Source organism: Somniosus microcephalus, chromosome 8 (genome assembly GCF_052327205.1).
Source record: "Somniosus microcephalus isolate GS21.2 chromosome 8, FLI_Smic_1.0, whole genome shotgun sequence".
Classification (NCBI taxonomy): Eukaryota; Metazoa; Chordata; class Chondrichthyes; order Squaliformes; family Somniosidae; genus Somniosus; species Somniosus microcephalus.
This window is the reverse complement of record NC_140994.1, coordinates 28,955,848-29,008,075: the sequence shown is the minus strand read 5'-3', so window position 1 is coordinate 29,008,075 and position 52,228 is coordinate 28,955,848. Positions and strand designations below refer to the sequence as shown.

The 52,228-nt window shown below is 44.1% G+C and overlaps 1 protein-coding gene across 1 annotated transcript; it reads left to right on the top strand.

Annotated features, from left to right (window-relative positions):
• Positions 1-9,314: 9,314 nt before the first annotated feature.
• Positions 9,315-49,068, top strand: LOC147113404 (pancreatic lipase-related protein 2-like). The gene is made up of 12 exons (XM_085994415.1): positions 9,315-9,363; positions 16,354-16,508; positions 28,731-28,856; positions 32,619-32,753; positions 32,847-32,955; positions 34,181-34,300; positions 34,389-34,508; positions 34,674-34,792; positions 45,015-45,144; positions 45,258-45,369; positions 46,419-46,586; positions 48,931-49,068. Exons 1-12 carry the CDS (start codon positions 9,315-9,317, stop codon positions 49,001-49,003), a joined length of 1,416 nt encoding a protein of 471 aa, XP_085850541.1. The 3' UTR covers positions 49,004-49,068.
• The last annotated feature ends 3,160 nt before the right edge of the window (positions 49,069-52,228 follow it).

Sequence of the window (52,228 nt, the reverse complement as noted above, 5' to 3'; positions counted from 1 at the left end):
AGGCGACCAAAACTGCACACAGTACTCAAGGTGCGGTCTCACCAAGGCCCTGTACAACTGTAGCAAGACATCCTTGTTCCTGTACTCGAACCCTCTTGCTACGAAGGCCAACATACCATTTGCCTTCTTAACCGCCTGCTGCACCTGCATGCTTACCTTCAGCGACTGGTGCACAAGGACACCCAGGTCTCTTTGCACTTCTCCTTCTCCCAATCTAGTGCCATTCAAATAATAATCTGCCTTCCTGTTTTTGCCACCAAAGTGGATAACCTCACATTTATCCACATTATAGTGCATTTGCCATTTTTCTGCCCAATCACCCAACCTGTCCAAATCGTACTGGAGTTTCACGACATCCTCCTCACAGTTTACCCTCCCACCCAGCTTTGTGTTGTCTGCAAATTTGGAGATATTACATCCAATTCCCTCGTCCAGATCATTAATATATATTGTGACCAGCTGGGGTCCTAGGACCGATCCTTGCGGTACCCCACTAGTCACTGCCTGCCACTCGGAAAACGCAATCTCCTCCTATATTAACAGCATCATTAAGGGGAAAAGACAGGCTTTTTGAGATTACGATTTAAACTAATTCTGTCTACGTTACTGTTTTGTCTTTGTTTGAAATAAAATGAATGTAAAAACATATCAATATTCCTGCATTTCCCACTTTGAGGCTAAAAAAGACATCCTTTTTGTGGCCTCGCTAACTTACTTTCCCATCAGAGCTAATATTTTTATTGTATTTTCTCTTATCTTAACTTGTTTCAAGGCAAGCCATTACTGCAAGGACAATCATCACGAATAGCTGTGCTACCTGCAAAAACGCAGAGGCTGTTCTTACCCAGAGATGCTATATACCACCTCCCACCATTCATGCTTACCTAAGGTGACAATAGACTGTTCAATATCATCATTCTGTTGCTGCATAACAATGGTACTGTCCCTGAGAAGTGCTGGTGTGTTGCTAGATAGATTTAAAACTTAAGAAAGGGTGCAATTGGATGGCCAAAATTCACAACTGCTCGTAAGGCCTCTCTGTCTGGAGGGTAACGTTTACTTGAGTTTCTGTAACATCGCGGGCCCCAACAGGCACCAATATTTTATCCCCAAATTTAGTTATTTTGGTTGGTGTAAAGCAAAATGTTGTTTGCCAAACCATACATATGGTGTGTAACGCAATACCTTCCTCTCTCCGAACATTAGTTCTCTTTTGAGTTCCATCGATCAACCTCTAGTTAGGGGATTCTGCATCCAGAGTGAAGCCACATGCTGAACAACAACAACAATAATGACAACTTGTATTTATATAGCGCCTTTAATGTAGTAAAACGTCCCAAAGCGCTTCACAGGAGTATTATAAGACAAAAAATTTGACACAGTCACATAAGGAGAAATTAGGGCAGATGACCAAACGTTTGGTCAAAGAGGTAGGTATTAAGGAGTGTCTTAAAGGAGGAAAGAGAGGCAGAGAGGTTTAGGCAGGGAATTCCAGAGCTTAGGACTTAGGCAACAGAAGGCACGGCCACCAATGGTTGAACGATTATAATCAGGGATGCTCAAGAGGACAGAATTAGAGGAGCGCAGATATCTCGGGGGAGGGGGGGGTGTTGTGGGGCTGGAGGAGATTACAGAGATAGGGAGGGGCGAGGCCATGGAGGGATTTGAAAACAAGGATGAGAATTTTGAAATCGAGGCGTTGCTTAATCGGGAGCCAATGTAGGTCAGCGAGCACAGGGGGTGATGGGTGAATGGGACTTGGTGCGAGTTAGGACACGGACAGCCGAATTTTGGATGACCTCAAGTTTACGTAGGGAGGCTAGCCAGGAGTGCGTTGGAATTGTCAAGTCTAGAGATAACAAAGGCATGGATGAGGGTTTCAGCAGTGGATGCGCTGAGGCAAGGGCAGAGATGGGTGATGTTATGGAGGTGGAAGTAGGCGGTCTTTGTTATGCTGTGGATATGTGGCCGGAAGCTCATTTCAGGGTCAAGTATGACACCAAGGTTGCGAACAGTGTGGTTCAGCCTCAGACAGATGTTAGGGAGAGGGATGGAGTCTGTGGCTAGGGAACGGAGTTTGTGGCGGGGACCAAAAACAATGGCTTCAGTCTTCCCAATATTGGAAAAAATTTCTGCTCATCCAGAACTGGATGTCAGGCAAGCAGTCTGACAATTTAGAGACTGTGGAGGGGTCGAGAGAAGTGGTCATGAGGCAGAGCTGGGTGTCATCGGCGTACATGTGGAAACTGATGCTGTGTTTTCGGATGATGTTGCCAAGGGGCAGTATGTAGATGAGAAATAGGAGAGGGCCAAGGATAGATCCTTGGGGGACCCCAGAGGTAACGATGCAGGAGCGGGAAGAGAAGCCATTGCAGGTGATTCTCTGGCTACAATTAGATAGATAAGAATGGAACCAGGTGAATGCAGTCCCACCCAGTTTAAGATAAGCTGTACAGCACATCACAGCTGCATAGGCAGGCACCTCTTTTCCTGGAACAGCAATAGGTATCTGGAGCTTTCCAGACTCACTCCTTCCCTCTAAATAGTATCCTTGGATAATTTACAAATGCTTTGCGTATGTCATCTCCCAACAAGTCTATCAAGTCCACTTTAAATATTTCTATTGGTCTTACATCAACAGATAACAATGGTATTGTTATTATCACAGGAATCAGTCCAAAATGATGTTACTCTGCCTGAAGGCTTCCTGGCATAATACACCACGTTGCAAGAAATATGAATAATTTAAAGTTTTGGATGCATCATTCTGCCAGATAAATATCAGCCCGCCTTGTCATTCGTCATTTGTAAGACAAGTATTCAGGTACTTTGGTACCTCCTTCCTGACTAGTCACAACAAAATCCATCAGAGCAGCAAGGAACATCCTCGCCATCCTTTCAATCTAAAAAGAAAAAAAGCTCTCCATACTGGTTAGAATTTAATCAGAAATGAACTGAATTTATGAACTGAAAAGGGGCAGTCATTCAACCGTCGGTGTCCCTGAACAGGTTCAGTGGCAACGATTTGTTTTAACATATCCGTCATCAGGGCAGCATAGAGGTGTTTTGGAATCACTTTTTCATTACCTGTCACAGCTTCAAAAGACACCTGGGGGGATTTTGCCAGCCCTGGGGAGGCGGGTATGGAGGCGGGACTGCCGGGAAAATGGCAGAAACTGGGAGCGGGTACCGAACCTGCTCCCAACCCGCCTTCGTGCCATCTTCCCGGGAGGCGGGTCCCCGACTCGCACAGGGACCGGTCTCCTCAAGGCGGGAAGATGATTACAGCCAACAGGTAGTTAACAGGCAGTTAAGAGGATTATCCCCATTTTACCCACACAAGTGCGGGCTTCCCGATGGCTGTGAACCTCGCCAGGGCCAGCGAGGCGAGCAGTGGGTCTGCGGGGGCGAGAGGGGTCGAAAAGTCCGCTGTGGAGGTGAGTGATGGGTGCAAGTGTGGAGAGGTGAGTATGAGAGGTGAGTGTAGAGTGTTAGAAAAAGTTTACTTATCTTTGCTTCTTCCTGCAGGCTTGAACCCTTGGGGATCCGGAGGTGCCTCATCTCAACGGCAGAGATGACAGAATGGCTGCTGCATTCTCTGAGGTTTGGTGAGTCTTCAGTACAAGGACTCACCTTAGAACAGAGATTGTCAGTGTTTGACAGCTTCTCAAAGCTGTCAAATGCAGACAATTTATCTGTCAAAAAATGTTGACAGATGAAACGTCATTTGCTGATGTCCTCTGTCACCAGCTTTCCCTTAATTGGCCGGCTAAGCCTGCAGGGCGGGCTTAACAAGGTCAATCAAGGGAAAATAGCGTGGGTTGGCCGGATGTCGTTGGGGGCGGAACTGAAACCCGACAACCATTGATAAAATCCAGTCCACAGTTATCGAATTGCCATCAAAATCAGGGGCATTTAAAGATCTCGGTCTCAGTCTCACTGACTACTTTCTTCAACGTAGTTTTAACTGTTCTATTTGTTCTTTCCACCAAGTCTCATACTTGCAGGAATTTCTATTCTTTCCCTAAAATAGTGCACATTTCTTTCATGACCTGACAGTGTCAACTGTGGCTCAGTTGGTAACACACTTTCCTCTGAGTCAGAAGGTTGTGGGTTTAAATCCTACTCCAGGGACTTGAGCACATAAAGCTAGGCTGACACTCCAGTGCAGTACTGAGGGAGTGCTGCACTGTCAGAGGTGCCGTCTTTCGGATGAGATGTTAAACTGAGGGCCCCGTTTGCCCTGTCAGGTGGACGTAAAAGATCCCATGGCACTATTTCGAAGAAGAGTAGGGGAGTTATCCCCGGTGTCCTGGCCAATATTTATCCCTCAACCAACCTCACTAAAACAGATTGTCTGGTCATTATCACATTGCTGTTTGTGGGACCTTGCTGTGCGCAAATTGGCTGCCATGTTTCCCACATTTACAACAGTGACTCCACTTCAAAAAAGTACTTCATTGACTGAAAAGTGCTTTGAGACGTCCGGTGGTCGTGAATGGCGCTAGATAAATGCAAGTCTTTCTTTCTTATGACCTGGCCCACAAATCATGTTCCATCATCAATCACCTCAATCTTCTTACCTTGAAATAACTTGTTCCAGAAGGGCTTTCGCAGTAGTGAGCGTGGTGGTATCACTTCGAGCTAATATTTAAGACACTAATACAACATGTCTTTACATTCAGCAATTCAATTTGGGAAATAGAAGTAAGGGGTTAATTACTTGTTCAGTGTGGAAAAAACCCTTGGTGTTGCGGGAGGAGTCAGCCAGCACAATAGTAGTTTCAGTCGTGCTGCTAAATCAATAATAATAAAAAGTGCTTTGAAAATGTTCAAACTGTAATGCTGTAATTCTCCAAAACTGCTTTTACCTTTTTAAAAAAAAAACTCTTTCTGCATGTTACAGCGATATAAGAGTCAAATTAATTCCATACTGTTAGATCCGTGATTCTGAGAGTATGATGTTTTTCAATAACCACACGGATGCTGTAACTTAACAATCAACAGGTATTTACTGGAGTAGGGTAGTCTCAAGACTGGGGGTACAGAGGCATGCTCAAGGCTTATATACAGGTGTGGTCACTGCTGGTACTACAGTATACAGGAGCTGTAAAAGTAGTTCTCTCTTAAAGGTACATACACTGCAATTCCTCCCCTTTTAGATTAGCAGTACCCATAATATTCAAATAACAATTAACACTAACATGTACATTAAACAACAATAGTCCATTTATAGATTCAGTCTTTGGGGCGGCTTCCTGATCCTTTCGGGATAGCGCCTTTCCTGAGGTTCTTGTTCTTGGTGCAGAGGCGATTCTGGCCCCTTTTCGTCGGTTAGTTCATCGGTTTCCACTGCTACTGGTTCGGAGGTAGATGCTACCGGTATGTCGGGTTCATCCCCAGGTACGCGAGACATGGGGTTGACGCGTTCCTGTGACGCTAAGATCTGATCGACGTGGCGTCTCACAATGTTCTCCCCGACATCCACTGTGTACATTAATGGCCCCTGCCTTGTGCATATCGTTCTGGGTTGCCATTTCTCTGTTCGGTAGTCACGGGCCAAGACTGGTTGTCCTACATTGAAGCTCCTTGTCGGCTTCTCATTGATGTGCTGGAATTGTTTATCCTCAACATTTCTTCGCACATTTGGCCTGAGCAAATCCAGACGAGATCTCAACCTTCGGTTAAAGAACATCATGGCCGGGGTCTGGTTGGTGACTGCATGTGTCGCATTTCTGTAGGCTAATAGGAAATTGTCCACCTTATGCTGTAGTGGAATTTCATCATCGCACATGGCCTTTATCGCCTTTTTAAAGGTTTGTACGAACCTCTCAGCCAATTCATTTGTGGCTGGATGATACGGGGCGGATGTGTAATGCCTTACCCCATTCCTTCTCATAAATTTTCGAAACTCTTCGGACACAAACTGTGGTCCATTATCAGAGCAAATCTGCTCTGGCAAGCCGTTCCTGGCAAATATGGTCCGTAGGACTGCAATCGTTTTCTCTGTAGTGGTTGAGGACATTTTTATCACCTCAGGCCATTTCGAGTGAGCATCCACTGCTATTTAGAACATTGAGTCCATGAATGGACCAACAAAATCAATATGCACCCGTTGCCATGGAGAGGAGGGCCACTCCCATGGGTGTAGAGGGGCATGTGGTGGTGCATTTTGGACCTTTTGGCATCCTGAGCAGCTCTTGGTTAGGTCCTCGATTTGTTGATCGATCCCCGGCCACCACACATAAGCCCTAGCAAGGCTTTTCATTTTCACCCCTCCCAGATGACCTTCATGAAGCTCATTTAGCACTCTCTCCCTTAACTTGGGTGGAATCACCACTCGGGATCCGCACATCACTGTCCCCTGGCATACTGACAGCTGTTCTCTTCTGGATGAGAATGCTGGCAACAGTGATTCGCCATGTGTTGGCCATCCCATCCTCGTCGCCACTGTTAGATCCGTGATTCTGAGTGTATGATGTTTTTCAATAACCACACGGATGCTGTAACTTAACAATCAACAGGTATTTACTGGAGTAGGGTCGTCTCAAGACTGGGGGTACAGAGGCATGCTCAAGGCTTATATACAGGTGTGGTCACTGCCGGTACTACAGTATACAGGAGCTGTAAAAGTAGTTCTCTCTTAAAGGTACATACACTACACATACCACACATCTTTAACTTAAAAGCTATAAAGTCAAACACTTTTATGAAAGCACAAAGGCTTTCCTTAAATTTCCCATATTCCATTAAAAAACTTATAAACGATATTCTTACAGCCTCCCATCCTCCATCCTCCACAACTGCAACTTGTCCAAAAGTCTGTTTCACGTATACTGTCCCGCACTAAGTCATGTTCAACCACCACCCCTGTCCTCGCTGACCTACACTGGCTTGCCCTCCTTCAGTGCATTAATTTTGAAACCCTCATCCTCATCTTTAAATCCCTCTATGGCCCTGCCCCACCCTATCCCTACAATCTACCCCAGTCCCCAAGCTAGAAACAGTGGAGGTCCAAAGAGACTTGGGGGTCCATGTACAAAGATCATTAAAATGTCATGGACAGGTAATGAAAATAATCAAAAAGGCTAATGGAATGCTGGCCTTTATATCCAGAGGACTAGAATATAAGGGGGTAGAAGTTACGCTACAGCTATACAAAGCCCTGGTTAGACCACACCTGGAGTACTGTGAGCAATTCTGGGCACCACACCTTAGGAAGGATATATTGGCCTTGGAGGGAGTGCAGCGTAGATATACTAGAATGATACCTGGACTCCAAGGGTTAAATTACGAGGAGAGATTCCACAAACTAGGGTTGTATTTTCTGGAATGTAGAAGGTTAAGAGGTGATTTGATTAAAGTTTTCAAGATATTAAGGGGAACTGATAGGGTAGAAACTATTTCCGCTGGTTGGGGAGTCTAGGACTGGGAACATAGTCTAAAAATTATCGCCATGCCTTTCAGGAGTAAAGTTAGGAAACACTTCTACATGCAAAGGGTGGTAGAAGTTTGGAACACTCTTCTGCAAACGGCAATTGATGATAGGTTAATTGTTAATTTTAAATCTGAGATTGATAGATTTTTGTTAACCAAAGTTAGTAAAGGATATGGGGCAAAGGCGGGTATATGGAGTTAGGTCACAGATCAGCCATGATCTCATTGAATGGCGGAATAGGCTCGAGGGTCTAAATGGCCTACTCCTGTTCCCATGTTCCTATGCACTCCCGAATACTCTGTTCCTGTGACTCCAGCCTTTTGTGTATCTGTCCCTCATTCACCCAACATTGGTGGCAAACCTATTTCATCGACCAAGTCTTTGGTTACCCCTCCTAATCGGTCCCTTCCTGACTCAATGCCCATTTTCCTTATGCCTATCTGTGAAGCACTGTGGGACTTTTTTTCCCATTAAAGACACTACGTTAATGTAAACTATTGTTATTGTTACATTTAGAAAAACATATCTCCACGCTAGGTGGCATTGAAGCAGCAAAATGTTACTACTGTTGAGGGCAGGATGAGATGACACAGCTTTGCACCATGAAGTGGTGTTTTTCTAGTAGGGTCACCTAATATGAAAATAGACATCACTAAATAATAATGAGACCTGGGTGTCCCTGTGCACCAGTCGCTGAAGGTAAGCATGCAGGTGCAGCAGGCGGTTAAGAAGGCAAATGGTATGTTGGCTTTCATAGCGAGAGGATTCGAGTACAGGAGCAAGGATGTCTTGCTGCAGTTGTACAGGGCCTTGGTGAGACCACACCTTGAGTATTGTGTGCAGTTTTGGTCGCCTTATCTGAGGAAGGATATTCTTGCCATGGAGGGAGTGCAGCGAAGATTCACCAGGCTGATACCTGGGATGGCAGGAATGACGTATGAGGAGAGATTGGGTCGATTGGGCTTATACTCGCTGGAGTTTAGAAGAATGAGAGGGGCTCTCATTGAAACTTATAAAATTCTAACAGGACTAGACAGACTAGATGCAGGAAGGATGTTCCCAATGGCAGGGGAATCCAGAACCAGGGGTCACAGTCTAAGGATAAGGGGTAAGCCATTTAGGACTGAAATGAGGAGGAATTTCTTCACCCAGAGAGTGGTGAACCTGTGGAATTCTCTACCACAGAAGGCAGTTGAGGCCAATTCATTAAATATATTCAAGGAGTTAGATATATTTCTTAAGGCTAAAGGGATCAAGGGATATGGGGAGAAAGCAGGGACAGGGTACTGAATTTGGATGATCAGCCATGATCTCATTAAATGGCGGAGCAGGCTCAAGGGGTCGAATGGCCTACTCCTGCTCCTATCTTCTATGTTTCCACTTTGGAGGGATAGATGTTCTTGTTATTGCAGCTTGATAATTTTTTATCACTGTTAAAGCAATATCTGACAGAATTAAAAGTGCGCTTTAGTGCTGCACCTGTGTAAATCACTTTATTACTCCACTGATAAGGAATATAAAAAGAAGCAAAAGAATGTTTTCAAATTCAAAATATCTATTTGTCATAGCCATGTAAAATCATGGAAACTTTGCACTCATAAAGCTGCTTGGCATTTTTTGAAATTGCTCCAAGAATTAATTTGCCATCTGCCTGTTTCACAGGCACAAAAATAGCACCAATGTTACAAAGCAAACATGAGCACAGTGTATATATGTGTGTGCACATTATACAGAGCCAGCAATTGCTAGTTGCTCTCACGCCGGGACACCTGCTAAAGTAAGTGAGAATTCATGAGTATGATTCCTACTCTACAAGTACTCTAATCAATTCAATCAAAAAAATGTTGTTAATGTTTTCTTGTAAATTTCATTTTAGATGCTGTGGCTTGTAATCGCAGCAGTCACTTTGGGCAACACAGTGAAAGGTAAGAACAAAACAATACAGAATGGTATCGATATGTCCAATAAAGTGTTACAATCCTTACCGTTGAAGACTGTTGTCAACTTTGCGTACAGCAAGAAAACACACACTTTATTTGGAGTATTGCAACTCCAAAAATACTGTGATTCTGTATCTTTTTCTCTCCCCCTGCTTCTCTCTCCGAATATATGTGTGCATGTTCATTTTATATATTTGTTTTTGACTTGTATTTGACACAGGTTAGACAAATCAGTGGATTTGTTGAGCGGACAGTGGAATTAGGCCCAAGTATGTTAAGCGTTGGTACAATAGGATAATTTCTACCCTATAGCGTCTACGTTACAAAGCACTATGTTAAATCATGCGGATTACTTTCTGCAGATCCCCCTCCAGTAAGTTTATGATCCCACCAAAGTCAAGTGACAAATGGAGCTCAATTGCTTCCCCATAAGGAGGGATGAAAAATCAGAGAATGTGTCTGGCTGGGATGGTCATGTGCATAGAATAAAAACAGAAAATGCTAGAAATCTACAGCATGCCAATCAGCATCTGACAGGAAAGAAAAGAAAGAACTTGTATTTATATAGCACATTTCCTGTCTTCAAAGCACTTTTGAAGTGTAATCACTGTGGCAATGTAGACAAATGCAGCAGTTAATTTGTGCACAGCAACGCCCCACAATCAGCAATTGGATAAATGACCAGATAACCTAATCTGGTGTTGGCTGAGCTATGAATATTGGCCAGGACACCAGGAGAACTTTGCTGCTCTTCTTCAAATAGTGCCATGGAATATTTTATATCCATCTGAGCAGGCAGCTAGGGCTTCAGTTTAATGTCTCATCTAAAAGATAGCACCTCTGCCAAGACAGCATTCCCTCAGTATTAGACTAACATCAGTCTGCACTATTGTGCTTAAGTTTCTGGAGTGCAACTTGAACCCATAACCTTCTCCCAGAGAGGCGAGAGTGCTACCTCTGAGCCAAGGCTGACACAAGGAAGAAACAGATAATGACCTAAAAATTGCGGTCGGAGGCGTACCTTCGGAGTATGCCCCCGATCTGCGAAACAATTACGAAAGTACCTGCCAGTGCTCAGGCTGCGAAAAGCTGCAGTCTCGAGCCTCGAGGCGGAGGGCAGCGTAATGGCCCAAGGATCTCAGGAACGCAGGCGTTTCGGAGGCGTACCTGGGATCTCGTGGGCCCGTTCCTCCAGTGACAAAGGAGAATTCCATTTCAATCATTTACGAAGGGAATCCCCTAATGATATACAATGGAATCCCCAAATCTAATAATTATACAATCATAGAATGGTTACAACACGGAAGAAGGCCATTTGGCCCGTCGAGCCCGTGCCGGCTCTCTGCAAGAGCACTCCAGCTAGTCCCACTCCCCTGCCCTTTCCCCGTAGCCCTGCAAATTACTTTCCTTCAGATACTTATCCAACTCCCTTTTGAAAGCCGTGATTGAATCTGCCTCCACCACCCTTTCAGGCAGTGCATTCCAGATCTTAACCACTCGCTGCGTAAAAAGTTTTTTCTTACGTCGCCTTTGGTTCTTTTGCCAATCCCCTTAAATCTGTGTCCTCTGGTTCTCGACCCTTCTGCCAATGGGAACAGTTTCCCTCTGTCTACTCTGTCCAGACCCCTCATGATTTTGAACACCTCTACCAAATCTCCTCTCAATCATCTCTGCACCAAGGAGAACAACCCCAGCTTCTCCAGTCAATCAACGTAACTGAAGTCCCTCATTCCTGGAATCATTCTCGTAAATCTTTTCTGCACCTTCTCTAAATCGTTCACATCCTTGCTAAAGTGTGGTGCCCAGAATTGGACACAGTACTCCAGTTGGGACCGAACCAGTGTTTTATACAGGTTCATCATAATTTCTACATTTTTGTTCTCTATACCTCTATTCATGAAGCCCAGGATCCCGTAGCTGCCCTGCCACCTTCAACGACGTGCACACATATCCCCAGGTGTCTCTGTTCGTGCGCCCCCTTCAGGATTGTACCATTTAGTTTATATGTCTTCTCCTCATTCTTTCTGCCAAAATGTATCACTTCATACTTTTCTGCGTTAAATTTCATCTGCCATGTGTCCGCCCATTTCACCAGCCTGTCTGTGTGTTCCTGAAATCTATCACTCTCCTCCTCACTGTTCACTATACTTCCAAGTTTGTGTCATCTGCAAATTTTGAAATTGTGCCCTGTACACACACGTCCAAATCATTAATATATATCAAGTATAGCAGTGGTCCTAGAACCGACCCCTGGGGAATACCACTGTATACCTTCCTCCAGTCCAAAAAACAACCATTCACCACTACTCTCTGTTTCCTATCACTTAGCCAATTCCATATCCGTGCTGCCACTATCCCTTTTATTCCATGGGCTTCAATTTTGATGGCAAGCCTATTATGTGGCACTTTGTCGAACACCTTTTGGAAATCCATGTACATCACATCAACCGCATTGCCCTCATCAACCCTCTCTGTTACCTCATCAAAGAACTCAGTCAAGTTAGATAAACACAATTTGCCTTTAACAAATCCATGCTGGCTTTCCTTAATTAATCCACACTTGTCCAAGTGACTGTTAATTTTGTCCCTGATTACTGTTTCTAAAACCTTCCCCACTACCGAGGTCAAACTGACTGGCCTGTAGTTGCTCGGTTTATCATTACACCCTTTTTTGAACAATAGTGTAACATTTGAAGTTCTCCAGTCCTCTGGCACCACCCCTGTATCTAAGGAGGATTGGAATATTATGGCCAGTTCCTCCGCGATTTCCTCTCTCAATTCCCTCAGCATCCTAGGATGCATCCCATCCGCTCCTGGTGACTTAGCTACTTTAAGTACAGCCAGCCTTTCTAATACCTCCTCTTTATCAATTTTTATCCCATCAAGTATCTCCACTACCTCCTCCTTTACTATGTCTATGGCAGCATCCTCTTCCTTGGTGAAGACAGATGCAACGTACTCATTTATTACCTCAGTCATACCCTCTGCCTCCATACATAGGTCTCCTTTTTGGTCCCTAATCGGCCTCACCCCTCCTCTTACTACTCTTTTACTATTTATATGCCTATAGAAGACATTTGGATTACTTTTTATGTTGGCTGCCATTCTATTCTCATACCCTCTCTTTGCCTCTCTTATTTTCTTTTTCACTTCTCCTCCAACTTTTCTATATTTAGCCTGATTCTCAGATCTATTTGCAACCTGACATCTGTCATACGTGCTTTTTTTCTGCTTCATCATATTCTCTATCTCTTTTGTCATCCAGGGAGCCATGCCTTTCCCCCTAGTGGGAATGTACCTCAACTGTACCTGAACTATTTCCTCTTTAAAGGCAGCCCATTGTTCCATTACAGTTTTACCTGCCAATCTTTGATTCCAGTTTACCCAGTCCAGATCCATTCTCATCCCACCGAAATTGGCCTTCCCCCAGTTAAACATTTTTACTCTAGATTGCTCCCTGTCCTTTTCCATAGCTAATCTAAACCTTATGATACTATGATCACTGTTCCCTAGTGACACTTGCTCCACTTGACCTACCTCATTCCCCAGAACCAGATCCCGCAATGCCTCCTCCCTCGTCGGGCTGGAAACATACTGATCAAGAAAGTTCTCCTGAACACACTTCAGAAATGTTTCCCCTTCTCTGCCCTTAACACTATTATGATCCCAGTCTATATTAGGATAGTTGAAGTCCCCCATTATTACTACTCTATAGTTCTTGCACCTCTCTGTAATTTCTCTGCAAATTTGCTCCTCCATATCTTTCCCACTATTTGGTGGTCTATAGAATACACCTAGTAGTGTAATGGCACCTCTATTATTTCTTAACTCCAGCCATATAGATTCTGTCCTTGACCCCTCCAGGACATCCTCCCTCTCCAGCACTGTAACATTCTCCTTGACCAATACTGCCACACCACCTCCTATCTTTCCTTCCCTATCTTTCCTGAACACTTTATAACCAGGATTATTTCATACCCAATCCTGCCCTTTTTTGAGCCAGGTCTCAGTTAATGCCACAACATCATATTCCCATGTGGCTATTTGTGCCTGCAGCTCACTTACCTTGTTTACTACACTTCGTGTGTTCACATACATACACTGTAAACCCATCTTAGACCATCCTGTAATCTCTCTTAGTTTGACCACCCTCTCTCCCCCCACCCCCCACACCTTACTATTTCTTACATTAGTGCTCTCTGCCTCTCCCAATCCTTTCAGCACTTTATTTCCCATTTCTAATGTTACATCCTGGTGCCCACCCCCCTGCCAAATTAGTTTAAACCCTCCCCAACAGCACTAGCAAACCTCCCCATGAGACATTAATTAAAATTAATTTAGAAACAATCATCAGGGAAAAAATTAACAGGCACTTATAGAAGTTTAAGCTAATTAAGGAGAGCCAGCACAGATTTGTAAAAGGCAGATCGTGTCTGACTAATCTAATTGAATTTTTTGATGAAGTAACAGAGAAGGTTGATGAAGGGAATGCAGTGGATGTTGTCTATATGGATTTTAAGAAAGCATTTGGCAAAGTACCACATAAAAGGCTGGTTAACAAAATTGAAGCTCATGGAATGGGAGGGTCAGTATCAGCTTGGATAAGAAATTGGCTTAAAGACAGAAAACAGCGAGTCGTAAATGTTTGTTTTTCAGACTGGAGAATGGTAGACAGTGGTGTTCCCCAAGGGTCAGTGCTAGGATCACTGCTTTTTGTGATATATATATAAATGACTTGGATATTGGAATACAGAGTAAAATTTCAAAATTTGTCGATTATACCAAACTTGGACGTGTGGCAAACAGTGAGGATGATACCAATTGACTTTAACAGGACATAGATAGGCTAGCAGAATGGGCAGACAAGTGGCAGATGGAATTTAATACAGAGAAGTGTGAGGTGATGCATTTTGGCAGAAGGGATAGAGAGAGGCAATATAGACTTAATGGCACAGTTCTAAAGAGTGCAGGGACAGAGGGACCTGGGGTTTCAAGTGCATAGATCTTTGAAGGTGGCAGGACATATTGAGAGCGTAGTTAGCAAAGCATATGGGATCTTGGGCTTTATAAATAGAGGTATTGAGTACAAAAGCTGTTATGCTGAACCTTTATAAAGCTCTGGTTAGGGCACAACTAGAGTATTGCGTCCAGTTCTGGTCATCACACTTTAGGAAGGATGTGAAGGTCCTTGAGAGGGTGCGGAGGAGATTTACCAGAATGGTTCCAGGGATGAGGGATTTTAGCTACAAGGTTAGGTTGGAGAAGCTGGGGTTGTTCTCCTTGGAGCAAAGGAGGTTGAGGGGCGATTTGATTTAGGTGTACAAGATTATGATGGGTTTGGATAAGGTAGACAGAGAATGGCTGTTCCCATTAACTGATGGTACAAGGACTAGGGGACACAGATTTAAAGTTTTGGACAAGAGATACAGGGGGATGTGAGGAAGAACTTTTTTCTCAGCGAGTGGTGATGACCTGGAACTCACTACCGACGAGGGTGGTGGAAGCGGAGACGATCAATGATTTCAAAAGGAAATTGGATAGGTACTTGAGGGAAATAAACTTGCAGAGCTACGGGGATAGAGTGGGGGAATGGGACTGACTGGATTGCTCTACAGAGAGCCGGCATGGACTCGATGGGCCAAATGGCCTCCTTCTGTGCCGTAATGACCATATGACTCTGTGAATCCTGCACTACCTGCCTGGTCCTCCTCTTCTGTCTGGTGGCCACCCATTTCCTTTCTGCCTGCACACTCTTTATCTGCAGGATGACCACCTTCTGAAACGTGCTATCCACGAAGCGCTCAGCCTCATGGATGCACCGCAGTAATACCAACTGCTGCTCAAGGTCCAAAACCCAGAGCTCGAGCTCCTCCAGCTGACGACACTTCCTGCACAAGTGGTTGTCCAGGACACGGGAAGCATCCTAGAGTCTCCAAGTGGCACAGCATGTGCATTCCACGGGACTGAGCTGCCCTGCCATTCCTTTACTTAATAGACTATTAACTAGAAACACTTACCAGCTACTCACCAATCAGTTCCTTCCCTGATTGCCACATCACTTTAGCGGTTTTTCAGTTGTTGCTTTTGTTGTTGCTGTTTTCACTGGAGGTACTCCGCCTCCTCACTGCCGCCGCTGCTGCACTCTCTCAGGGCCTCCCGCTCAATTTATACCCCGCCTCCTGCTGTCCTGTGACATCACTCCTTGTTTTTTGCTTTTTTAAAAGTCTTTTCTCAGTTCCCTTTATGCCTCCGCTGCCGCCGCTCCCGCTCAGGTCCGCACTATGTATAGAATTGCAATTTTATTCACAATTTCTTTCATTGCGACAACCTCAATAAAAATTTAATTTTTTGATAATTTTGAACATCATTAAGACTGTAATCTGGGCCAATATTTGCATAAACTCATTTAATAAATTGTATGTGCATAATTTAAGATTTAAAATGTTTAATTTAAGGCTCAGATGTCCCCTTACGCTGATGCAAACAGGCCCTGCCCCTGCTTGCATCAACCGTAAGACTTGCGTGGGCAATTGCTGGCCAGTCGCTGGGCAGTTAACCCAACCCTGCGCCAGTGATTGCTTTTTAGACCCCCCGCTTCGCGGATCGCCTGACAACGCTTACATTGACAGGCCACAAGTTCCGGATTTCGTGCATGTGCTAGCAGATGTGGAAATCCGTAACTTGCGGGGCATTTCAAGGGGAATACGACGGTGTACTCTGAGAGTAGGCTGTCACAGACACCACAATTTCAGGGCTAATGTTTCATTGTAGACCATTCATCAGAACAACATTTTTCGCATTTTTTGTTTTTATTTCTGATTTCTAACATTGGCAGTTCCTTTTATCTAGTCAATTACACTTTCTATTAACTAATATGATGTTTGGCACTGAGTGACCTAAATGAGGGGAGAAAATATATGCTTTTTGTATATCTTAGTTTGTGAAACTTGCTTACAAAGTAAATTCTCTTTACAGCTGCCGAAATCTGCTTTAACAGACTCGGCTGCTTTACGGATGATGTCCCATGGGCTGGAACAAAGCAAAGACCAATTAAAAAGCTACCCTGGTCCCCAGAGGATATTGATACACGTTTTTTGCTCTGGACAAGAAGGAATACAGCAACTTTTCAGGTACTGTTTGAATTTACTGGCTTTTTTAAAACTATTTAAAATGCAATCATCACATGATCTTGATAAAAAAAGGAAAAAAAGAGGAAACTGCAAATGTTGGCATTTTGGAAAAAAACCTGAAAATTTTGGAAATACGCAGCAAGTCCATCAGCGTCTAAAAGGTTATCGTATTTCAGGTTGTGCCATTTTTCAGATCTGAAGACTGCAGGATAAACAGAATTTTTGTAGGGTTGAAATGAAAAGTAAGAAAAAAGATATGTAACAGTGGAGGGGAGAGAATGAAGAAGATGAATGGGGAAGTGGAGAGAATCAAACACAGGGTGTTAATGGATTAAATGCTTAATAGAAAATTGTTAGATGATATAAAATCCGTGAAGTAATGCAGAGATATAAAAAGAACAAAAGAATGTGAAAATAGTTGGGGTGGGATGAAAAACTACAGAAGAGGAATGAAAAAATAAGGAAAATAGAGAGAGAGAACGAAACAAGTTACAAAGGCATTCAATATGAAATCAAAACACAAAATGCAAGTGAAACACCATGGAGCTGCCAATCACAAGATTAGGAAAAAAAACAGGTCCACACCACAGGGTCAGACCCCACCAGACCAGGATGTGCGGTGATACGACAAGATGTGTACTGATGCAGTGTGTGAGAGTTAATGCTGTGTGACCGAAGGCCTGGAAACTGAAGATGTGTACGGTATTGGGAGACAGCCAAGAACTGAGCAAACATTAAGAATAAAAGGACACAAGAGAGAAGAAATAACAGGAGTAAAGAAAGCAAGCAAAAAAAGAAAGCAAAGAAAGAGAGAGAACCAGCCCGAGAAAGGATAGTCAAAGGAGAAAAAACAGAATTCGGGTAGACAGTAAGAACAAAGAAAATAAAAGGCAATGAAGCAAACAAACAGAAACAAAGAAACATATTGGAGAAGATTTCCTCTGTGTACTGTGGGTAACAAAATTGTCAACTTGTTTATAAAGAAAATCTTCCCCCATAATGTAACTGAAACAGAGATATTTCCCCTGAAAAAACGGGTGGGTTTGGAGCATGGGGGCAGTTAAAGTGATAAAAATGGGATTTCTCATCTGATCCCTCCTCCAACCCGCCCACTTCTGGTTTTGCCAGAGGCGGGGCGGGGGGGGGGGGGACGACTAACCCGCTGCCAGGGGGCGTTACTTCAATTTAAATATTTGCCAGAATTTTGCCTACCTGGGTGGTGTCTGTGGCTGGTCCCGACCCCGCTGCTGGCTCCATTCTACTGTAGAAAATGAACTTGCCTTAATGGGGCCTATTAAGCCCGCCCATCACGTTACCCAGCCCAATTAGATGGAGCGGGTCTGGTGATGTCATTCAGGACGTGTTTTCGGCCGGGATCCTTAAAGGGACCCTGGCCACATTACATTTGACGTTTAATCTAACAAAGTGGGTGTTGAATCTTTACAATAATATAATAAAAGTTATATATGAGTGTTAAAGAAATATTTAAATATTATCATTAAGTAATTTTTTTTTTAATATTAAAAATAATAATAATAAAATTAAAAAATAATAATAAAGAATCTGGAATTCACTGCCTGAAAGGGTGGTAGAGGCAGGAACCCTCACAACATTCAAGAAGCATTTAGATGAGTACTTGAAACGCCATAGCATACAAGGTTACGGAATAAGTGGGATTAGAATAGATAGGGCTTGATGGCCAGCGTGGACAAGATGGGCTGAAGGGCCTCTTTCTGTGCTGTATAAATCTATGACTCTATGACTAATATGATGCCATCTATAAATATGATCAAGAACATAATTTAAAAAGTACATTAATTGGGAAGTTATTGGTGCTTTAGTTACACATCTATAGACTTTTGCATCAGTAACTGGTACAAATAAAAGATGTGTGTATAGGTTATATATAAAATTAAGCAGATTTTAAATGTAATTGTAAAGGGGTGGATTTACAATCTTATGGGCTGCGGAATCCCTGACAAACAGTGTAAGTGGTGCTTATGTGTTTCTGTGAGAGAACCTCCACAGAAATTCACCCCCAAAGTCTCTGACTGAAAAATTAAATTGGTTATATTCAGGGACTGAAAGCAATTTAATAAGTGGAATGAGTGATGAGAATGAAATTGTTACGGTTGATGACTTGACTTAATCTGCAACTGGACAATTACAGTGTACTGAGAGAAAAAGCTGACCAGAAACAACACAAACATTTATTTAAATGGTAAATGTCACTTTTTTATAGTGCAGATTAATTCACTGCAATTACTGTTGAGTTTGAAGGCAACAGCCGAGAATGGCCAGTGAAAATTATTTCCCTCACCATTCAGGGTAGCACTCACATCCCTTCAGGAATTTCTGAATTAACATTTACTAGTAGCTTTTCAAGTAGAACAGAATCTCCATCAATCTGTTAGCTGATGTAATCAACATGTTTTTATTTTGGTTTGTTTTTCATGCTGTCAAGTAATCAGCTGGAGCAATGGCCACGGAACTCACGCCTCAGGTTGACAGACGTGGTTCCCGAGCTGCGTGAATCCCGTGGCCATGCAGGGAAATTTGAAAAGTAAGTGAATAAAGGCTCTTATGTGCCTGTAAACTACCTGATAATCATCTCAATTGGGCCCCCCGCTGCTTCCGGTCGAGTTGGCTCTGCAATGACAGACCGCCTGTGGGAAAGGCACGTGGAAGCGAGATGACAGCAGGTTCCTGACTGGCTGTCAAAAATAACAACTTTCCCACTCGACCCGCCACCGATCTCACCCGCTACCACCCACCCCGGAAAATTCAACCCTTTGTAATGAGGCTGGAAGCCTCTTTTTTCCCTTCCATTTTGTGTTTAACTGCTTGTGGATGGGTTTCACACAATTCGTGAAACCCGGCAGTTAAACAGAGGTGGGGACTGCTGCATCCCGGAGGTAAGTGGCTTTGTACCTACCTCCTGGATTCAGAGCCCCTGCCTAACCCACCCTCCAAGATCGGAGACCCCCCTCATGCGGCCTCCAATCACCCCCCCAGGCCTCCCACCCCCAAGGCCTCCCCCTGTCCCAATGATGATGATGAGCCCGGCCATGATCCTCTGGTGGCCAGCCTGGCTGACTGCCCCCCCATCCCCAATCCCTGGCCGACCCACCTTCCCAATCCCCGGCTGAACCCCTTCCCCCACCGTGATCCCCAGCCGACACCTCCTCCCCCCGCGATCCCTGGCCGACCCCCGATCCCCGACCCCTGCCGATCCTCTCCCACCCCCCAATCACCGACCCCGGCCAATCCTCTCCCCCCCACCCCAATCCGCGACCCTGGCTGATTGCCGATCCCCCCTCCCGCGATCCCTCCCCTGGACCGGCCCCTCGCTTCTGAGGCCTACCCGCCCGCAGCCAGCCAGCCTCTCAATCTGGCTGTCTGCGGGGGGGAATCCGAGGCCTCGCATTCAAATCAGGCCCTGCCGTTAAAGTCGGCCTCCTGGGTTTCCCGCCCGCCTCAGAGACAACCCGCCCCCCCTTGAGAAAATTCCGGCCATTGAAAAACTACTAAGATAAACCGAGTGCGCTCAAGGTCAAAAATTAAAAGCAAAACAACAAGAAGCCATGTGTAGCACCATAAAGGACAGAAGGTATTAGAGAATAGTAGAATGTAAAAATAACGAGAACGGGAAGAAAACAAACAAATGCATAATTTCTGAGAAAGGCCTAGAAACAGAAAAATATCAAAATATTAGAAAGAAATAAAATGCAAAGCTTAAAAAAGTACTGTAGATATAAAGAGGTTGAAAGGGGTTACAGTGATATTGTTGCGAGGGCAGCAGCTTGATTCTCGAGCCCCTCCTGACCCATGCAGCACTGCTGCTTGTTAGAGCACGGCAGTGTTAAGATTGATGGGGTCCCACTGAGGGTTTCACATAGCACAGCTTGGACTAAACGTAAACAAAATACTTTGGTTGCCTCGAATTCTGTTCATTACTCCTTGATTTTATGGACAGTGCTGCTGAGTGAATGAATGATTTTAAGAGAGAAAGAGAGAAATTTGAAAAGGAAAAAAAAAAATCAAAGCAAACACAATTGCGAATAGAAATTTAAAAATCTTTGTCATTTGCGAATCGCTGATGTCTTTTGACACATTTATAAACTCATTAACTATAGAACCTAATTCAGAATAATCTAGAAAAGGTACAAACTGCTGCCACTCACCTTTGAGTGCCCCTTATTTCTGAGTTAATTTTTCCATTATTTAATGTTACTGGTCACATGGAATCCAGACATTAAAAACCAATGGTTATAGAGAATTCAAATTATTAAAAGGAATGTTTAAAAAAAATCAAAATGAGCTTGTATTTTTTTTTTTTTTACTTTGACCTGATCAGTATTCCTAACAGTAACTATATAGTTTTGTTGTGGTAGTTTTACTCTAACTTATGAAAGCAACTTTGCTTACACAAGAAAATGATGGAATATTTACAGATAAGCTAGTGAAGTCTTAAAGAGATAGTAAATATATAATGTTCTTCTTAGGCAGTCCCTCAGAACAGTGGATGACTTGCTTCCACATTAAAAATGAGTTTGCAGGTGACTGATGAGTCCAATGCTGGACCTACAGTCTCTGTCACAGGTGGGGCAGACGGTGGTTGAAGGGGCGGGTGGGTGGGGTGCTTGGGTTGACGTGCGCTCCTTGCGCTGCCTGCGCTTGGCTTCTGCTTGCTCCCGGCGAAGAGTCTCGAGGTGTTCGGCGCCTTCCCGGATGCTTCTCCTCCACTTTGTGCGGTCTTGGGCCAGGGATTCCCAGGTGTCGATGGGGATGTTACACTTTTTCAAGGAGGTGTCCTTGAAGCGTTTCCTCTGCCCACCTGGGGCTCTCTTGCCGTGCCAGATTTCCGAGTAGAGCGCTTTTTTTGGGAGTCTCGTATCGGGCATGCGGACAATGTGACCCATCCATCGGAGCTGATCGAGCGTGGTCAAAGCTTCGATGCTGGGGATGTTGGCCGGAGCGAGAACACTGACATTGGTGCGCCTATCCTGCCAATGGATTTGCAGGATCTTGCGGAGGCAGCGTATATATAATGTATAAAATATATAATGTATTTTCCATCCAACAGTCATAGGATCAGAATTTCAGTCCTCTGTAAAGCACAAAGCCTCTTTGCATGCCAAGAATAAGAAAGAAATAGTTTGCATTTATAGTGCACCTTTCACATCCTCAGGACACCCCAAAGCACCTCACAGTCATTGAATTATTTTTTTGAAGTTACTTTGTTGTTTTGTAGCCAGTTTGAACACAGCAGCAGCAAGGTCTGCCCTCAAACTGTGATGAAATTAATGACCACATAATCAGATTTTAGTGGTCTTGGTAAAAAGAAAAATCTTGGCCAGGACACCAGGAGAACTCCCCTGCTCTTCTTTGAACAGTGTCATTGGATCTTTTATGTCCACCAGAGAGGAGCAGACAGTATCTTGGTTTAACATCTCACCTGAAAGATAGTGAGGGGAATTTTAACTCCAAACATTTGGTGAGTTTGGGTCGGGTGAGATGTAAAAATGTAAAAAAATCTGAAACACGATTCCAACCTGCCTCCAACCCGCCCACTTCCAGTTTTAATGGAGGCGGGACGGGGGATGCAGCCAACCCGCTCGCAGGTGGCATGTTGATCATCTAAAGATTATAATAAAGCTGCAAGCCTCAGAATTCACCACCATTTTAAACTTGACACTGGCCGGCTGTGTTTCCCGGGCATCGGGAAACATAAGAACATAAGAAATAGGAGCAAGAGTAGGCCAATCGGCCCCTCGAGCCTGCTCCACCATTCAATAAGATCATGGCTGATCTGATCCTAACCTCAAATCTTCTATCACTCTGCATCCACCCGAACCCATGTGATCTCCCGGGAGAGGCGAAAAACCAGATAAAGACCCAATGGCCAATTTGGGAGAAAAAAATCTGGGAAATTCCTCTCCGACCCATCTAGGCGATCGAAATTCTTCCAGGAGATCACTCTGTCCCTATATTTTCTACAGTACTTACCTTCTGTAAAGGCGATCTCCACCCCAGCCAGGAACAGGAATAAAACCATCTCCTGAAATCTAACAGAATTAGAACACAGTAGGAGCAGAACAAGGCTACACGGCCCCTGGGCCCGCTCCACTACCCACAGGGCCATGACCATTCCGAACCCAGACTCATGTCCAATTTCCTGCCCGCTCCCCGTAACCCTTTATTCCCTTCTAGGAAACTATCTATTTCTGTTTTAAATTTATTTAATGATGTAGCTTCCACAGCTTTCTGGGGCAGCAAATTCCACAAACCTACCACCCTCTGAGTGAAGAAGTTTCTCCTCATCTCAGTTTTGAATGAGCAGCCCCTTATTTTAAGATTATGCCCCCTAGTTCTAGTTTCACCCATCATTGGGAACATCCTCACCGCATCCACCCGATCAAGCCCCTTCACAATCTTATATGTTTCAATAAGATCGCCTCTCATTCTTCTGAACTCCAATGAGTAGAGTCCCAATCTACTCAACCTCTCCTCATATGACCACCCCCTCATCCCCGGGATTAACCGAGTGAACCTTCTTTGTACTGACTCGAGAGCAAGTATGTCTTTTCTTAAGTATGGACACCAAAACTGTATGCAGTATTCCAGGTGCGGCCTCACCAATACCTTGTACAACTGCAGCAATACCTCCCTGTTTTTATATTCCAACCCCCTAGCAATAAAAGCCAACATTCCATTGGCCTTCTTGATCACTTGCTGCACCTGCATACTAACTTTTTGAGTTTCGTGCACCAGGACCCCCAGATCCCTTTGTACTACAGTACTTTCCAGTTTCTTGCCATTAAGATAATAACTTGCTCTATGATTTTTCCTGCCAAAGTGCATAACCTCACACTTTCCAGTATTGTATTCCATCTGCCAAATCTCTGCCCACTTACTTAGCCTGTCTATGTCCCTTTGCAGGTTTTTTATGTCCTCCTCACTCACTACTTTCCCTCCCATCTTTGTATCATCTGCAAACTTTGATATGTTACACTCGGTCCCCTCCTCCAAATCGTTAATATAGATTGTAAAGAGTTGGGGACCCAGCACTGACCCCTGCGGAACACCACTAGTTACTGGTTGCCAATCTGAGAATGAACCATTTATCCCAACTCTCTGCTTTCTGTTAGAGAGCCAATCCTCCACCCACGCCAGAATATTACCCCCAATCCCATGATTTTTTATCTTGAGCAATAATCTTTTGCGTGGCACCTTGTCAAATGCCTTTTGGAAGTCTAAATACACTACGTCCACTGGTTCCCCTTTATCCACCCTGTATGTTACTTCCTCAAAAAACTCAAGCAAATTTGTTAAACATGACTTCCCCTTCATGAAACCATGCTGAGTTTGCCCTATTAAATTATGTTTATCCAAATGTCCCGTTACTGTCTCCTTAATAATGGACTCTAACATTTTACCAACCACAGATGTTAGGCTAACAGGTCTATAGTTTCCAGCCTTCTGCCTACTACCCTTTTTAAATAAGGGTGTTACATTAGCAGTTTTCCAATCTGCCGGGACCTTTGCTGAGTCCAGTGAGTTTTGGAAAATTATTACCAATGCATCCACAATCCCTACCGCTACTTCCCTCAAGACCCTGGGATGCAAGCCATCAGGTCCAGGGGATTTATCCGCCTTGAGTCCCATTATTTTACCAAGTACCACTTCCTTAGTGATTTTAATCGTATTTAGTTCCTCCCCCCCTAGAGCCCCCTGTTTGTCCAGTGTTGGGATATTCTTAGTGTCCTCTACTGTAAAGACTGATACAAAATAATTGTTCAGTGTTTTTGCCATCTCCATGTTTCCCACCATTAATTTCTCGGTCTCATCCTCTAAGGGACCAACATTTACTTTAGCCACCCTTTTTCTTTTTATATAACTATAGAAACTTTTACTGTCTGTTTTTATATTTTTTGCTAATTTACTTTCATAATCTATCTTCCCTTTCTTAATCAATCTTTTTGTTATTTTTTGCTGTCTTTTAAAGACTTCCCAATCTTCCATCCTCCCACTAGATTTGGCTACCTTATATGCCCTTGTTTTTAGTCGGATACTATCCTTAATTACTTTACTTAGCCACGGATGGCTATCTTTTCTTTTACACCCTTTTTTCCTCAGTGGAATATATTTTTTTTGGAAGTTGTAAAATAACTCCTTAAATGTACACCACTGGTCATGTACCGTCTTACCCTTTAATCTATTTTCCCAGTCCACTCTAATTAATTCCGCTCTCATACCTTCATAGTCTCCTTTATTCAAGCTCAGCACGCTTGTTTGAGATCCAACCTTCTCACCCTCTAATTGAATATGGAACTCAACCATGTTATGGTCACTCATTCCAAGGGGATCCTTTACTAGGACATTTTTAATTAATCCTGTCTCATTACACAGGACCAAATCTAAGGTTGCTTGCCCCCTGGTCGGTTCAGTTACATACTGCTCAAGAAACCCATCCCTAATACACTCAATGAACTCTTCCTCAAGGCTGCTCTGCCCAATTTGATTTGTCCAGTTAATATGATAATTAAAATCCCCCATAATTATAGCTGTTCCCTTATTACAAGCCTCAACTATTTCCTGATTAATACTCCGTCCAACAGAGTTGCAACTGTTCGGAGGCCTATAGACTACACCCACTAGTGTTTTTCTCCCCTTATTATTCCTTACCTCCACCCAAACTGTTTCACTATCCTGCTCCTTTGACCCAATATCATTTCTCTGTATTATAGTGATTCCTTCCTTTATTAACATAGCCACCCCACCTCCTCTCCCTTCCTGCCTGTCCTTCCTGATTGTTAAATAACCTGGTATGTTTAATTCCCAGTCATGGTCACCCTGCAGCCATGTTTCTGTAATGGCCACAAGATCATACCCATATGTCATTATTTGTGCCGTTAACTCATTCATTTTGTTACGAATGCTACGTGCATTCAGATAAAGAACTTTCAAATATGTTTTGTAACACTTAGTTCCTGTTTTTTCCCTTTTTAGTACTTTACTTTTTACTCCATACCTTCTGTCCCTTCCTGACACATTCTGTTTTTTAATTCCCCCACTGCTACCTAAGTCTATGACCTTCTCTGTTGTCATTTCTATTATTTGCTCTCTAGAAACCTCCCCCCCACTAATTAGTTTAAAGCCCTCTCTACAGCCCTAGTTATATGATTCGCCAGGACTCTAGTCCCAGCACTGGCCAAGTGGAGTCCGTCCCAACAGAACAGCTCCCTCCTGTCCCAGTACTGGTGCCAGTGTCCCAAGAAGCAAAACCCATTTCTCCCACACCAGTCTTTGAGCCACGCATTTAACTCTTTAATTTTATTTATCCTAGCCAAATTCGCTCGTGGCTCAGGTAATAACCCAGAGATTATTACCCTTGAGGTTCTGTTTTTTAATTTGACCCCTAGCTGCTCATACTCCTTTAACAGAACCGTCTTCCTTGTCCTATCTACGTCGTTTGTACCAACATGGACCACGACAACTGGATCCTCCCCCTCCCACTGCAAGTTTCTTTCCAGCCCAGAAGAGATGTCCTTAACCCTGGCACCAGGCAGGCAACACAGCCTTCGGGACTCCCGCTCTTGACTGCAGAGAACCCTATCTATCCCCCTAATGATACTATCCCCTACCACTACAACATTTCTTTTTACTCCCTCCACTTGAATGGCCCCCTGTACCACGGTGCTGTGGCCAGGTTGCTCATCCTCCCTGCAGTCCCCGCTCCCGCCTTCACAGGGAGTAAGAACCTCGATCCTGCTGGACAAGAACAAGGGCTGCGTCTCCTTCAACACTACATCCTGGATCCCTGTACCTTCCTCACTCGTAGTCACACCGTCCTGTCCCTGACCACGGACTACATCTGCAGTAATTAACTTCATAGGTGTGACCATCTCCTGAAACATAGAGTCCAGGAACTTCTCCCCCTCCCTGATGTGTCGCAGTGTCCGAAGCTCGGTCTCAAGCTCCATAACATGGAACTTGAGTTCCTCTAGCAGCAAACACTTGTCGCAGATGTAATCACCGTTAGCCTCAATGGGGTTCACCGGCTCCCACATCTCGCAACAGTAACGCATCACCTGCTCCATTCTATATAATTAATTAAATTTCTTATTATTAGTTATGAAGTTATGAAGACCCTGCCCGGATATATATGATAATATCACACCACTATTCAATAGGACTTACCAACTTAAAGGTATGAAAGAGAAGAGAAGGAAGAAAACCAACCAACCAGCTGATCACCAACCTCCTCCTTGAATACTGTCTGTGGAGCCTGTTTGGTTGACTCGTCTCGCTGCTCCGCCTCCGCAGTGCTGTCTAAGCCTGGGAGTGGGGAATAAAACAGAGCAAAAAACACACCCTCACCTCCCACTTATCCGAACTCTCCCACTTAGCAAAACTCCAACAGCACTCAATGCACAAAGCACACCGTGCACCGCACTAGCCCCTCCCCTTTTATACCTGGATTCTACTTCCTGTTTAAACTGCCCAAGAGTTTAAAAAAACCCTTAAAAAATTAAACTTACTTCAAATAATTGACTTCTTAACACACTAAAATTCACAAAATACACTTAAATGATTTTTCTCCCACTTAGCAAAACTCCAACAGCACTCAATGCACAAAGCACTCCGTGCACCGCACTAGCCCCTCCCCTTTTATACCTGGATTCTACTTCCTGTTTAAACTGCCCAAGAGTTTAAAAAACCCTTAAAAAATTAAACTTACTTCAAATAATTGACTTCTTAACACACTAAAATTCACAAAATACACTTAAATGATTTTTCTCCCACTTAGCAAAACTCCAACAGCACTCAATGCACAAAGCACTCCCGTCGGCTAAAAGGAGGCGAGGACTGTTGGATCCAGGAAGTAAGTGTCTTTCCACTTACCTGCTGGATTCAGTTTACCTGCTTCACCCACTCCCCGCCATCGGACCGCCCCCGACTCTTCCGATCTCCTGCCCGACCCTTCCGATCTCCAACCCGAGGCCCTTCCAATTTCCCCCACCGAGGCCCTTCTGACGTCCCGGCACCGCTCGCCCCCCCACCCGAGGCCCTTCCGATCTCCTCTCCTCCCCCCCGACCCTTCCGATATCACCCCCACCCCGAGGCCCTTCTCATCTCCCTTCCCCCACTCGAGGACATTCCAATCTCCCCCCTCCCCCAGGCCCTTCTGATCTCCCCCAGGGTCTTCCTATGGCCCTTCCGATCGCCCCCCCCGCCCCCAAGGCCCTTCCAATCTCCACCCCAAAAGGCCATTCCGATCTCCCTCCCGAGGACCTTCCGATCTCCCCCCCCTGACCCCTGTGGCCTCCGTTCTCCTCCACCATCGACCCTTCCAATCTCCCCCCAAGGCTTCCGATCCCTCCCTCCCTCCTCTCTGCTCTCCGGCTGTGGCCTGGTGCCGAAGGCCTACCTGCCCGACAGCCAGCCAACCTCTCAATCTGACTGGCTGCAGCAGGGAAATGGAGACAAAAAATGTTAATCAGGTCCTGCCATTAAATTTGCCAGGAACCAAGGGGAACCCGTTCTTCTGGGTTTCCCGACCTCAAAACAGCTCCGCCTCCCCCCCCCCAACCTCCGAGCTAATATCGGGGCCAGTATTTCTGACAATGCAATACCCTCTCAGTAATGCACTGACGTGTCACCTTATATTACTTGCTTAAATCCTAGAGTGGGACTTGAACCCTCAAATGTCTGAGTCAGAGGCAAGAGTGATACCACCCAGCCAAGTCTAACATCTGGATGTACATTGGGTGGGCAGAAAAACTGTGAGCTAGCAATGACAAAGAAATTAAATTGTCATTCAGAAGTAAATTAGATTAAGCAACATCTTTAATCAGTATTTAAAGCGACAATGACATTTTGCAGGGAGTACAAGGTAACAGGACTTTGAATTAGCCCCCATTGTGTAATCCCCACAATTTTCATTCCGATAAACCTTGTGCTGCAGCAGGTAAGTCCCACTTGGAACAGTTCTATCTGCTGCAGTGAAAGCTTCATTTTACTCTAATAATATAGCTTTTAAATATGTAATAATATAAATAAATCTAAGATGTGAACAATGGCATGGTGATATTATCATGCATCAATGAAACATGTACATTAAGAATATGAGAGCTGTATTGTAAGATTTTTTACCAAGATAACAGCTGCTTTAATACTGTTATTCCGGTGCAATTTACAGATATACTTTCTCCACAGGAAATTACTGGAATAAATCCTTCAACAATCGAAAGCTCTAATTTTGACCGAACCAAAAAAACCCGCTTCATAATTCACGGATATATAGACAAGGGAGAAGAATCATGGCTCTTTGACATGTGCAAGGTATTTGCTGGAACAAATATAAAAGGCAGATTTTATTCATGTTAATATCATCGTGATAGTTAATACCGAAATTAATATAAATCAATTTCTTAGTAAAACATGTAAGTGTAACCCTTACTCTTCTGGTACTTTCTCCTCCTTCGAGCATCTCCCTTTAGTCAACTTTCTTGCCTCTCCTTTTTTAAAATCCTCATTATCTACCATACCTACAAGCCCACCCTTGTTTCTCACTAAGATCTCCTCTCTCCTTTCCTCCTTCAGCCTCTGCACTGAGTAACTCCTCACCCTCAGTGACTTCAATCTCCATCTCTGCTCCCTTTGGTTTCTCTCCTTTTAATGTACTGCTCTCTTACCCTCCCTAACTTTCCTACCCATACTCACGGCAGGCCCCTCAACCTTGCCATTTCCTATGACCTCTTTACTCCCATGGTCTTGATCACTGATGACCCACATCTCCCTATTCTTTTCCAACCCCACTTCTTCCCCCAAATCACTTATAACGGCACTTTCAAACTCACAACTGCCTAGCCTTTGGACTTCTATTTGCCACAATACTTCTGCAGCTGTCGATCCGCTCAACCAGCTTTCACCTCCACCTTTAATACCCTTGCCCCCAGCAAAGCCTTTGCTCTCACCCATCCTGGTTTTTCTCTGATATGAACCCCAATTTTGCTCCCTCAAGTCCAAGAGACTTGACCGTTTCTGGCACAGAACTAGTTTAGCCATCTGTCACAGATCTGGCTGGACCACATCAAGTGCTACCAGGCCTCACTTTCCTCTGCCAAAACCATCCACTCTCCAAGATAATGCTGGAAAGCAAAGATAAATCTGGCTTCTGCTCTCCACTACCACATTTCTCCTTCGACCCTTCTCCGCTGCTCCCTCCTCCCCAACCTCCAAGTGTCAGCTTTTAAAGGAAGTAGGTGACACGTTGCAGATGCCCGAACTATAATCTTCCAAAGTTCTATCGATTCAGGAACCGTTCTTTTAGATTGGAAAATTGCACATGTCACTCTGCTATTTAAGAATGGCGAGAGAGGGAAACCAGGGAATTATAGACCAGTTAGCCTAACATCTGTTGCCGGGAAATTACTAGAGTCTATAATTAAGGATAGGGTGACTGAACACCTCGAAAATTTTCAGCTGATCAGAGCGAGCCAGCATGGATTTGTGAAAGGTAGCTCATGCCTGACAAACCAGATTGAATTTTTTGAGGAGGTGACTAAAGTAGTGGACAGGGGAATGACTATGGATTTTATTTATACAGACTTCCAGAAGGCATTTGATAAAGTCCCACATAAGAGACTGTTAACTAAGGTAGAAGCCCATGGAGTTGAAGGCATATTATTGACCTGGTTAGGAAATTGGCTGAGCGGCAGGAGGTAGAGAGTTGGGATAATGGGCAGGTACTCAAATTGGCAAGATGTGACGAGTGGTGTCCCGCAGGGATCTGTGTTGGGGCCTCAACTATTCACAGTATTTAGTAATGACTTAGATGATGGCATAGAAAGTCATATATCCAAATTTGCCGATGACACAAAGATAGGCGGCAGTGTAGATGAAAGCATAAAATTACAAAGAGATATCGATAGATTAAGTGAATGGGCAAAACTGTGGCAAATGGATTTCAATGTAGGCAAATGTGAGGTCATCCACTTCGGATCTAAAAAGGATAGAACAGGGTACTTTCTAAATGGTGAAAAGCTAAAAACAGTGGATGTCCAAAGAGACTTGAGCCGTGATTTCGCCTATCGAGGCGGGTCCGGTGCGGCCAGGTCGGTGGTGGGGTGCGAACCCGCTGCTGGTTCCAGCCCACTCTGTAGAGTAATCTTACATTGAATTGGCTTGTTAAATCCGCCCAGCGCGTTTCCCAGCCAATTGAAGGAAGCGAGTCTGATGATGTAATTTGATGACGCAACATCAATCGGTTTCCTTAAAGGGACCATGCACAAATTCAGTGCTGACAGACCCAACATCTGGGAGACTAACATGGAGGCGGGTTAACAACGGGGTCCGAACTGCTGTCAAAAAAAATTCCCATCCGACCCGCCTCCATTCGCGCCCGCAGACCCCCCGAAAAATTCCCCCTTTGGAGTCCAGGTGCAAAGATCATGAAAGTGTCATGAACAGGTACAGAAAATAATCAAAAAGACTAATGGAATACTGGCCTTTATATCTAGAGGACTAGAATACAAGGAGGCAGAGGTTATGCAGCGGCTATACAAAACCTTGGTTAGACCACACCTGGAGTACTGTGAGCAGTTCTCCGCACCACACTTTAGGAAGGATATATTGGCCTTGGAGGGAGTGCAGCGTAGGTTTACCAGAATGATACCTGGACTCCAAGGGTTAAATTACGAGCAGAGATTACACAAATTAGGGTTGTATTCCCTATAATTTAGAAGGTTAAGGGGTGATCTGATCGAAGTTTTCAAGATATTAAGGGGAACAGATAGGGTAGACCATTACCTCCAGAATCCTCCAAAGATATATTCTTGGCTCCCTCCTCTTCCTCATCTACATGCTGCCTCTTGGCGACATTGATCCACAGACATAACAACACCTAACCCCACCTCACTGCTATCTCTCTCAACCCCTCCACTGCTGCTGTTTTGCCAGAGAGCTTTTCCAAAGTTGTCTCTTGGACGAGCCACAAATTCTTCCAGTTAAATATTGGGAAGAACAAAGCCATCATCTTCAGCCCCTGCCACAAACTGTGTACCCTTGCAATTGATTTCAGCCTCCTCCCTGGCCATTGTCTCAGGCTGAACCAGACTATTCACAACCTTGGTGTCCTATTTGAAAGCAAGCTGAACTTCCGAACCCATATCCTCATCCTCGGTGATTTCAATCACCATCTTGGCTCCCCTTGCCCTCTCTCCTCTTAATTCACTGCTCACCTATCCTCCATAAATCTTTCCCTCCATATAAACGTTCCGACCCGTATTCACAGACATCCGTCGACCTTCCCATCTCCCATGGCCCCTTTACTCCCATGGTCTTGATCACTGACCACCCACATCTCTCTACCCTTGTCCAACCACACTTCCTTCTGCATGTGGCACTGAAAAAATCTCCCAATCATGACTGCCTACTTCCACCTCAGTAACATCGTCAGCCCATCTGCTGCTAAAATCCTCATCCATGCCTTTGTCATCTTTAAACTTGACTATTCCAATGTTCTTCTGTCTAGCCTCCAACCCTCTGTAAACTTCAGTTCATCTAAAACTCTGCTGCCTGTATGCTATCTTGCACTAAGTCCCACTCACTTATGGCCCTGTCATTGCTGACCTATATTGATGATCAGTTCCCTAACGCCTCTAATTTAAAGTTCTCATCCTTGTGTTTAAATCCCTTAAGAATGACAACTTTAAATTGGAGGTGTCCTTGCCTATTGCTGTAACCTCCTTCAGCCTTACAACCCCCCGCCCCCAGCTCTCTGTTCCTCCTACTCTACCCTTTTGTGCCTCCTCCCTCCCTTCGCCCCACCATTGGCGGCCCATCTTCTGCTACTCAGGCCCCATGCTCTGGTATTCCCTGCTTACGCCCCTCCAGCTCTCTGTGCCCCTCTCCTCCTTTAAGCCCCTCATTAAAACCTGCCATTTTCACATAGCTTTTGGTTACCTCTCCTCATATCACCTTTTTTGGCGTGTAATTTTTAAAATTTCTGATTATGTCTCTGTGACGCACCTTGGGACATTTTTTCTATGTTAAAGGTGCAATATAAATGCAAGTTGTATTTATTGTTGATTTATTTTTAAGGTACTGTTTGAAGTGGAAGATGTGAATTGCATTTGTATTGATTGGCTACGCGGTTCAAGAACCTTATACGATCAGGCTGTTAACAACGTCCGGGTCGTTGCTGCAGAAATTGCATATCTTATTGAAGTATTAGAGGTAAAGTCAAACCTACTGAAGAGTTACATTACATTACAATTCCCAAAAGAATAGCACAGTCACATTAAAATCTATTCTTTTGTGTATAAATAGAAAGATTTTGACTATTCACGTTCTGAGGTCCACATTATTGGCCATAGCCTGGGTGCTCATGGTGCTGGAGGAGCAGGAAGACGCATTCCAGGGATTGGAAGAATCACAGGTAAATATTTCAGCAGTCAGGAAGTACTTATTGGGAATAAAAAGCAAAAATAAAAATTGAGGATTTTTCTACAAATGCATTTTAAGCTCCCGTTTCCTTCCCTGAAGCTAAAAAATCCCCCCCCCCCCAAGGAGCTCCTCTGACAATGACAGAATAACATATTGTATTTGTGCCAGGAGCTAGTGTTCTGTTGCTCATGCACAGTAGATGAAGACTGTCACACTCACTTGATTTGTTGATGTATGTCTAAGAGCAGACAGGTAATTACCCAAGGCTGCTTGTGCGAAGGACAGCAAAAATGTAAAACAACATTTTAAAAAGCACAAAGAACTCAACGGTACATTGGGTTAGAATTTAGTCAATCCACATCTGGGATCTGAATGTGGATTCAGTCTAGACCAGTGGGATGAAAGTCTCTTGTATCTGCCAACTGTAAGGGTTCTGAGTGAAGTAAATTTGGAAAGTGTCAATCTACGTTCCAGTGCTGTGGAGTACACAGCATAAAATTACCCATAATTTGGCACTAATTGGCACTCTGACTCAGAGATAAAGGCCATAAAGACAACTGCCCTGGGGAATAGATGAGGCTTACAGCTGGCATATTACTCATGCTGGGAGTACTGCATACTGACACTGGGTGCAAAAATGTGAAAAAAATTGCATATTCCACAGCAATGACAGTTTGGAGCTGTGAATATACACCCTGACATGAATCTTGTCATTCATGTGGAAACGACTTATGAAATAATACTGGGTGGCCTGCTGGTGGTGCTGTCCAGGGAGAGTATAAATACTCGGGCATGGGCCCAGCTTGCTCAGGACATTCTTTAACAGGAACTAGTGAAGGACACAACTAGATCTCCATGTTGAAAACAGTTGATTAAAGCCTTGTTTAATACTCAGACCAAGTGCCTAGTAGTTTTCTTACGTCACACCCACTTGGGACTAAATTGAGACTACCATTGTAGAAAACAGAGAGAGATGTTAATCCTATCAATTTGGGCTATATTCACATTTTTTGCTCAGAATATGTTTTCCCCAAATTTTAAAGCCATTTATCCCTCCAGAAAAGTATGTGTGCAATTATCACTGGGGCTCAAAATGGAAAAACGAATGCACTCGGCATGTAATATTTTACAACACAGAAATAAGTAAAACATCGAATGAAAGTTACTGTGTAAAATTTGCATTCGCTGCAGTTCACTGGCTTTATTATTTACTGTAGGTCTAGATCCAGCCAAGCCCTTTTTTAAGGGCACTCCCATTGAAGTTAGACTGGATGTTTCGGATGCATTGTTTGTTGACATTATCCACACTAATGGTGCTCCATTGATTCCTTACCTTGGTAAGATTTTCTACAAAAGATCATTGAGCAACAGAAAGTTACAATTGATTTTTACTGCTTTCTAATTGTAATTGAATTAACCTCACAGGTTTTGGAATGCTTGAACCCATGGGACATCTTGACTTCTATCCAAATGGTGGAGAATTAATGCCAGGATGTAAAAAAAATATTATTTCAACAATAATTGATATTAATGGCATTTGGGAAGGTATAAAAGCTTTCTTATTCAGTGCATGCTTCAGATCACCAACATTTCTCTTTCATTATACTAAATTCATTATCTATAATTATCTATCAGTTATTGAGAACTCCTGGTTTATTAAAGTATGGTTTCACATTCACTGTAATAAATTGTACAAATATTCTTTTAAAGGTGTTCGTAATTTTGCAGCATGTAACCACTTACGGTCATATAAATATTACACCGAGAGCATCAGAACCAGAAATGGATTCATAGGTATTCCATGCAAAAACTATGATAAATTTACAGCAGTAAGTTTCCTATTGCTATTTCTCCCAGCATTTTAAGTTGCATAGTAATGAAGAGTTTTAGAGTTAGTTGCATATCTCATCTTTCTTTATAATCAAATTTTAACAAACGTTAAATACAATTCAAAGTCATTTTTTTGTTTCTAGAGAACACCAAAAACTGCAGTGAAGAGGACTTTTACAATTATTACTGTCTAAAAAGATTTGAATATTCTACTGAATTGAATTATTCATTAGTTTGAACTAAGCAATGTAAACAATACAGCAAAATGGGAATTTAGTGCTAAAATAATTATCAGATAATTTGAATTAAGCAACTTTGAATTAAGAGGGTCGACTTCAGTAGGGAAAGTTTACTCAGATCTTTGGCACACTCTCCATTCATGGCTTCCTCTTTAGTAGAGAAACTACTAAAAGAAGGGATGATTAATTGTTCTAGGAATCAGATGCTGCACTTCTGTAAATGCATTTGAAAAGAAGTGTTTATGATTTTGCAATTCTTTCTCTTATTTCTATAATGTTTCCTTTCCCCCATGAATCACATGTTTCTTATGACTATCAAAGACTGCTGTGTAAACAGGGCCAAAGGGTTGGAAATTCTACCCTGGTCCCAGCCAAATCTCTGACATACCTGCTGGGGGGGAGGGGGGCATGGTTGGAATGCAGTTCTGCCAGAATTTTTCCCCATGGAGAGGAGGTCAGAAAATTCTAGTAGGGACCGGGAAAAGGATACATCTTCCATTTTCCCCTTACATCAAGGTGAAATGTTGGAGGATGTTTCCGGCAACTCCCTGGGAGATTCCGCTCTGTATGCCACCTAATAGGCCCAATGGAACCCATGTCTACTGATAGCAGGTCTTCCAAAGGTCCCAAAATGCTTCCGGGAAATGATAATCCATCCCAGAGTGGACCAGTTTTTTTTAAATTCGTTCATGGGATGTGGGCATCGCTGGCAAGGCCAGCATTTATTGCCCATCTCTAGTTGCCCTTGAGAAGGTGGTGGTGAGTTGCCTTCTTGAACCGCTGCAGTCCGTGTGGTGAAGGTACTCCCACAATGCTGTTAGGGAGGGAGTTTCAAGATTTTGACCCAGCGACGATGAAGGAACAGCGATATACTTCCAAGTCAGGATGGGATGTGACTTGGAGGGAACTTGGAGGTGGTGGTGTTACCATACACCTGCTGCCCTTGTCCTTCTGGGTGGTAGAGGTCACGGGCTTGGGAGGTGCTGCCGAAGAAGCCTTGGCGAGTTGCTGCAGTGCATCTTGTAGATGGTACACACTGCAGCCATGTTACGCCGGTGGTGGAGGGAGTGAATGTTTAAGGTGGTGGATGGGGTGCCAATCAAGCTGGCTGCTTTATCTTGGATGGTGTCAGAATCAGGGGAATTTATAATGGGGAACAAAGAAATGGCAGACCAATTAAATACATACTTTGGTTCTGTCTTCACAAAGGAGGACACAAATAACCTCCCAGAGATCTCGGGGAACATAGGGTCTAATGAAAGGGAGGAACTGAAAGAAATCAGTATTTGTAGGGAAATGGCGTTAGGGAAATTGACGGGATTGAAGGCCGATAAATCCCCAGGGCCTGATAATCTACATCCTAGGGTACTTAAGGAAGTGGCCCTAGAAATAGTAGATGCATTGCTGGTCATCTTCCAAAATTCGATAGACTCTGGAACAGTACCCATGGATTGGAGGGTAGCTAATGTTACCCACTATTTAAAAAAGGTGGTAGAGAGAAAACAGGGAATTACAGACCGGTAAGCCTGACATCGGTAGTGGGGAAAATGCTAGAGTCCATTATAAAAGATGTAATAGCAGAGCACTTGGAAAACAGTGACCGGATCAGACAAAGTCAACATGGATTTACAAAGGGTAAATCGTGCTTGACTAATCTACTGGAATTTTTTGAGGATGTAACTGGTAAAATAGATAAGGGAGAACCAGTGGATGTGGTGTATTTGGACTTACAAAAGGCGTTCGATAAGGGCCCGCATAAGAGATTAGCGTGTAAAGTTAAGGCACATGGGATTGGGGGCAAGGTATTGACTTGGATAGAGAACTGGTTGGCAGACAGAAAGCAAAGAGTTGGAATAAACGGGTCTTTTTCCAAGTGGCAGGCAGTGACTAATGGGGTACCACAGGGATCGGTCCTTGGACCCCAGCTATTCACAATATATATTAATGATCTAGACAAGGGAACTAGATGTAATATCTCCAAGTTTGCAGACGACACAAAGCTGGGTGGGCGTGTGTGCTGTGAGGAGGATGCCAAGAAACTCCAGGATGATTTGGACAGGTTGGGTGATTGGGCAGAAGCATGGCAGATGCAATATAACGTGGATAAATGTGAGGTTATCCACTTTGGTGTCAAAAACAGGAAGGCAGATTATTATCTGAATGGCAATAGATTGGGAGAAGGGGAAGTGCAACGAGACCTGGGCGTCCTTGTGCACCAGTCGCTGAAGGTAAGCATGCAGGTGCAGCAGGCGGTTAAGAAGGCAAATGGTATGTTGGCCTTCGTAGCGAGAGGGTTTGAGTACAGGAACAAGGATGTCTTGCTGCAGTTGTACAGGGCCTTGGTGAGACCACATCTTGAGTATTGTGTGCAGTTTTGGTCGCCTTATCTGAGGAGGGATGTTCTTGCCATGGAGGGAGTGCAGCGAAGATTCACCAGGCTGATACCTGGGATGGCAGGAATGACATATGAGGAGAGATTGGGTCGATTGGGCTTATACTCGTTTTGGTTTAGAAGAATGAGAGGAGATCTCATTGAAACTTATAAAATTCTAAAAGGACTAGACAGACTAGATGCGGGAAGGATGTTCCCAATGGTCGGGGAGTCCAGAGCCAGGGGTCACAGTCTAAGGATAAGGGGTAAGCCATTTAGGACAGAGATGAGGAGGAATTTCTTCACCCAGAGAGTGGTGAACCTGTGGAATTCTCTACCACAGAAGGCCGTAGAGGCCAATTCATTAAATATATTCAAGAAGGAATTAGATATATTTCTTAAGGCTAAAGGGATCAAGGGATATGGAGAGAAGGCAGGAACAGGGTACTGAATTTGGATGATCAGCCATGATCTCATTGAATGGCAGAGCAGGCTCGAGGGGCCGAATGGCCTACTCCGGCTCCTATCTTCTATGTTTCTATGTCGAGCTTGTTGAGTGTTATTTGAGCTGCATTCATCCAGGCAAGTGGAGAGTATTCCATCACACTCCTGACTTGTGCCTTGTAGATAGTGGAAAGGCTTTGGGGAGTCAGGAAGTGAGACACTCGCCGCAGAATACCCAGCCTCTGACCTGCTATTGTTGCCGCAGTATTTATGTGGCTGGTCCAGTTAAGTTTCTGGTCAATGGTAACCTCCAGGATACTGATGTTGGGGGATTCGGCGATGGTAATGCCGTTGAATGTCAAGGGGTGGTGGTTAGATGCTCGCTTGTTGGAGGTAGTCATTGCCTGGCACTTGTGTGGTGCGAATGTTACCTGCCACTTATCAGCGCAAGCCTGAATGTCGTCCAGATCTTGCTGCATGCGGGCATGGACTGTTTCATTATCTGAGGAGTTGCGAATGGCACTGAACATTGTGCAGTCATCAGCGGGGATGGGGATATTCATGGAGCCTCCTCCTCCCGTTCATTGTTTAATGGTCCACCACCATTCAGGATTGGGTGTGGCAGGACTGCAGAGCTTTGATCTGATCCGTTGATTGTGGAATCAATTAGCTCTGTCTATAGCATGCTGCTTCCGCTTTTAAGCATGCATGTAGTCCTGTGTTGCAGATTCCCCAAGTTGGCACTGCAATTTTAGGTACACCTGGTGTTGCTCCTGGCATACTCTTCTACACTCCTTATTGAACCAGGGTTGGTCCCCTGGCTTGATGGTAATGGTAGAGTGAGGGATATGCCGGGCCATGAGATTACAGATTGTGGTGGAATACAATTCTGCTGCTGCCGATGGCCCACTGCGCCTTATGGATGCCCAGTTTTGAGCTGCTATATCTGTTCTGAATCTATCCCATTTAGCACGGTGGTAGTGCCACACAACATGATGCAGGGTGTCCTCAGTGTGAAGACGGGACTTCGTCTCCACAATGACTGTGAGGTGGTCACTGCTACCAATGCTGTCATGGACAGATGCATCTGCGACAGGTAGATTAGTGAGGACGAGGTCAAGTATGTTTTTCCCTCGTGTTGGTTCTCTCATCACGTATCGCAGTCCCAGACTGGCAGCTATATCCTTCAGGACTCGGCTAGCTCAGTCAGTAGTGGTGCTATCGAGCCACCCTTGGTGATGGACATTGAAGTCCCCCACCCAGAGTACATTCTGTGCCCTTGCTACTCTCAGTGCTTCTTCCAAGTGGTGTTCAACATGGAGGAGTACTGATTCATCAGCTAAGGGAGGGCAGTAGGTGATAATCAGCAGGAGGTTTCCTTGCCCACTCTTGACCTGAAGCCATGAAACTTCATGGGGTCTGGAGTCAATGTTGAGGACTCCCAGGGCTACTCCTTCCTGACTGTATACCACTGTACCTTTCGAGGCCTATTCTAGTTTCCCTTAAGGATGAAGAGGAAATGTTTTGTGCTTAGCTGTTCAATAAGGGTGTCTGACTTCCACAATGTGGTGGCAGAGTGCTGCTCTGATTTTCCAGGCCTCAGTTCGAGTGGGCACTGTTAATGTGCCTTTACAGACACTGGCACAAGCTACCTGCCCCAGGTATGCTGATGACCTTCCCCTGGGATTGGGACAGGGTCTGTGCCTTTCCACATGGGCGTACATTCCCACCTTACTTCCACCGGCAGAACATGTCAATTATAATTTTGGGCCCATTAGCTTTTTAACTCATCCTGTTTGATTTCACTGCAATGTTACTTGGTGGCTCTGGACTCATTAAGCTTGTTTTAGTTTCAGGTGTGTAGGCTGTCTATATATCCACATTTCAATCGCAGTCGAGCCACTGATGTATTGCAGGGATATTGGCCTAGAAATTGGTTGACACCGTGCCCGTTTTACAAGCATAAAACAGGTGCCTAAGTACCCAATATGGTGGGCTGCATGCATGTGCACATTCTGTGATAGAAGTATGCCACTTGGTGAAGACAGAAATGAGGCGTCCTGGGCCCACACCTGAAACAGGCGTTAATCCCTTTGCTTATGCAATAAGCGGCCTAATGCCTGCTTCATGTCCCTTTTCTGAAATTGTTCTGCCTGCCCTGAATTTTGCCGGCACTCGGCCAGCTGTGTTCAGGAAAACCATGTCTGCATGCAGCCTAACCAGCGGTCCTTAAAGTGAGTGTGGCTTAGGAATAGGGGGGCACAGCTAGTTCTGGGGGGGGGGCTCACACTTTCCCTTACAACATTGCTTCACGTTATTCTGGAGAGTCAGTGCTTCTGTTGCTTAATGAGCAGAGAAGGTTAAGGGGAGATTTAACAGAGGGGTTCAAAATCATGAAGGATTCTGATACGGTAAGTAAGGAGAAACTGTTTCCACTGGCAGAAGGATCGGTAACCAGAGGCCACAGATTTAGGATAATTGGAAAAAGTACCAGAGGGGGAGATGAGGAGAATATTGTACGCAGCGAGTTGTTGTGATCTGGAATGCTGTGCCTGAAAGGGCAGTGGAAGCAGATTCAATAATAATATAGAAACATAGAAGATAGGAGCAGGAGTAGGCCATTCGGCCCCTCGAGCCTGCTCCACCATTCAAAACGATCATGGCTGATCATCCAAATTCAGTACCCTGTCCCTGCTTTCTCCCCATATCCCTTGATCCCCTTAGCCTTAAGAAATATATCTAACTCCTTCTTGAATATAAAACTTTCAAAAGGATAAATATGTGAAGTGGAAAGAATGTGCAGGGCTATGGGGGAAAGAGCAGGGGGAGTAGGACTAATTGGAGAGCTCTTTCAAAGAGCCGGCACAGACACAATGGGCCAAACGGCCTCCTTCTGTGCTGTAGCATTCTATGTTTCTATGTTCTGTCTATGAATGCGGAGCCGGGAAGAGCAGGGGTGCTCCTGCTCACTCCACAGCAGTGCCAAAGATTGTTGCCAGCCCCCACTCACCCCCACCTCCTCACCTCAGCCTCCCAGGACCTACCTGAGGGCCACTACCAGAGATGCAACAGTCCGAAAGTCAAATCCGATTCGCCGGCGAGCTGCCTGGGGGCATCCGCAGCTCGCCATTGTCCTGTAAGCGGGGCTCGAAGCCCAAAGCCGGGTGTACCTTGGGCCTACCCTTTCTACCGCAAGGTGCTGTACAGTCGGGCATGAACCAATTTCTAGGCCAATATCCTGAGAACTGAAAGAGTTAGGGCATTCACATTCACCTTTAACACAACAAGCTCCAAAGTGACCATAAGCCGACCTATTCTTTCCTCGCACCATTATATCCTGGCTGTCTAAATGTGCCCTTCTATGCCAAAGCCAGCATCATGAGAGGTGGTTGGCTGCTCCTGTGCTACAAAAGGCTTGAGATGGCCATACTGTCATAACAGCTTGGTCCTGGCAGAGTGCCACTGCTGTCTGAATCTCTGGAGTTTGTACAGTATGTGGGCAGCCTCCTACATGCTGCTCATGTGATGCTCTGTGGGGGAAGGCCAGAGGTTTGGCATATGCTGCTATCCTGGGAAATGGCAACATCACGCGGCTCGCCTCCAGCCATCGCCATTCCACTGGACCCTGAAGCTGTGTCTCCACTAATCAACAAGATGGCTAGTCAAATGGCCGCTACCCTAAACGCCCTGAGAAACAGCAGCATGCATCTTTGTCTCCAGAATCTGAAAGCTGGTATGCAAGGTGCTATCTCATCTTTCCTTGCTGCCACCAGAGCAGCAGTCTGTGCTTCTATGAGGAGGAGGCACATGGCCGCTTTATAGGTGTGGGGTGGGGAGGTGCTGTTGCAGATTCCAATGAAGCTGCCAGAGGCTCCATTGATTTCTGTAACAAAGGAAATGATTGACAGATATTGACCTCAGAGCCTGCACATCCTTCTTTCCAGGCAAGTACCCATGAGATCTGGTCCCATGACTCCCCTTCTTCTCAGCCTCCACTGGGAAAGTGGCACATCTGCACCCATTCCCTAGTCCTCGTGCTCCACGTGTAACCCTGTGCCACATCCTCACTTACACCATCAATTCCTCCCTCCGTCCCCACCCCGGGTGTCAGTCATCTGAGCAGACGGGGTCAATTTTAACACCCACTGCCGCCCCTCCCCCCACTCCCCAGCCTCTCACGAGCATTGTGCACAAGTTTCTCTTGTAACAATCAAGTCATTGAGTTTTGGCTAGCGTTTGAAGGACACTATCAGGTGCCATCAGATAGATGAAGTTATAGATCTGGTGCTATCGCCCTGTCAAAGTGGAGGAAGGGGCTTATAAGATTCTGCAAGCAATGGCTATTAGGGGAGATTACAATACCTTAAGCAGCATGCATGATGAAGTTACTTATACAGTTATTAATTTTAGGGAGTGAACAATGTAATGGTGCCCAGGAAGAAAAGGGAGACTGGCTGGTGTGTTACCTTGCCTACCCTCGTGCAGTCATTGCACTGCCCTCTAGTACTGGACCTGAGAGAGGTAGCACCCAGTGCGACTGCCACCTTCCTCCACATCAGGGTTTCGCAACCGGGGGTCTACGGCCCCCTAGGGATCCACAAGAATGTTTCAAGGGGTCCGCCATAAATAACCTCCAGGATTTAAAAAAAAAGAGAAAAATACACCGTCACGGAAAGGTGGGATCGAGCTGAGCAAACTGGTGGCTCCGTCCCTGACTCGAACCTCTGTTTCCCTCCTCCCGAACCTCTGTGTGATGACAGCGGCAGGTGCCACTGTGCCCAGCCCCCGCTCGTGGAGAAGGGAGAGAGGCTGAGCGCAGACCCCTGGGCTGGAGCTCTCCGTCCTCCGCTCTCCTCTCGCCAGGTATGTCGGCTCCGTTTCAGATTTGATTTTTTTTGTCCTATTTTTGTTATTCGCGTGGGCGCGGTTGTCAACCAAATGAAGAAGGGGCAAGGAAATAGGCGGCAGCTGCACGGAGGAAAGGAGCTGCTGGGGAGGAACAGTGAGTCGCTGTCTTCGTGGAGGAAGAAGAGCGGAATATGTCAACATTAGGAAACTATTAGGAGTGACACTTATTACCAGCAAAACTGAAAGAGTTTGCAAACACATTTAAATATTCTGCACTATCTACTTATTCCTCCCATTTTCTCTCCTGCTGTCTTCAAAGTGTTGACTGACACTGTAGTATAGTTACAAGGGTGCTGGCTGCCCTTTGGTGCCTAACCTCATTCATTCTTCAGATGCGAGCCTATACCTTGAGTGTTAGCAGTCTTGCTCTACCAAGGCCGACCTGATTGTTCACACCCAATGTTGGCCTCCAGCTCGGATTTCAGCCTTCCAGGAGTGTCCTGGAGTCACCAGGAATAAAACATGAATCTGGGCACAGCTGCGAGCAATTTGGGAGAAAAATCATACCGGCCTTAAAAAAAAAATGGTTTTTTTTCATTTTCATTGTACACTTTTGTTTATTAGTTATAAAAAAAATATTGGAGATAGGAGAATAAAAGCTGTTTAACTGACAATCAAGCAGAGAACCGGGACCGGCTGATGTGCCGGGAACAGTTGGCGAGTGAGTCGGGGATTGCGAGGGAAAGAGGGAGACTGGGGGTCAGGTGATTGGGGCTCATGTGGAGGGAAAACGGGAGTGGGATGGGTGTGGGGACCAGTATTTTCTGCAGTGCTGGGATAGCAGCAGCAACCTAGTGAGTGGGAGCGGCATTGAGAGAAATTTTATACAGTCTGGAATTTTTATAACACGGGTGGGGGCCTCGGAAGCAAAAAGGTTGAGAACCCCAGCTCCACTCAAAACAGGTTTTTGATGTTTTCATGAGCATCTAACAATCTCTCTTTCCTTAGCTGCTGCAAATCCTCGAGCATGTGTAGGCCATTTTCTAAAATTGTGACCTCTTCTATGCCTTCTTGCAAAGCCCTGCCCCTTCTTTGGTTGTATCTAATAGGTCCTTCACTTCGCACAAATTCACGCATGAGCCCTTTATGACACACATCTGACAGCGAACTCCATCTGGCAAAAAGCTTACTGCTTACCTGTGGCTTCCCCAGGCTGCTGCAATATTCAGCCATTCTTGGCTTTTTAAGTGCTGCACTACTAATTTACCAGTGTAATGCTCCCATGTTACACAGGATATGCACTAAAGAAAAGACACGCAGATGAGCTGAACCTACAAATGACGGTGGGGCCAGCACTGGATGGTATCAGCTGAGGGGCATAAACCAATGTACTTGTTGTGGAGGCCAAGTCACTGAATATATTTAAGAAGGAGATAGATAGATTTCTAGACACAAAAGGCATCAAGGGGTATGGGGAGAGAGGGGGAATATGGTATTGAGATAGAGGATCAGCCATGATCATATCAGCCTACTCCTGCTCCTATTTTTCTATGTTTCTAAATGGCCCTGTGGAATTTCAGGGTCGTGGTCTCCACCATCTCAGCACTTATATTAAGCTATTATATTAAATTCAATTTTAAAAATATTTCACAGGCAAAATATTCTGAGATGGGACTGCTGCAGTATTTTAGCATTCTGGTGAAACAGACCAGGGCCTTTTTTTCCCCACATCTTTCATGAAGTTTAATATTAAGTATCATTTCCAAAAGCTGAAGATTTGCAATGAATAGGTAAATAGATGGCAGACTGCCAATGATTTATAACTGGCAGTCATTTATTAGCTACAAGTACATTCTACTGACATATTTTGTTTAATAATGTGCTATAGTTTTCCAGTTCTTTATTATCATTTTAGTGCAATATAGAGCAACTAAGGACAATATAGCCATATCATTATTGTTGGTCTTGAAGTTTCAGCCTGAAGAATTTACGTGATCATTTTTGATCTTATCACTCTAAAATTCTCTGGCTTTTTGCACTGACCTGCCCTTTCTAGTGTTTTGAATGCAATATTTTAGTACTTTAGTGGCTGGCTGTGGACACCCCTGAGACATGTAGGCCTCATATTTGTTATGTTGGCTGATATGTTAGAGCTATCGGATTGGCTCATTGGCCAAGGTTAAATGGATTATTGGCTTTAGATTGTTTTGGCAATGCTAAGCCAAACTCTCTTGTGGCCTTATGGGTTGATTATAAATGTTTAATAAAAGAAAACAGCTGCCAATGAAGAGACCTTCACAATATGTTTGCTTTCCTAAGGGGAATTGTATCACTTGCCCACCAGAAGGCTGCCCATTAATGGGTCACTATGCTGATACCTATCCTCGTGGAAATGCTACTAATGAACCCAAGTTTTATCTGAACACTGGTGATGTTCCATCTTTTGCGCGTATGTATATATACACATTATTACACATCATAATGTTTTTCAAATTGCTTTTGAAGTTTATTTATTCATTAGGAGATTGTAATAAAAACTCTAAATCTGATCGTTTACAACAGGCTGGAGATATAAGGTTTCTGTTACAATTACCAGTACCCGGAATGTCAAAGGATTCTTCCATATTGCCTTGTATGGTCCCAATGTCAACTCCCGACAATATCAAATTGCAAAGTAAGTTTACGGCGGCTGATCAGGAGGTAATTGCTGTAAATGTTTAAAAAACTTGTACATTAGTGTGGTTGTACATAGTCTAATAAAATAGATATTCATATTTTATCATTTATTTAGCGATATTTTAAAATTTGTTCTTGTGATGTGGGCTGTGCTGACAAGGCCACATTTATTGCCCCTCCCTAGATGTCCTGAGAAGGTGGTGGTGGACCCTCTTGAGTGCTTTTTTGCAACTGTGTGGCTTGCTAGGCCACTTGAGAGGCAATTAACAGTCAACTACAAAGTGTGGTATACGTAGGCCAGTCCGAGTAGAGTTGGCAAATTCCCTTCCCTGAAGTAAATTAGTGAACCAGCTGGGTTTTCACAACAATCCAGCAGCTTTCATGGTCATTTTTTTTCTGGTGCCAGATTTATTTGCCTGGAATTTCAGAAGTAGTTCTTCTGATCTCCTGCCATAACTTCGAAAGAAGATTAGCAGAAACCCTGAAGAAACAACCTAACCAACCAACAGATCGGGGATATTTAGTGGGTTTAAGATAAGAACACAAGAAATAGGAGCAGGAGTCGGCCATACGGCAGCTCAAGCCTGTCCCGCCATTCAATAAGATCATGACTGAACTTTTATATCAACTCCACTTTCCCGCCCTATCCCCATATCCCTTGATTCCTTTAGTGCCCAAAATTCTATCGATCTCAGTCTTGAATACACTCACCGATTGAGCATCCACAGCCCTCTGAGGTAGAGAATTCCAAAGGTTCACAATCCTCTGAGTGAAGAAATTTCTCCTCATCTCAGTCCTAAATGGCCGACCCCTTATCCTGAGACTATGGCCAGTAGTTCAAGACTCCCCAGCCAGGGGAAATGGCCTTTCAGCATCTACCCTGTCAAGCCCTCAATTGTTGTCAAAAACTATTAAGATTGGACCAATTTTTTTTTTTAACCACTGCTTATCTTGAGGGTGCCATGCATTATGGTATAGGAAAAATATCAGTGTGCATTAATATGCCACAGATGATTTAGATACTGACCTATGTATTTTGCTTTGCAGAGCACTTTTGGAGTCTGGGAAAACATTCACAACTGACATCGATGTGGCAAAGGACTTAGGGGAGATTACTAAAGTCAAATTTCTCTGGAATAATAAGATGCCAAATCTTTTTGGGCCAAAAATTGGAGCAGAAACTGTAACCATATTAAGAGTTTTTGACCACAAAACGTAAGTGCACATTTATTAAATTAGAATATATAAGATTAACCAATATCGATTTAGACACTGGCTGTGATATTTCACACCATTTGTACATCTAGCGGGGATCCTTGTTACAGTGGTAGGTTTGGACAGATTCCCAAATGACCACTAAGTGAATGATCACTATATCAGAAGATGGCAATTCCATAATGCCCTGCTAATATGGTTTAGCATGTTGGTGAGCAGCATTGGTGAACACTAAACTGTGCAAAAGCCCAGATGCATTGCCCAGTCCCTATGACATGTAAGTCAAACGTCCATTTATACTTTTCCTGAAAATAAACCAATAAAGTTTTAATTTACTGAAGGTGACAGGCTTTTGAGCCATCTCAGCTGATTTAAAAAATCTGTGTTGCTAAAACCTAAACACCGAATAGAGCAATGCTCAAAATTCTCCAGGACTTTAACGGTGCTCTGTTCAGAGTGCTTTGGCTGAAAGAAATGATGTGGATCACATTGGGGATAGAGGTTGAGCAACACACCAGAGAGAAGAGATTCATAAACATTACAAAAATGAGTACAGATATAGGAGGGAATTGAACTCATCGCTCCCGATTACAGTATCTAATTGCTGTTGAATGATTCCAGAGTGTTTGGGCTGGATTTTCCAAGCCCCAAGGAGGCGGGACAGCCCGTAAAATCGGAGAGAGTGGGGGCAGATGGCAAACCCACCCCCACCCCCACCCCGACCCCGCCTCCGCCTCCACCTCCACCTCCGTGCCCAATTGCCAGGAGGAGGGAAGATGTGCAGCTTCGGGTCCCGTCTCCTGGAGGCGGGAAAGGCTTTTAATCCTTTTAACTGCCTGTTAACACGTAGTTAACAGGCAGAAAAAAGGATTAGTGCCATTTTACCTTCACAGGTGAAGGCTTCCCGACCTCGGAGAACCCCGCCGGGTTGGAGGAGACGTGGAGGAGGTCTGCAGTGGTCGGAGGCACCTGGAAGTAAGGTGTAGAGGTGAGTGATGGGCGCAGGTGTGGAGTGGTAAGTCTGCAAGGTGAGTGATTAGTTTAAAAAAGTGTTCACTTACCTTTTTTTCCTTCTATGGCCTTTAGTCGTGCTGGATCGGGAGAGCGGACATCCACCTTGTCAATTTCAGGTAATGGCTGAAGGACCCTCCGATCCATCAGACATCTGAAATGTACTTATTTTCAATGTTTATTGAGTCCTCACCACAAAGACTCATCAAACTAAAGAGAATGTCAGTATTTGACAGCTTCACAGAGTTGTCAAACGCTGGCATTTCTTCTTTCAAGAAGTCTTGACAGAGATGTGATCTGTCAGTGACTTCCTCCCTAATTGGCCTGCTGAGCCCGCAGGGGAGCTCAATCAGGGGAAAATCCCTCTGAATGGTCAAGCGAGGATGGAGGCGGGACAATGACACGACAAGCAGCAGTCCGGCCTCCATTCGCAAAATCCAGCCCTTTGTCTCCACTGCCCTACCCAGAAGACCATTCTAGGCATTGACCAGTCTTTGTGCGAAGAAGTGCATGTTGACCTCAGTAATGAAGTTACATAGCATCAGGGCTTGTATACAGTTTCTCACCAGCACCGGGCAGAAACCCAAGTTCTTCTCCGGGCCCCACAAGGAAAGTTTAGGCCTCCCCTACCCTAGCATCCCCTCCCTTCCTGAATGAGAGACCGTCCCGAAAACCACAACTTACCCTGTTGCCGGCAACTGTTCCTTCGGTGCGAGCTGATGGCCACCTGCTGCCCGAAGTTCTGCTCTCAACTGACCGGTGATAGGCCGATAAAGCCCAGGAGTTAAAATCACCTGTCAGGGGGGTTTTGGTGCTTGCCCCCACCCGATTCCCACTCCCAGTTAAAATCAGGCCTTAAAAGTATCTAGAGAATTCAGCATGAAACTGATCAGTACAACTGTTGGAAAATGCATAGAATTAATACAAATGGGTTTTAGCAAATATGCTTTAAGCATTCCAGCCACTTGATCACCATAAGCAGAGACACTAAAAGAGTTTCCATGTACTTTTATGATATTAGTTAATTAATTTCAAATTCTATAGTTGCTGGACTGGACATCCTTCTAAGTATAAGGCCTCCAAATAAATTGTTCAACTCTCATTTAAGTGATTTAATTAATTCTTCCTCATTGTAAAAATGTACATATTTATTTATCGTTTGCAATAGAATTGAATCACTTTTATGAATGTGATATCATCACAAGAATGCATGCAAGCAGATTTACATTATTTTATGGTACATCTTGGATCAAATCGATGAAATATAGGAATGTAGATGTTTCATATATGTAAAAATCATTTATTTATTCCAAGATAATATTTTATTTTGCAGCTTTACATTTTGTGGAACTGGGGGTGTTGGCGAAGATGTTCTGCAAACTGTTTTGCCTTGCTCAAATTCTTGAAAATTATTTCATGATCTTGTAATGTGGCCATATAGAAATAAATAAAACTGGTAGCACACTTTGAATTGTAGTTTGTTTTATGTTTCTCAACACACAACAACCACAGAACAATTGTCACCCAATAGGCAGGTATTCACCCAGTTAAAACAGCAATAATAATCTTATCTGATTTAAGGAAGGAATTATTCTCATTTACGCAGCTGTATATAGATGATGCCATCATATGCAGAAGGTTCAGATGTGATCATAATTGGTAATGATAACATGAAAACAATAGCAAAGAATTAAGTCAACTAGACTAGATCCCTTTGAGTGCCATCAATCTTTATTATATTCATCAGACATACTCTCATTTTTAACATATCACAGTGGAAACACTACAGATTGCCAGAAAGGTAAACCAAATAAAATTCTTGAGTATATTAATTGGTTGTTTCACTTGGATAGTGCCCCAAGCTGATCCACACTTAAGGCATTGCAGTTTTCCATACTCCCAAATGGACACTGCTAGATATATTAGAAGAGATCATGAGCGGAGTGCTTTGATGGAGTGAGCCTTTGGCTTAGTGGTAGCATTCCTGCCTCTGAGTCAGAAAGTGCAAGGTTCAAACTCCTACTCCAGATCGTCCCAGCAAGTGTGAAACTGGAGCTCTGTCTCTGAATTCTGCGGGTTGGTTTTGTCTGGTGTGTGGGTGTGGGAGCCTCATTGTAGGGGTTGTGGGAGCCTGTAAACCCCCTCCCCCCCCCCCCCCCCGCCATGAAGCCACAGAAGGAGTGTCCACATCGCAAACGTGTCTGTCATACTGTTAATCAGCCTTCGCATCCTTCCACTACTTCACTCTGTTATCCGAGGGAAGAGTGACAATAACAGCTTGCTTTGATTTTTGTCAAAGTGAAATATTTCCAATGATGGCAAAATTGTGTTCCACCACATTTGATGGTCACAGGAAGGAATGAAAAAATGACATTAAAAAAGAAAATGAGCATTTATGGATGGGCCTAAAGTCAAATAAGGTAATGTAGGAAAGCAATAAATAGGAGTCCGCGAGAACATTGAATAGATCACATAGACTTGCATCAGACCAATCTCATGAATTATTGTGGAACTATACATTAAATATATAGCAAAGTGTGCTCTAGAGATTTTCAAATAAAAATTAAAAAAAAGGATATTCCAATAATTTAATTTTTGTGCTCATAAATTTGTAATTGATTTTCCCCCTTCACTTTAACACCATTTTCTTTATTCATTTATGTGCACCTTTAGTTTAAAAATCTGTTTTTGAATGTAAGCGATTCTGTAACTCTTCAGCGTTCCCAGTTTTTAGACTATAAATATTGCTAAAATTCACATCAAATCTTCTGAAAATTAAGACAGCACAGTGCCATCTGGTGCATTAAACATCAAAAAAATACTGTAACTGCTGATAGAGTACCACCGGTGTTAGTCTGCCAGAGAGACATTTTCATTTAAAATAACAAAGCATGTAGAAACACAACAGTTTACAGATAACTTTGGCTGGAAAAACGAATAAATTGCGCAACTGTTTCTGATCTGTCAGCCATGAAAACAATACACAGAGGGCATTGCTTTCAGAAATCTCAGGAAAGCACTTGAACACACAGGCAGTTTGTTATGGGACTAATGGTGAGGGCTGATGCAGCTGGATTCATATCACTTGGAAGCGAGGGTTGCAGGTTGAATTACAACACACAGTATCTTTTATGTGCGATGCATCACAGAATTCTCAGACTATTAGGCATCTTTGGGCTTCATGCACAGTTGTGCAAGTAATCATTTTAACAAAAACAATTCCCCACATCCTTTGAGAACTTTGACAGTGGCAAACCAAATGCAATTAATTTAGAAAGGCCCAATGTTGATTTATTTTCACAGAATCACAGAAACCCCACAGTGCAGATAGAGGCCATTTCGGCCCATCGAGCCTGCACCGACACATATCCCACCCGATCCCCGTAACCCCTACACCAACACATATCCCACCCTATCCCCGTAACCCCACGTATTTAATCCCCCTAACACTAAGGGTCAATTTATCATAGCCAATCAACCTAACCCGCACATCTTTGGACTGTGGGAGGAAACCGGAGCACCCGGAGGAAACCCACGCAAACACGGGGAGAATGTGTAAACTCCACACAGACAGTCACCCGAGGCCGGATTCGAACCCGGGTCCCTGGTGCTGTGAGGCAACAGTGCTAACCACTATGCCACTGTGCTGCCATTCTGTGCTCCCTCAGTGGACATATGACACAGAAAAAATCATAATTTTATAGTAATGATGTGATTGAATTGCCAGGAACAGAAGTATTACTAAGATTAAAGTTATACTACTAAACAATTTCAAATAAAAGTCCAAAGTTTTTTTTAAAATTCTTCTGCTCTACCTGTTGTTCCTTATTTTTCCATACCCTATTTTCTATACGTGGAATCATAGAATCTTACAGCACAGAAAGAGGCCATTCGGCCTGTCATGCCTGGGCCGCCTCTTTGAAAGAGCTGTCCCATTTAGTCCCACACCCCAGCTTTCCCCCCATAACCCTGCAAGTTAGTCCTCTTCAGGAACTTGTCCAATTGCCTTTTGAAAGTTCCAATGGAATCGGATTCCGCCGCCCTTTCAGGTCGTGTGTTCCAGATCTTAACAACCCTCATTTCCCCTTTAGCTCTTTCACTAATTATTTTAAATCTGTGACCTCTGGTTACCGACCCACTTGCCAGAGGAAACAGTTCCTCCCTACTTGCTCTATTAAAAGCCCTCATATATTTGAATACCTCTCATCAGGTCATTCCTTAACCTTCTGTGCTCTAAGGAGAACAATCCCAGCTTCTCCAATCTCTCCACATAACTAAAGTCCCTCATCCCTGGTATCATCCTGGTAAACCTCCTCTATACCCTCTCCAAGGCCTCGACATCCTTCCTAAAGTGTGGTGCCCAGAATTGTACACAATACTCTAGCTGAGGCCTAACCAATGATTTGTAAAGGTTTAGCATGACTTCCTTGTTTTTATATTCAATGCCCCTATTTACAAAGCCAAATATCCCATAAGCTTTCTTAACCGCCTTATTAACTTGCCCTGCAACCTTAAAAGATTTGTGAATATGCACTCCCAGGTCCCTCTGCTCTTGCATCCCCTTCAAAATAGTACCATTTAGATTATACTGCCTCTCCATGTTGTTCCTCCCAAAGTGCATTACTTCACAC

Bases quoted from the DNA above. Each gene is read 5' to 3' on its own strand.
- LOC147113404 (XM_085994415.1), top strand. From the start codon at position 9,315: ATGCTGTGGCTTGTAATCGCAGCAGTCACTTTGGGCAACACAGTGAAA. The intron at 45,370-46,418 runs GTAAGTTTACGG...TTTGCTTTGCAG, and splicing joins CGACAATATCAAATTGCAAA to AGCACTTTTGGAGTCTGGGA. The intron at 46,587-48,930 runs GTAAGTGCACAT...TTTATTTTGCAG, and splicing joins AGAGTTTTTGACCACAAAAC to CTTTACATTTTGTGGAACTG.